Raw genomic sequence first — 68722 nt, 5'->3', positions numbered from 1 at the left:
CCTCGTTGAAACGATCTCCCACGTAGAAAGGCACCTTCAGGTGTGACGTGTGCCTTTTGTGAATGTGTCCAGTTGACCTAATGCATCAAGACAAACACCATTAGAGAACAGACACGGCCATCTATTTTCACCCACCTCCGGAAAAATACTCACGGGTGGTAGCTAAGGCTGTAAGGAGGCTGCGTGACCATCAACTGACTGAGAGCGGAGACAATTATGAGGATTAGGATGGGCATCAGCTGGAAAAACAGAGCCAAACCTCCCTGCTTGGAGCGGAAAAAAGAAATCACATCAGTTGATGTAAGAACTGCAGAAACCCACTGCAGATCATTTCACGTACGTCTCTTTGTTGTTCTCTTCTTTCTTGCCTATTGTGATGTGCAAAGTGCATTCTTCCATTTCTATAAACATGTACATTACCTAAAAAGAACGGCAGAATGTTACGATCAAAAGATGATTCAAGAGGAATTAAAAGCAGATGCTTTAAACATAAATAATCAGTGTGAACTATTATAATATTATGGCCATCCAATGATGGGATTGTTTCTGTGGTACCACTGAAGATACATTAAATGAGGACATACATCTATTTGCTACTCTTTCACTTCAACGTTATTTTTCAGTGCTTACTTGAAGGGAAGCCTCCCCCAAAGAACATGTTAAAGAGGTCCTCCGGAGAAATATCTGCTTCAAAATCTCGCCTGTGTCTGCTCGGGTTTGATCTCTCCTCTCCATACTGGTCGTACTGCTTTCGTTTCTCATGGTTACTTAGAACAGCATACGCATTACCGATAGCTGAAAGTCACACACACAAAAACACAATGAGCATGTTTACATTTACACATGGACCAATAGTGGTGAATACCTTTAATTTACCTTTAAACGCCTCTGTGGCTCCAGGAGCGTGATTTTTATCAGGGTGAAATTTCAAAGCAAGCTTTCTGTAAGCCTTTTTCAGATCCTCCTCAGAGGAGGATTTTTCAACTCCCAGAATTTGGTAGTAGTCTTTACAGCTCTTAATTCTAAAAGAAAAAAAAAAACACAACAAAAAAAATGCATTAAAAGGGTTGGCAACATACATATTTTCAATTTTTGCTAAAATCAGTGACAATCATATCACAGTATAAAGAATATTTTTGACTTTATTACAATGTGATTTGAAAATATGAACCATTACTGTATTTCAAATACCGATGAACACTGTCAAATTAAAATAGGATTTACTGTCAGTAAAATTCAGAAAATGTGAATGAATTAAAAAAAATTAAAAATCCACACAAAGCGAAACTGTAAACTTGTTAACATTTGGCTATTTTAGTTTGGTTAAAAGAACAATAAGTTCTAGATTAAACAGAGAACAGGTGATAACTTCTTGTTAATGAGTGAGCATATCTACAGTATCTGGAACACTAAAAGCCAAGCCTAACCTGATAGCGCATGATATGGCAAATATGGAAGACGCCTAGAAATAACTAAAGTCTCCAGGATTTGGAAATGAACGTAGAGCCAATTTTGGTTTCTTAATGATCACTAAAGGTAAAAGGAAGATATGTTCTTTGATCGGCATATCATATAATTAGGAAAGGCTGTTTCTCGTCTCTCCAGGTTCTTCATTGCTATGGTCAATCTAAAGTAGGACATTTTGATACATCTTAAACCATAACAGCAGATACACTAACTTGTGTGCACTAACTTTCTGACAGCTTCCAGCTGCTCGGCAGTGTACGGTTTCGATGACTCTGTAGCTCCCTGTGCGGACACATGAGGATCCTCTCCGTGGCCTCGGTGCCTCATTCGGGGCCCGTCCCCGTTTACATGACTGCCATTCTCACCCGGAGGCTTTCCATTCTGCGCTAACGACTCCAATAAATCTGCAGACAAAATTGGAGCCGCGACACTCACAACCTGCTACTTGGTTTTGCTGTCAAATTAGTTTTTTCCACTAGCATTAAGAGCTAAAAGTTAGCACTCATGTTAGCTGCAAGCAAATGCGTCAATGATGTAGGCCAAGACAGATTGAATAGTAAATGTGAACGCCAAACACCAAAATAAGATTTTACTTCAAATATCTGACAGAACGCGAAGACGCGAGGCTTAAAAACTACAAATGCCAGTGTCGGCATGAGCTGGTGTAAAGATAATACGGTCTATGCTAACGTTAGCTGGATCGGCCTCAGGAATGGCCCATTAACTAATATATTATACCCGTCGACACAGGTCTATAATCGACGTACTTTTGGCCTTGTCTGTTGGAAACAGTCGCTGTGCTTTCTCAAGAAATCTCCTTGCTTTTTCCTGCTCGTTTTTGGTGATCGCGTTTAGGGCTATTTTAATGCACCGCTCAGCTTCGTCCTTGTTTGAGTCCATCACGGAAATGTTTACTTATCAGGACGCACATAAAAGACGTCAGCAGCGAGCGTCTCCTGGATTATACGTAGCAGCAACGCGACGGCTGTTCAGAGCGGACATAATCGACCGAAAATAATGAACAGAACATTTTATGTTGTTTTTTTTAAACGTAACGTTGACAGACGCTTGCAGGACCTTCGTCTGGCAAACTTAAGAATGAATTTGTCGGCTAACATAAGTTCGTTTTTTTATAAACACAGATCTCTGTCAACAAGACAACATTGTGTGTTGTTTTCAACGACTAACTCTTATTTCAATGTCCTTGAGAAACCTTTGTCAAAACATCGTCACAAGAAGGTTCAAAGGATTGATGGCGGTTCCTGGGAGGAAAGACTGGCTGATGTGGTCACCCCTCTCTGGAGGATGAGTTATGAGGAGCAGCTTGATCTGAAGCAGAAGCAGCAGGAAAACATACTTAGACAGCTTAGTGGTTATCTTTTAGAAGACTTTCAACCACACGCCTCGTCACATCTGAGAAATAAACTCAACTTCCCGGTGCTGCCTATCCTGCCTTCGCCACATAAGGACGGATACCGAAACAAGTCCACATTCTCCGTCAACAGGGGAATTGATGGGAACCCCAAAACAGTAGGATTTTACGTTGGCACTGGGAAAAAGGGAAACATTGTCTGCGTCAATGGAGACCACCTCCTCAACATGCCGGAAAAGCACAAACTGGTGGCCAGGTGCTACCAGGACTTCATCCGCCTCTCTCCTCTGGAGCCCTGTTTGCTCTTCCACACAGGGGGCCACTGGCGAGAGATCACAGTGAGGACCAATAGGCAGGGCCACACCATGGCGATCGTCTACTTTCATCCACAGACGCTCTCGCCAGCGGAGGTAGCGCTCCATAAGGCTGACCTGGTGGATTACTTCACACGGGGTCCTGGGTCAGTTTGTCAGCTGGACTCGCTGTTTTTCCAGGAGAGCACCATGACTCGCACCACTCATGAGGAGTCCCCCTACCAGCTCCTGCATGGGCAGCCACACATATATGAAGAGGTAACACTGGTTTCTACTGGCAAACTGCTGGTTTGTATCTCTAAATTGCAGTTTGGTAGAAAACCATTGTAGCACCTGCGTTAGGGATGTTAACTCATCTTTGTTTCCTCCACAGGTGCTCGGTTTCAAGTTCCGTATCTCTGCCGATGCCTTTTTCCAGGTGAACCAGGTGGCGGCCGAGGTGTTGTACAGTGCAGTGAGAGACCTGTGTGTCCCGCAGCATTCAGTCCAAGAAAAAAGAACCAAAGTTGGGACACTCCTCGATGTGTGCTGTGGGACGGGTGCCATTGGTATAACCACCTCTCCCAGAGTGGACAGAGTTATTGGCATAGAGCTCGTAGAACAAGCGGTAGAAGATGCTAAACACAACGCAGCCCTCAACGATGTGCCGAACTGTGACTTCATCCCCGGGAAGGCGGAGGTGGTGCTGCCTGGACTTATGTCTCAGTTTGGCTCTGGAGGCCCCGTGGCAGCAGTGGTGAACCCTTCTCGTGCAGGGCTACATCACAAAGTGGTCCGTGCGTTACGAAACCAACCAGACATCCGCAGGCTGGTCTTTGTGTCCTGCAAACCAGACGGGGAGGCCATGAGGAACTTCAGGGAACTTTGTTGCGCTCCCGATTGGCAGAAAAAGCTCATAGGGGAAGCATTTTCTCCAAGCCTGGCTCTGCCTGTGGATATGTTCCCACACACTGCTCATTGTGAACTGGTGCTTCTCTTTGAAAGGTAGTTTGAATTAGCGCTTGGTCGTTTTTAAACTGTTTGTTGTTGCTGTATTATATAGCTTGGTAATAAAAACCACATGAACATCCAAGAGAACTGTAATGTTGACCTTGATTCTTGGGTCTCTGGCTCAGTCGGGAGGTTGGCACGGGTAAATTTGACCAGCGTATGCAAAGTCTATTATCTTCTGTTTGCTCTGGCTGCTCTAGAGTCTGTCTGCTCCATCTGTGTTCACCTCCATCTGATCCCAGACTACACCCTCCGGCACTGTTGCCTCACAGTGCCTCAGCAGTTCTCTAGTAATGTTGCCGGTGTGAGATGTGCAAATTCTTCCTCTCTCGTAGGTGGCTCAGCTTTCCTCAGATAGATGTTTTTAAAACAGAATTAAATTAGCAAAATCAAGCATAAAGTACTTCAACATACAGAGTCATACACTGTCTATCAAAGAGCAATTTTTCAGTGCGCAGTATAATGATCCATTTATGCACATTTTAGGAGTTCTAACCAGCTGAAGTAATGTGTGGATGGTGACCTTTAAAATAGCATCTATTCACGTTGTTTATGTCAGCAAAGAATGTTCTGGGTGAAGCACAAGAGGTTTTAAGGGCTAACAAATTGAATCTGCTCACCTGGAAGGGAAGAAGAGGCCATTATATTTTGACATGCAGTGGCGACAATATCACTCTAGATGGCGCCATTACTGCGCCCATCCTTTTTAGTCTCACCATTTTGGTTCAATACAGGTTAAATTGTGTGTGTGTGTGTGCGTGCGTGTGTGCGTGTACGTGTGTGTGTGTGTGCGTGTGTGTGTGTGTGTGTGTGTTTTCTCGGGGTTTACTAAAGTTTAGATGATCTCATACATTACAACATAGATCCTGCTCATGGGTCAAACTACAACATTCTGTTACAGTATTAGTATTATCGCCATTTCTTTATCTTCTTAGCAATTATTTATCAAATCAGAAAATATTATTTGTATTTACCGCATTATTTTACACCATCGTTTTAACTGACGCGCATTTTTGGCCTTTGACATTTAACATGTGATCATATGATGGAAGGATGAGGACAGAGGGTGGGAGGAGGTGGCGTCGGGTCTTTACTGTCAATTTCCAATTTTTTAATCTCGACCATCGCAGAATAAACACATTTCCCAAGCAAAACAAACAATCCGCTTAACCAATCTCATCAGAAAAAGTGCGCAAAAACGGTCCAGCTTAATTTTATTCGCATTATTTAATTATATGGTGCATCATTTTTTAATGAAATTTAAATGTTTGTGGATCCTATGGCTCCCCCCGCCTTTTTTTACGGGGGAGGGACGGAACCCATACGAAGAGGATCTGGTGACTTTTGCTTTACAGGGAATAAAAAGGCGACCTGTGCCCAGGTCAGCGGGGTCACGCCAACAGCCAGCGGTGACATAACTGCGATGATGCCACGCGTGCAGCGGTGGCACGCTCCCTCAGCCCACCTCGCTCGGAGATTTAAGCGCAGACTGCAGCGTGCACGCAGCCCCGCCGCCGCACTCGCTCTCCGCTCCCTTCGTGCACACAGCCGCACTTGACCGAGCAGCATTTCTCCTTCACCCCAACCGATTCCGAGCGACATGACCGAGACGGAGAACCGGAATCCGCACGCTGCCAGGCAACCGAACGGCGGTGCCATGGCGGAATCGTCGACGGTGGAGGATGTTTTTGACGACACCTACAGAGAGAAAGACGGACCCAAACCTCCGAGGAGGCTGGTTTGGAGGAATATCATACTAATGAGTCTCCTGCACGCCGGCGCGCTTTACGGACTGGTTCTGCTGCCCTCCGCGTCCGGTTTAACTCTTGTATGGAGTGAGTATTTGCTGCACACTGTAGCAGGCTTAGCACTGCTTTCTCTTACCCACAGCAGAATGTGCTGATGCTGGTGATCGGCGCTGGTGTCTGGTCTGTGCTGGAAGCGCGCGTGAGATTGAGAATGAGTCACCAGGGCCCTGATTTCCCACCATAACCCTCACATGCATCCATCCATGTGGAGGGATAGGAGCTCAAAGCTCATTTAAAGTGTCACAGCTTTTTGGGGCTGTGTCTCACATTAGGAGGGTGATTAATTGCAGTGGTAACAGTCAGAATCATTAGAATCTGTACCAGTACCAGACCACGGGGGCATGACTTGAATTCCTCAACAGTCCCAACTTTGTTTCCACTCCGGCGCTGCATAATTTTGCCCCGTCTCTTTCTGAAATGCTGAGCTTGTGCGTTATTTCACCGGGAAAGACAAAGCACAATCGGCATCCCCACAGTGGTGCTATTGTGAGCCACGCGGCACCACAACAGAATCCTCTCTGCCAGCCAGAACCTCTGGCCCAGCTCCTTTGGGGCTCCTCCAGAGACAGACACAAAATAAAGGTGTGTGGGCAGACCTGGCCCACCCTCACCCTAACCAAGCAGCCCGTCTCCAAACATGGCTCAATCCCTGAACAGAAGCCTGGCTGTCATGGAAAGAACACGTTGTCCCAGGGCCTCTCAGCTCTCTGGGGTGCGCGCTGAACTGCTTCTCTGTGTAACACCTGTCCTTTCCACCTCTCTTCCCCGCAGCTGCCGTTTGCTACCTCGTCAGCGCTCTCGGCGTGACCGCCGGCGCGCACAGGTTATGGAGCCACAGATCTTACAAGGCTTCTTTCCCCCTGCGGGTCTTCCTCGCCGTAGCCAACTCCATGTCTTTTCAGGTAAAAACGTGAAACGTCTGTTGTCTCTTGTGCACTGATTGTGCACTAATTAGGTAGCTAGTTGACAGACTCTCACGAGTGGGCGGCTGCAGTATTTATCGACAGATCGCAGTCGTTAATTTGTTGACCTGAAACCCACGCAATCCCCTCCTCTGCCCCCCCCACGACCAGAACGACATATTTGAGTGGGCCAGGGACCACCGTGTCCACCACAAGTTCTCCGAGACGGACGCAGACCCCCACAATGCCAAACGGGGGTTCTTCTTCGCCCACATCGGCTGGCTGCTGGTGCGCAAGCATCCGGACGTGATCGAAAAAGGGAAGAAGCTGGACCTGTCCGACCTGAAGGCCGACGCGGTGGTGATGTTCCAGAGGCGGTGAGCAAATATTGGAATTCATTTGGGGTTTACCTCAGCTGTTGACACACAGGACTCCGCGTCAGGACTCCGACTCTTGTCATTGCTCAACTATGTTGCCGTTCTGGATGATCTCCCAGATTTCCACGTTTTCTCTCAGGCACAGGGGATTAACGGCGGGCAGAGCCGTCCAATCCCAGTCCCCCGTCATCTGTGGACATTCAGCTAATGATGCGGGGGAAGATAATGTGTCAATACGACTGAGTTTTGGGTACTTTTAACACAATGGATGTATAACGATGCTAGTAATTTAGCAATATTGCTTCTCCTTCCAGATTAAATCTGGCCCTTTTTCCTCACAGATGACTGTGGAAAATCCAAAAGACACCTTAATCGGAGATGATCTCTGATTTCAGGCACTACAAGCTCTCTGTGGTGGTCCTTTGCTTCCTGCTGCCCATGCTGGTGCCCTGGTACTTCTGGGGCGAGTCTTTAGCAGTGGGGTACTTTGTTCCCGGCCTCCTGAGGTACAGCCTGATTCTTAATGCCACCTGGCTGGTCAACAGCGCTGCTCACATATGGGGCAACAGGCCCTATGACAAAACCATCAACCCCAGGGAAAATTTTATGGTCGCTTTGAGCGCCATCGGTGAGAAACCTTAAACTTCACATCTGCGTTTGTGTGTCGTCTGAGGGATATTTTAATTCACATTTTTCCCTCTTTCAATTGTGGTAATCCAGATTTCATAGTTTCTTTTTTCTAGGTTGTAACATTTTTACCATCATGCTGTATTATTGTAGCATTTGCATGGATCCAACAAGTTTTAAGCCTTATTTCTTTATATTTCTTGTTAGGAGAAGGCTTTCACAACTACCATCACACATTCCCCTTTGACTATGCCACCAGTGAGTTTGGATGCAAGCTCAACCTCACCACTGCCTTCATAGACTTTATGTGCTTCCTGGGTCTGGCGAGAGATCGCAAGAGTGTGTCGAAGGACGCCATCCTCACCCGAGTGCAGCGGACGGGTGACGGCAGCTACAAAAGTGGCTGAAGAACACGAACCCACGCCAAAAAAAAGGGTTTGACTGTAGCAGCAGGTGGGGGGATGGGGAATATCATGCTTCTGATTATACGCTGAGCCTCTTCCAGAAGCTAGTAATGAACTCGTGTGGATCCTTTTTTCCTGTTTTTGAAGCATTCACTATCACGTGGCTTCACGCGCAAACACAGCTTTATCACAGTAATATATAAGGGACGGTCCGAAGGAGTTTCAAAGCAGCAATTCCCGAATGATTTTACTGTTCAGCTTATTTAATGTGCTATTTATTGATGGTCTTTGGCACTTTGAAGGCTGTAGGGAAGCTTGTGTGGTTTCTCTACGAGAGACGTTCAGAGATTTGGGCTCTAATTTAGAGTTTAATTCCACTGGATCTTGATATATGTTTTTATTTTGTTTGTTTGTCTGTCTTTTTCTCCCATTAAATACAATCTGAACTAGATGGAAGCACATGACCAAACCAAAAATAATAGTAATAGTTGTTCTTATCATGATTATTATTGTTAATGACCTCCAAAACCAGATATACTTTTGCATTTCAACATATCAGAAATCTTGTAAAGATGCCTTATCAGAGATCAATATCTGTTCAAAAAGTATATTTCCCAGCTTTATGTTGACTTCACTTTAAACATTTTGAAGTTTAAATGCCTTAAAACTGGCACATTTATCAAGCGAATGTTTGACCCTCTACTTGTACATGTACAATAAATGAATCCAATTTTCTACTTGTCAGAAATATATTATAGTGTATGTTGCTGTTTTGTTGGAATTCTGTAGTGCTACTTGTTTGTAGAATGAATAAAAAAACAAACATAACAGCTTTTGTTTCAATGATTATTGACGGCAGCCCTGACAAAATGAGTGAAAGCCGCTGTGAACTTTACAATTAAGTTTGTTGTGACCTTTGACTTCAAGATGTCCTCCAACTTGAATTATTCAGTCCAAGCTGACTTTTGAATTTGCAAAAAAAAAGAAGTCCATCAAGACATTCCTGGAATTCTGCACAGACAAGCTTGAGAATACCTTAGGGCCAAAGCGAGAGTGACCTTTCACCTATGACCTCCACACTCAGTTCATGCTTGAATTAGGGTAAATATTTCTACAAAGATTGACGAATAATTATTGGAAAGGCTTTTGAGACATCTTTAATCTGCAGAAATGTCAGGAAATAGTACACGCACACACACACACACACACACACACACACACACACACACACACACACACACACACACACCAGAAGGTTTTTTTTATGCAGGGCTGCTGATGAATTATGCCATATGGCTTTCGTTCCTTTAAACTTATAAACTCTTAAACGTTCAGATTTTAAGCGTTTGTCAGATGTCTCCCTCTGCTGGACACGCTTTGCATTGTAAATTTAAACGAACTCATTGTTTGCTTTTCTTTTTAAAAGGAATATTATTTGCGTGTTTGTCGACTTTCTCCAGCCAAATGATTACAGTGTGTTCAAGTGTTCACTCGTCAGTTCGTTGGTCCAACAGTGACATCAGCCCTGTGTCTATTGGATGCAGCCTGTCAGGCCATATCCACCCCTCGCTGTGGTCACGCTACAACCATCTGATTTTAATATCTACTTCCTCAGAAATGCAATGAATTTCTCCTTTCTCGCGACGGAATCCTTTCGTTATCTAATTTAACTTGTCATTCTTCTTTAAATCTTAATCCAAAAACATCCCTCGGGACGACACCCCCGCCTCCAATTTCCAAATCACTTTCCCCCCCTTCTAATCCTAATTTGCACACAAGAAGATTGCTAAAGGGCTGCCTGTGCGAAAGAACGCGGACCACGGGGTCAGACGAGGTTATTGTGGGAATAACCCTTCATCCAGGGCTGGGTAGGGACCGTCTGGATTAGTGATGCAAATGCCTCATATCTGATCAATGACCAGGCCTAAACTCTGTCCCAGTCCGAATCTTTCATGACAGCGGGGGCCATCGCTTATTTTAAAGCATCCACTGTTGTAAATGTTAGATGTGCGCAATAACATAAACAACGACGCAAACCAAACAAAAAACAACCCAAAACACTAAAACTATTATTTTAAAGGATGATTCTCCTCGGTTTGACGACAGCGTGTCATCTTCTTCCTGAGTAATAGCCCTTGTGTTTCCGGATGATAAACATTGATTCAATCACGCCAAAGTACGGATTTGTAGTCTAATTATTCCGACCAAAGAACCATCTTCCTCTAATCCCCGACAATCAACTGCGCGTTAAATATCTTAAATAAACTTTTTTCTCTTTTTTTTGCAGCCGGGAGATCGGAGGGATCAGTGTTGCACTTTTCCTACAGGATTAAGCTGATCTTCCTCTGGAGGCAGGGATCGTCCCGTCGCCCGGCCCTGCAGGCCCAGGGTGCCCTGATCATTTCAGCCTCTCTCTGGTGCAAAAACCTCTGATTGGCCAAGAGAGCAAGAGGGGGGAAAATCTTTAATTAAGCAGATAATCTCTTGTAGGGACGAGAGCGGCTCCATTTCAGAGCCCCCTCCTCGAATTTTGGAAGTTTCATGCGGTAGCTCAGTTTCCTCTCCATCATTCGAGTGTCTGCAGGCTTCGGACGGGCTCTGACTCACCGTCACCCTCACCTCACCTGTCAGGATGTTCATGCATTTGGAAGTTTTCTACTACGTTTTCATCCTTCTGATTCACATGAATCCGTGCGGCTGCTGGTGAGTTTGTTTTATTAAATTTAATCAATTTCCGGATCGCCCCCCCCCCCCCCTTCCTCGTTCTGGTTCACCGTATTCCCCCATTTATTTTGTAATTTTAACAATAATTTAACAAGGCAAATTGTCTCCAGAATTGGTATTTTAAGTAATTTTTCTGGATTTATTGATTTTTCATCTCAGAATTGAGAGCTGGATGTTTATTTAATTTAACTATTGCCAATTTTAATAGTTTAAGTTGATTATTCATGTCAAGTAAACTGCAACTACTGTATTATAAAGTTAGTTTGTGATTATTTTATAAATTCTGTCAGTCAGTTTCTAGAAAAATACAGATTTTATGCACAATTCACAACCTCGCAACAGCAGTGACCGATCCTCACTTTATTTTCTTTATTAATAACTTTAAAAGGCTTGTTTGATTGTAAGAGCTGCATCACAAACTGGGCATAAGCAACAATCAATTAAAAAAAAAAAAACGGCCTAGAAAAGGCTCCCCTGAGACGTTTTCCGAGCAAATTCCTGCACATTTTTGACTGAGGTCTGCACATCGGTGGGTGTCACACAGTTTCAAACCGCACTAATGAGAGATGTGAGAGATAATGAGAGGAATTTGTGAAGGACACTGAGCTTCCCTGAGTAAATAAGCTGTCTCCTCTTCCAGGTCAGTGAATAATTTCCTGATGACTGGACCCAAGGTAAGCCAACGTTCCTTTTGATCTTCTCTCCCAGTCGGGAACAGAGAAGCAGGATAGTCTTTGTGATATCTTAACTCTCGACCAGCTCCAGCACTCTTTTTCTATGCAGCAGTGCCACTGACACCATATACAAGACGTCGGTATGATGTATTTGATATATATCTTGGCCTTTTGTGACGCCCCCCCGCTCCATACACTTGACCTTAGTCAAAGGCTGTGTATGTATCGGGGTGAGGGCCGGCACTGTTGTGGTGGGTGGTCATCATTAGGGAGGCATACCCCTGTGAAAGAGGTGGTACTCCATCTCCTCAACGGCCACTTGAGACATATTAGTTATATTATTCTTCGCCCTGCCTGAACAAGAAGCAAAAACTAGGATTTGCCCCGTTTCTGTCCTCAAACACACAACTAACAACATGCTAGTAGAGGTTCAGTTCACCAATGATGAACAGCATCCCGCTTCGCCCCCCTTCCCCATCGCCGGGTGCTTCCGCACCAGCTCAGCGTCTCACGTCGTGTTATTCTAACGCGCCCTCCGCCTGCTGCTGCCGCAGGCCTACCTGATCTACTCCAGCAGCGTGGCCGCTGGAGCCAGAGCGGCATCGAGGAGTGCAAGTACCAGTTTGCGTGGGACCGCTGGAACTGCCCGGAGAGAGGTCTGCAGCTGTCCACCCACAGCAGCCTGCGCAGTGGTGGGTCCCCCCGTCCCCAGCGGACGACAGAGAGGAAGGTCTGCTTTGAAACGAGGAACACGCTGTTCTGAAGCTGTGTTTGTTAATGTTTCTGATGACAGCAAATCGGGAGACCGCGTTCGTGCACGCCATCAGCTCGGCCGGCGTCATGTACACGCTGACCAGGAACTGCAGCCTCGGCGACTTTGACAACTGCGGGTGCGACGACAGCAGGAACGGACAGCGGGGTCAGCGCCGCTCGTGAAGCCTGCTCAGAGATGACTTTCTTCTTCTTCAGTCGGGACAAACCCATGCTTCCTCCTTTGCAGGCGGCCACGGCTGGCTCTGGGGCGGCTGCAGCGACAACGTGGTCTTCGGCGAGGCCATCTCCAAGCAGTTTGTCGACGCGCTGGAGACCGGGCAGGACGCGCGTGCGGCCATGAACCTCCACAACAACGAGGCCGGACGGAAGGTACCCCCCCGAGCACCGCGTTTTCACTCCTCCCACCCGGCCTCCCGAGCTGTAATATGATTCCGTCGAGTGTTTTCAAACGGCGGGGCGTCTTGTTTGAAAATTTTTGGAACTCTCTCCGATCGCACAGCATAAAGCACCTTTTGAATCATTTTTCCCTCTTCAGAATTACGCTGAGTGTGCCACCCAAGCATCCCATTCACTTCACTATAAGTGAGGTGCCACTCGTTCTCCAATAATAACAGTGTGTTCGGTGTACCAGAAGGGCCTATTTACCCACAGTGAATGCCTCTTATGACAAGACCTCAACTCGTGAATCTCAGGATCACTGGTGCAAGCTTAATTAGTGATCCTGGGGAGCCAGACACTGCACAACATTCTGTATTATGCTGCTCTTTAAAATAAGTGTTTAGTTTTTATTCTTGCAATAAGGATCCCACATTTATGTTGGTCTTTGTTTGGCCCCGAGGGAGTCTGAGGGGACCACAGGCGTGCAGCTGAAGATTCCTTTGTTTTCGGTGCCTTCGGTCCCCCCCGTCGGGCTCGAGGTTCCCCACGGCACCTGCAGCATCATTGTAACAGAAAAAAATGGGGATAGAAAGAGAGAAAAACTGCTTTTTCATTTCTCCGCTCAATAGGGCTCGCCATTGGGTCTCCTCGCGCCGGAGAAAGTGTCGATAATGAACACGTTAAGTAAATACTCCGACTTCGTCCCAGGGACAAAAAAAGGGCTCGATGTGAAACTCGGATTCAGTCCCGTTTCAGCAGAAAGTTCATCCCTTTTCAGCCTCCAGCTGTCTTGTGCTGGTTAAAGTCAGACACAGTGGACCACAAAGAAACTTAACAAAGACATTAAGGCTATCTCTGCTCCTTTTCAACCCATTCAGCCCCATTGCTGCAATACAATCTGTTAATTTGACAACACGTCAATCAAGAGACAATTGAGACGCCCATAGCTACAGAATAAAACATTCCTGATCAAAGTTTGACTGATAAAGTTACAAAACTTGACCTTCTGGTGTGTCCAGGCTGTGAAGGGGACCATGCAGAGGACGTGTAAGTGTCATGGCGTGTCCGGAAGCTGCACCACTCAGACCTGCTGGCTGCAGCTGCCGGAATTCCGGGAGGTGGGCAACTATTTGAAAGAGAAGTACCACAGGGCCCTGAAGGTGGACCTCTTGAGAGGTGCCGGGAACAGCGCTGCCAGCCGGGGGGCTATCGCCGAGACCTTCAGCTCCATCTCTCGCAAGGAGCTGGTCCATTTGGAGGACTCGCCGGACTATTGTCTGGAAAACCGCACTCTTGGTTTGCCCGGCACAGAGGGCCGCGAGTGTCTGAAGAAGGGCAAAAACCTGAGCAAATGGGAGAAGCGGAGCTGCAAGAGGCTGTGCGCCGAGTGCGGGCTGGCCGTGGAGGAGCGCAAGGCCGAGACGGTGTCAAGCTGTAACTGTAAATTCCACTGGTGCTGCGCAGTGAAGTGTGAGCAGTGCAGAAAGACAGTCACCAAGTACTTCTGCGTCAAGAGAGGAGGTCAGAAGGGAAAGAACGAGAGCGCCGGCAGCCGCAGGAAGAACCTCCGGCTGAGGAAGAAGCACTGAGCATCTTCATCTCTCCTAGCTGTCAGTGTTTGAGGTATAGGAGCAGAAAGCAATAACAAAAATATACCATTCCCATCCATTTGCATTACCAGTTTTTTCTCTAAAGATTGAGGTGTGTACAAAGCCACTCCATAGAGGGAATAGAACTTTTGTTATAAAGGTATTTAAAGTATATTTTTATATTTTTAGGACCTTTTGAAAAGTCACGGAGCTTTCACCCAGCTCAGCCCAAACGTTCTCCACAGCATCATTTATTTATTTTGAGATCAGAAACAGAAAGAAATTCTCAAGAACTATCTGGTTTACTGCCCGCTAGGCTCCAGTTAGCTTAGCAGGGTTATCATAGGTTTCCAGCATTGCTGCAGCTGAACTTTTGATTTTCCAGGAGGAATATATCTGCTGAAACAGTATCACTTCCTGTTAGCTGGCTTTCCGACACCTTTACTGCCCCCTTAATGTATTTAATTGTATATAAAATGAAGCACTTTGTACTGTATATTGTTAATTTATTGCACAGCATTTTCTAGTTTTGCTTTGACATTTAGCTTCTATTAAGATAAAAAAAAAAATAAACCCTTCAATCGCATTTATCCATCCACCTCATGTGTCCATCCTTCTTTATCTCACTTGGAGACAGTAGCTAATACCTGACAGTTGGCGGTAAACACGGCCGCGCTCCTCGCATTATTCGCACCGTGGTTAGAATGTTCTCTCTGCGCTCTCTCAATTTCGCCTCCACAAAAACCTCCCGTCCTCTCCCTCATCGTGGTAATCCTCAAAGAGCCCCCCTAACTCCCAAGCGCTTGGAAGTTTCTTTACTGTTTAATACTAGTTTAATTAACTTTGTCCAGACAGAGGAGGCCGTGGGGGTGGAGGGCATGAGGCAAGTTATCCTTAAAAATCATCCCGCCTCTAATTTTGTATGCTAATCTCCTTTTTCACGCTGCACCTCCTCAGGAGTGGGGGGAAAGAAATGTTGGGAAAACTTTGGGCTGCCTGTCCAGGGCTTCCTGCGGCTGTTTTATTTCTGGGCCCACCTATTTGGATCCTTTCACTCCTCTAGGGCCTTCCTTTGCTCGATTTAACAATGAATGCAGAGCTAATCAGCTCTCTCGGAAATGCACCACTGTCGAGGAAGGTAATCCCTTCTCCTCTCCTCTCAATGGGCTGTCGCCTTCTAAAGGACTTTGGGAAAAGGCTTTGCACAGATTCACACTGTTCTCTCAAAAGAAGTTAGTTCAAGTATTGTGCCCAAACAACTGGGTTTTATAAACACATGCTTGCCAGGATACTCACCCCACCTGTGAGTGAGAGGTGCCAGGCCCAGGCAGGCCAGCACATGGCAGCCACAGTCCAAACCCCTCCGACGAGCAGGGACATGAAAGAGGAGATTAGAGGGGCCATTCAGAAAGGGGGCGTTCATTTCTGCACCTTCCTTCTTTTACTCAATAAAGTGTTAAGGAAAAACCTTGTTGACATCTTATTTACCAAATAATGATCATAAATAAAACCCCGCCCTCCTCTGACGACCCCCACGGGGTGGCGTGATCGCCTCATCTGGCATGTGAGCAAAACCCCTGGTGACAAAGGAGCCGACATACCGAACCGCTTTCCCCGCGGCTCTGTGGAAGGTCTGCAATTTACCGGGATGGCGGGCGCAGCGGAGGCATGTCAAAATGTTCATTCACCCCACGTCAAAGGCAACGCTCTCAGGATTATAATTAACAAAGCCACAAAATCCGGACTACAGAGCACATTAAGGTTAATGGTGGGAGTTGGGCTCAAATTTTCCACTTACTGTTGATACCTGCATGTACCACACACACACACACACACACACACACACACACACACACACACACACACACACACACACACACACACACACTTGGGCTGCTGACACAGCAACTGTGATGTGGCAAAGGCAGATCCTCACTGTTCAGAGACCATAAAATGTGCTTTAGAAATAATAGAATGACGATTTAGTTAGTGTTAGAACTCATTTACCTCGGTTGTTTAAACCTTTATCAGCACAGCTGAGATTACTTATATTCCATGTTCATTAAACCAGTAATAAAAACTAGCTTAATTTAATTCAAACTGGACAGTCTGCATTTTTATTAGGTATACCACTGTATAATGCGAGACCTCCACATCTGCTAACCACAAAAACACCAAAGTGCTGTATATTATATTTTATTTGGACTAGGATTAACTCCCGAAGTAACTCTGGATCCTCACAGTTTAGAGAAAATATACAAAATACAGGAAGGAAGCTGAGCGGAACACATGTTATATCAGCGCGTGAAAGAACATGTAGCGTGATGTGTCAGACTGCATGCCCCCCCCCACCTGGAGAGTGACACGACCTCCGACCGCGGGGCCCGAACTTCCGTCTGTCGGATCGTCCCTGCCACCTTTAATTTCCTGGGAGGCATGAAGCCGAGCTGGCAGAAAAAGAGAGGCGACACCACAGAGGAAGGACGAGGTTTGAGCAGATGGTTGCTGGTGTGCAGTGAACATTAGGCCTTAGTGTCTAAAGCTGATAGATGACACTGTTGCAGCAAATGCGCTTATATCCACAATTAGAACTCCTAAACACACTCCAACAATTGCATAATATGAAGGGAAAAACAGGAGCAGAATTCCACCAGTCAGCAGATGATAATGCAATCAAGGAAATATGGGAAAATGACTTAAAATGCTTCAAAGAATCCTTGACTAATAGGATTTAGGGCTTAAGGGTTCTGGACCTACAACACCTAGAGGGGCGAGGGTCAGCATGAATGTGAGAGAAAGCCGACACAGATGAGTACAGATGAGTGGAACTCCTACAACACGTCCCCAGAGACTCTCAAACAGAAATATGTGGATAGCTCCTGTGGTTGAATGCTGCAGCGTTGCGTTGATCTGTCCAGGTTTTAACATCTGCTGAGGAGAAGACAGCAGTGTTCTATTTGTTTGTTGCTATCAGCAGGGTTGAGATACAAGCCTCTCGGTGCTCAGCGGGGTGTCTCATGCAGTGGCTTTAGGCATCTGCAAAGAATGGGCAGAAAGGAGCATCAGAGGGATCAGATGAGATAAGCTGACTGATCTACACAGGAAACACAGAGCACCAGAATCTACCGGGGAGTCCGAGCTGGACTCAGCAATCTGCTGATAAAGCCTGACTCAAGAGAAGGTGTTTACACAGACGGCCCATGGCCTGAAAATGCTTTTAAAACTGGACCCATATGCAATACAGACCAACTGTGATCAAAGTGATTGATAAGATCTGCTTCACTATCAGCCTGACATTGACTCAACAGGGTAGGTTTGTAACCACCGATCAGTCCACTGGCCAAGGTGCAGCCTGCTCTATCTTACAAAGAAAAAAATGCCATGGTGACTATAGTTATTTGGGGGCTATGTGGGTTAGATTAAATATTGTCTGAGTATTCGTTAATTCTCATATGGTTGTGGGGGGTTGTACCTTGTATGAATACAAAACATTCATCATGGTGCTTTCAGTAATAATGTACAACAGTCGTGCAGTGAACCTGGTATTGTTTCTCAAAACATAAAAAAAAACATTAGACGCAAAAATAAAAAAAAAAATCCATAAAAACGATGTAGACAGTAATAAATACATAGACTATGAGTTTCAAAAGGTCGAAAGTAATACAACGCTAAGGGCGCCCTCTTGTGGTCAGCAAACTGGTTGCATTTATTCCTCCGGTACGCTGGGTGTCGCTGTGGGTCGACGTGGCTATTAAGTGGTTTCCTGTCTGTTTTAGTTTCAGCAGTGTGTTCAGACTGTCAACATTGATGCCGTGCGTAAACACCCACACGGAACAGCGGCAGACCGAGAGCTGGGCTCTGGTGGCGGCGTTGCACCAATTTCTTCTTTCTGTTCCGCGCGCCTGACCCCCGGAACGTTGTATGTTCATCCAGCCGCTGGCTCTGGAACGTTGCAGAGTGGAGTCTGGGCCATCCAGAGAGGAGGACGGCGGCGGCTGCTCATCGAAAATGGCAGCGGCGACGGTTGTCGAGGTTGACCCGGCAGAGAGCGACGGCTGCGGCGGCTTCGCCGGCGTCCAGAGCCGGGGCTGGGATGAGTCTCAGCTCCGCAAATACTCCTTCACGACTAAGCCCATCCCTAGACTCTCTCATACGGATCCAAGAGCGGACCTGCTGATAAATAACGAGGTAACCCCGCATCTGCATCCCGTTATGTAGTTTGTGGCAACTTCTAACACCCTAGGAAAATAAAAATAAAAAAAATAAAATAGAAAATAAAAATCCAAAGACCGATGTTTGGACAAGGACGATTAGATGGCTGATCCAAGACATTAAACTGTTATGACCTGTCGGGTTTTATTTTGCATCAAACTATTGAAATCTTCAGACACCGCTTATGTAGTTTGCAAATAAAATATGCCCCATTGCTGAGATTAAGCCCAAGGTGATTAAAATTTAACAGATATCAGTTAATGTGTCCAAGAATGTGGTTAAGACTGTTGAGGCTTCCCAGCTCCTTCTGCACCAGAAGATGTGATGCAGTGGTGCAGCTTGGCTCTTTAGCAGTGGTGCTGATGCTGGGATGACTGGGATCACACCTGTTCTTCCCTGGGACTCTTCCTCTGTCCCATGAGTGACCATCCTGAGGGAGGAGGCTGTAAAACATGTTTGTCATCAAACTGGTCTCCAGTGGCCCAAATGACAGTTCCCAGTATGGCTCTGTTTTCCATCCTGCTCCAGGGTTAAACAGTATTGGTGACAAATCTAGCGTTGCACCACGCTATACTTTTATACATTTCTTGAAAATATATACATCAATAACATTAATGCACACTGTTAAGAGTTTGGGTTCTTTCCTGCTAACCTGCTCCTCCTAAACTATAACTTAAGTATTTTTTCACCAATACTCGTTGATATGGAAGGGCATAATTAATTATTTCATGTAACTATGCGCAAAACATATACTCTTTAACACATTTAAACTGATTATGGTGTGGAATATGCTGACAAACTCGGTTTTAATGGGCAGCACAATAACTTGAAGACAAAGGAGTAGTTGCATAGTTACAAGTTGCCATGTTAATACTTTTACTGCATGTGAGTGGTATTTATTTGGCTTTGAGCTTTCCACACCCTCTGAGGTCCATCATCGGACAATGACGTTAGCATCAGGTGGTGCGTTCAAACGCGGGTTGTTCATTCTAGCGGTGTATGTGTATGCTATTAACTTAAAAAAATATAATGTTTGAATCCAGAGGAGGCATTAACTATTTCTCCCCTGGTTAATAACTTATAATACCAAACACAAATACAGTAAATTAGGGTATATAGTCAAAAGAGCACCTAAAACCGATTCTACGACACGTTCGTGGCATCAGAAGTCGACACGGCGTCAAGTGCGCTGGATTGTTCGAAAGTGTCGGAAAGAAGCCAGTGATAAATCACTACTCGCTACACGTTTTTCTCTAGGGAAATTCCAACGCAATGTAAAATGCTGCGTAGAGAAACTTAAGCAGCGAAAGTGAAACGGAGGACGCCGATGAGCGCCGTGAGCGCGCACAGCGGCCTACGTTCAGTTAGTCACGTAGTCCTCCAGCTCGGTTCACTGGGATGCATTTACGGACCCTCCGCTAAATGACAACCAGTGGCGCATTCACGATTGTTCACGGCCGTAAACGTCACAAGGTCTTCAAGTTTTACTTTTTAAATAAAACACGAGTTTTACATTTTTAGGAATAATCAGATATTTGCATTTATTTCCCAAATAAAGATAAGATAAACAAAAATTAAGGTCACTTTCAGCTCTAAAGTCACGTTGAAGATTTTTTACTAGAGAAACAGTATACAGTAGTTGCATTTGAAAAAATGTTTCAATCATTTATTTAAATTTCTTTTCCCAATTACTTTATTATTTTTTTTAGGAACCGGTTGTTTTGACCGACACCAACCTTGTGTATCCAGCGCTAAAGTGGGACATCGCATACCTCAAGGAGAATATTGGAAATGGAGACTTCTCCGTTTATACTGCAGAAAACCACAAATTTCTCTACTATGACGAGAAAAAAATGGCCAATTTTGAGAACTTTGTCCCAAAGTCCCGACGAACAGAAATGAAATTCTCTCAATTTGTGGATAAAATGCATAAAATGGAAGAATTGGGAGGGAGAGAGAGGTAAGATACAGTTTCTGTTTTATTTCTGAAAGAACTGACATTCAGAGCTAGACTGACAGAGTAAATATTTGCATTTACAGTGTCCATATACATCTGTGTCATGTAAATGTGCAACTTTCTAGGAAACGAGCATATAGATAGTGATAGTGCAGCTGTTATCAGTTCTATATAAAACACCACCTCATATATGATGCATACCTTTTTCCCATTTCAAGGGTGTATCTGCAGCAGACCTTGAATGACACAGTAGGGAACAAAATTGTTCTCGACTTTCTTGGGTTTAACTGGAACTGGATCAACAAACAGCAGGCCCAGAGAAACTGGGGGCAGTTGACATCCAACCTGCTGCTCATAGGGATGGAGGGTAAGGTCCAACAATAGAAATGTATGCATTTCATTTCACAGACTTCTGCTTTTACAGTTAAAAATACTCTTTTCGTCTCTCTTTAGGCAACGTCACCCCGGCACATTATGATGAGCAGCAGAATTTCTTTGCACAGATTAAAGGCCATAAGAGGTGTCTCCTCTTCCCTCCAGACCAGTTTGAATGTCTCTATCCGTACCCAGTGCACCACCCATGTGACAGACAAAGCCAGGTAAGCCCGACACTGAGACACATCTTTAGTTTGCCTTTATTTGATAGGGATTAAAGGTTTGTTCTAGAATAAAAGCCAAAGAAAGTAAATATCAGTGACTGAAAACGGATGTGTGAAATGTGTTTGTGTTCAGTTCTCACGCATCCATATTTTTTATTTATAGGTTGATTTTGATAACCCTGACTATGAGAAGTTTCCAAATTTTAAAAATGTTGTTGGCTATGAGGCCGTCGTGGGGCCCGGAGATGTGCTCTACATCCCCATGTATTGGTAAGAGGCATTTTTGGACTTTGAGTGAGTAACTGTAGGGCTACAACAGACACCGGGGCCCCGCCATTAACAATAGCTGATTAAGATGTGTTGTAACACCTAACAGAATAAAAAGAGACTCGCTACAAATGCTAACCATGCGGAATGGCTTCACATTTGGGTAGAAGCTAATGACTGGTATTAACCTGATATCTGTCCTCTCTCTTCAGGTGGCATCACATTGAGTCACTGCTGAAGGGCGGCGTGACCATCACTGTAAACTTCTGGTACAAAGTATGTTCACACAGCGCCTGTAATATTCCCGCTGCACTTGCCAGATGTTGTAACACACTGACCTGTTTGATCAGGGCGCCCCCACACCCAAGAGGATTGAATACCCCCTACGAGCCCACCAAAAAGTGGCCATCATGAGGAACATTGAGAAGATGCTGGGAGAAGCTCTGGGAGACCCCCACGAGGTAAAAGCACTCGCTTCTCCGTTCCGTTTAGAGGACACGTGAATGTCACACTCGGCGTTTCTGGAAGCTCAGATCAGACTCGCATTTAGGTCAGCAGTGACGTGAAATCCCCAGGGCACGCTGACCCCCCCAGCAGCCCAATTACTGTGAATATTTATGGCTTACCTGATTTAGTACCAAAGACAGAAACACCTTTCAGTAACGTCTCCCCGACGACACATGAAACACTTGTGTTTCTTTGTAGGTTGGACCTCTGTTGAAAATGATGATCAAGGGCCGATACGACCAGGATTTCAGTTAAGACTTCACCTAATCTGGACTTCTGTGCATGTGAAAGTGGGACGGTCCTGCGAGTGTGTGTGTGTGTGTGTGTGTGTTGCATTCAGAATATGAAGATCTGTATCTCTGCATGGTAATATGTAGCCATTTACAAATCAATCTGCTCCAGTCACCAGAAGAATCGGAGTTAATCGTCTGAAAAGGTTTCATCTGTGAACGCGTCAGGCTCATCCAGGGAAGGTCAACTTGCCCGGATATCACAACCACTAGTAGATTAGAAGAGGGGGAAATTAAACACTCAATTCATCGTGGCATTTATTGCATAGGTGTAATAATGCAGCTGAGCGCTAAATGTGAAAATGTCCATTTTTACCAGTATGACAGCTTTAAACACGATTCTCTCCAGACCACTAAAGGTGAGTGGCCTTTAAAAAAATCTGTCCATTTCATCTTCATTATGTGTGTGGTGTTGAGGAGCGCCGGGTGGATGCAGCTTCAGAAGGGCAGTGTAGGCACAGCAATAAAACAGACGTGACTAACGTGCTTAGAAACGCTGATTACGTGTGATCAAAACGTGCTTGCGGTATGAAAGAAGAGGTATCGTATATTCCGGCTGAAGAATATATGACTGCTCAGTGTTGCTTTGTGTTTTATTTATGTCACAAGCTGAATGTGGTTTTACAATAATGTCGGCCGAGCGCTAATATAGCAGCGAAACTGCATTTTTCATGGCAGGGGTTTCATTCTTACTCTGTGGTTAATGTGTTGCTAATAAACATTACCGGGGATTCTTCAAAAGGCCGAGTCGCCGTACGTTTTGCTGTTTTACGTGCCATGAGTTGTCCGTCAGCAGTTATTTGCACTTCCATGTTGAGTATAGTCGCCCGTGTGTATCATCAGGATGCTGTGAAGTTTAAACGGGAACATCCAAACGTGTGCAGTCGGGTTCAGTGTTTAAGTTAAAGAGCACAATGATGGAACGTGATAAACTGATGAAGTTCAGTGGATTTGTCAGTTTTACTGTGCCTTACAAACGGCACGGGTTAAACAAGCTGTTTGGTCTGAAATTACTGGCTTTAAATCCGACTAGAGGCATGTTTTTATCCACGGATGCCTGTTTAGTTTTTTAAAATCTGCTGTATGTGTTCTTGATGTTCCTCTGAATAAAGTTTGCTTGAAGTTGTTCACTGAAGGGATCACAAGTGCTTCAAGAGGAAGGATTTACAAAAAAAAAAATCGCCTTTATTTATTATAAATTGTGCGTCAGTGAGTTCATAAAATATGATTGAAACAGTAATCCATCCTTCACAGATATCAGTAGTGTCTTGTCAGTCATGGCTAACATCAGGAAAACCATATCCAACTACCTCAGTGTTGCCCCAGAAGGCTGTGGGGCTGATGGTGGGGTACAACCACGGTAGAAACGGTTTAGTTGATACAAATAAAAAAGAAAACAACCCACAGAAGGAGGTGAAAAGTTTCCACTGAGGACGATGCCTCGGTTCCTCGGTGATCAGCTTTGCACCACAGGACGTGAAAACAGAACCGTCCTCCTGCTCAGTGTGCCAGACACTCGCTCCGATAGATTTTACTGCCCTCGGCAAGAAAGCCGTCCTACAAAGTAAATCACCGGTGAGATTATCGAAAGCTGTACAGTTTCTCCATTACAGAGCAGTAATGAAACAACGGCGCGGACGTGTTCCACTAAAGCTGACTGTCATTGGCAACTCGCATCTCGGAATATATTAAATAATTTAAAAATATACTTTGTGTGGAAGTCAGCACTGCACGAACGATACTGAAATCATTAACAAAACCAGTGTGAGTTTATAGAGGAAACTGTACAGCACCACCAGAAGTGAAGGTTACGTGTATATGCAGGAATATACTGGAGTCAGTTAAAGGAAATGCAAATAAATACGAGAGTTCTTTAAAAAAGTCAGTGCCTCATCAGACCTGTAAGAAATCGAGGGGTACGTTTCCAGCTTTAAACCAAGGCAGAACATGGTCACGATATTGAAAAAAATAAGCCACTTACACGCTAACACACCTCTCTGGAGGGACAAAAACGGCTAATTTCAGATTAAATGAGCTCCATAAATAACTCTAGTGTAAACAAAACCAATGATAGCTGCTCTTCCAAGCTTGTGCTCGTCATCAATGAAAGCGGTACTTCCGTGCTGGCTTGAGGTTGACGTACGTCTTCTTCATGTCCTCCGTCTCGTCCTTCTTCACAAGCTGATAGCGCTCTCCTTTGGTGGTCACCACCTGGTTGCCGTGGTATCGGATGAGTTTCTTTGGAGCCTATGGAAATCAACGAGGTGATGAAACCATAGCGGTTGATGACGAAGCTGGAGAAGGTGAAACGCAGGCTTACGTCTTTCGGTGCGACGGGGCGGTGCGTTTTGTTGTCGTCCTCGTTGTCGACCAACATGTACCTGCAGAGGAGACGTGAAGTTATGACGGTGGAAGAAGGGTAGACAGTTGTGTTCATAGTGGGATCCCAACTGAGTCACTCACTTCTCAAGGATGCTCTCCTTTAGTTTCTGGTCTGCCACTGAGGAAATGCTCTTCCCCTGGTTTGCCTGAGCACAGAGGACGCCATAAATACAAACTACTCAACCTAACAAAGCCCGAAAGGGTTGGATCAGGACATCAGCAGGGACTCACATTAAGAGGAGAAGGGCTGAGCTGGACGTCACCCTCAATGATGAGGCGCACGGCTTCCTCCATGTCACCTTTAGCAATGGACAGGGCACTGCGGGCCTCGGACAGGCTGCATTTAGGGAACATCTCCAGCAGGTGTTGCTCCTGGTCCTCCCACCCAGATGCTGGTTTCTGGAAGGAAACAACACACGGTCGGTTACAAGGACGTACAAGTCCTTTTTAAAGTGTTAATAATCATCATCTGGAAAATGCAGATGTGAACTATTCTTCAATGAGAACCGTTGCGGCAGCGCCCTCTGTCGGTGTGTTAAGGCAGTGTTTTTCTCCCGGTTGGGAATGTTGACTGGGAGTTGCAAATTTTAATGGAATTTCTTCTGTCCTTGCTTTTGGCACAACACTTTCTTCACAAGCTTAAAGAAAAAACAATTAGCTTGTTATTAAAGGTGCTTAATACTATAAGTCACTTTGCAAGAAAAATCAAGAAGTGATCTGCAATCACATTATCAATGTTTATATATTTAAAATAAAATCAAAGCCTTACCTGGTGTTCTCGCGCTAGCTAGTTTTGAAGCAAGACTGAACATCATCTCACAGACTTTGACACTGCAAAACAATAAAAGTATATATGCATACATCAAAGAAATTAGGTTTTGTTTAGTAGCTTAGGATTCAGAATACAGACAGTGTGATCGATCACCTGTCGATTTCAGCAAACCCGGGTATGTACGCTTCCAACATCTCCGCAAACACTTCCACGTCAAAGTTCTCTTCCACGCTCTGCTGGGAGCCGAGGTCCTCCAGAACTCCGGTGATGTAAGACAGAAGGACATCGTCGAGCGTGCTGCATTTAAAGGCATAAATAACATTTCACAACAGACCAGAGTTTCGGCTGTAGGAACGTAGACGGCAATGTTTACCTCATATCGGCATCAGGGATGAAACTCTGAATAAATTCATACAGTGCATTGTGGATGATCTTGTGGACGTCCATTGCCTTCTACTGTGAAGAGGGACAGGACAGGACAGGACGGGGACTCGGTGCACAGCAGTGCAGACCTTAAATAACCAGGCAGCACAGTTGTCACCCATGCACCAATGAGAGAATGAGCGTTAAGTTACACGGACGTTACAAAATGTGTCCTTATGAAAGGTTGGTTATGAAGATAAAAACACGCTCATCTCACAGTAAAGGTCAGGCAGTATTTAAATAAAGATTATTAGGCCGACACACAACTGACATTTATCGTCAAGGGAGCACCTGCGTTTAAGATTATATATCGCGCAATAAGGACCCATTAACAAAAGTTTTGAAAGAAATAATACCTGTTTTGCTTCTGGCGTTAGCAGCGCTGCTATTTCTGTGCGCTTTTCCAGCCGCAATGTGTAATAATTACCATCACCGCTGTCATTAGTCACAAAACAGCCAGATGTTGTTTTTAGAGTCACAACATACGTTTGTTGTCTCTACTACATGTTTTTAAGGTGTTTCTGCGTTAGGTTAACCTGCGTTTCGTTTCCAGGAATAACGGTGAAAGTGTTAGCAAACGAGCGCTAGCCAAATTGGGTTATGCTAGCAATTGGCTAATATACGACGCTTGTAAAGAGAACGACAGCAATTGATGATCTTATGGAATCAAACTCACTGCGATATGAATTAAAGGGACATGAAGTAAATTCTGCCCCAGAGTCTCTGGAGGGAGGCTGGTCGATCGCAGCGTTGCCCGTTTTCAGTCCCCTGCTTTTATTCGCCTGCGCGATTCAAACGGACGGTCAAAACATTCTACGTCACTTCCTTCGACGGGAACCCGCGCGCTCAAATGTTGACTCAAATCATAATTAATAATTAATGATCTCTGCAGAGTGTAGCTTGAACGATTTAAGAATGTTTAAATAGAATGGGAGTGATTAAAACACATAGCTGCCGTTATTGCTTGCTTTAGTTGTCTTGTGGCTTTTGTTCCCTTTATTTTTATGCACTTATGACACGACACACTTATCAAAACGGATGTGTGTAATAATGGAAAAATGCTTTTCCATAGCATTATAAGTTCTTAACCGACTCACCTGTATACATAAAGATCTATCATTATTAGTGGCAGTAGCCATGGTAGCTGTCGTAGTAGTAGTATTTCATATTAGATATATATATTCTGTTAAATTTCATCTTTCACATGCATTCCCAACTATGTGTATTTTAATGTTAATTAAAACAAAAATTAACAGATAATACACTGGCTCAAATGTGATGATGACATGCTGCTCTGGACCTCACGTGGCCTGTAAACTCTCCCATTGAGATGATATCGTCAGCCACATCCATGCATAGTTGATGGCAGAGGTGTTATCTGAGGCAGCATCACTGATGTCATCAGATCCCGCTCTCAGTTACCTCTGCCGTGTTGGTGTTATTGCAGATATGTACCTTTTAATAATTCACTCTCAACGAATTGTTCCCCCGCTCCTTTGGTAGTATCTTTTGCTGGCTGCGGTATTTCATCTGGAAATTTGGTACACGCTGATAAAACGAGCGACAACAATTCCAGACTTGGCTGAACTCTGTTTCAACTGTTGAGCTCATGGATAGACGGGTCGAGCTGAGGTATACGGGACAGAGACGGGCAGAAGGCCTCGCTCAGGCCACGTTAAGATACTAAATATGGTCAAAACACTGACATATGCCCACATCTGTATTGAGCAAATCTCCGATGCAAACTATGTAAAATATAACAAATCACCAACTCCTTTCTGAATCTTTTATGGTTATTCTTGTCATCCTCAGGTTGAAAATGCTTGGTAAACTTAATTGACAGTCCTGATGAAGCCCAGACTGTCTTTTATAATAAATGAACACGAGGTGGCAGCATTGAGTCACCGCTGACATCAGTGACGCCATCTACTACAAATAAAACAGCAAAATACAGAATAACAACCATTCGTCCAAAACACACATTTAAGTGCTTCTATGATTTCAATGTAAATCAGGAAACACTTTAAGTCCCTTTTTAGTGACTTTCCCCCAAGTTTGAATGATATTGTATTATTATGTTAGTATTTACCCCTGTACTTCAGCGACGTCATCATGTTGTATATTCCATGTTGTATGTTTCTATTATTGAGACTTAGATGAAGCATCCTTTGTCTTTGACTTTTCACCCTTATATCATCTGTAAAGTAAAATGAAAATACATCAGCTTTTAATAACTGAGACAAATAAAAATCACAACACTGGTGACACTAAAATGCTAACTGACAGACTACCTCAAAGTAACACGGATTTAAGTCATGTTTGACAATTTCTGTAAAATATTTATGGAGGGATTTAATTTCAGCTCCTCTTATGTGAGGAGCACTATTGTTTTACACTTATATTATTTTTATAGTAAACCTCAACTACTGATCCAGACCTCCTTATCATGCGCTGCTGCCAAACTGTAATGTGTGCTAATGGTATGTTTACTTATTTCATTTCTCTTCCTATATAAGCAGCGTACAGCCAAGCATGTCATGCCACAATGTCGAGTCAGGGCACATAATGTGGATATTGTACTGGTGGCATAGATTTCCATTTACAGGCAGACAATGAGGGCTCCGGGTCGGCGCAGGGGGCGTCTGAGTGAAGAAATATTACGATTCTCATCAAATTCTCCAAAACATTGAATAATTTCCTGCCAAACTAATTACCCTTTTACCCAACTTTAGACAATAACGCTGGGAGCCGTCTGTCGGAACAGTGTTATTCTATCAATGTTCAATTTGCAGTTCAGCCAGAGTGACTTCATATTTAGATTTTATTGTATTTTCTTGGTGAATGTGCAGCATTGCCTCCATTATCAGACACCTGGGCGTCAGAGATGGGATCAGCACATCACTCTGAGAACAAGTTTGTCAAAAAATTCAAAAACACTCAACACATCTGATCCGAAGCGTCACAAAAGGTACATTTAGAGAGTGAATTCAAGCAAAGTATCGTTTAATTAATTGAAACCGTCCAATGTGAGAGATGCTGCACAATCAAAGCCGCATCTTTAATCAAATCTAAGCGTCCCTAATTATTTCAGCTCTGTGCTTGTGATATCTTCCAGACTCTTATTAGTGTATGTAGATTAAAAAAAACAGTACAGTGTTAACGACGCTTCAAATCAAAGTTGCCGTATGTTTAAAAAAAAAAAAAATTAAATCTCATCCGTTTGCCTTTTTTCACAAAGAGCTGCAGGCTAAGCGAGGTGAAGGCACTCGGGGAACAAGCATGAGATTAACTGGCTGGTTGTCCAAGTGCACGGCTGACCTGATCCAGATCCGGGCCACCTGCGTGGGCCAGCACGCCCTCCTGTCTGTGGTTACCAGGCGGCTCTTTGCCTCCCGCGGACCCCATTTTAGCATTTTTTTTTTTTACAATAAAGAACAGCATTTTCATGACACAGTCACCCAAAAGTAAACAGAGTGAGACATCCGAGGTGCAGATTCTGATCCAGAAGAAAACCGGCCAGTTCATCACTTTGAAAGGGCCCCTCTGCCTCGTGTTGGCCCGCGTGTCTCTGTTCTGCAGTCGATAGGTTAACCTGCCTGTGGCATCCATCTTGTGTGGCCCCCTTCACATTACCATTGATCTGAGGAAAATAAAGAGCACATGTGTTATTATATACAGCCCAGGAAAAGCAGCCTCCCACCGTGATGGAGTGAACAGGCCAAACGTGTGAAATATTGCCCCGGCCACATATTCTGTCTTCCTGTCAATAGTGCAGCTTTTTGCCCACAACCCAAATCAATAGCGACTTATCTTTTCATGATAACACATAACAACCTTGTCTGTTATTTCTTCTTTTATTTCTCGACCGCCCCAGCTTCTATAATCGCACCCTCTCCTCTTCTGTTTTCGGGGCTTATTTATATCTTTGCGAGGGAGATGAAATTAGCGTGGGTTTGCTAGTCTGGGACGCGGCGGTTACAAATTTACATGTTGGTTTTCTGGACGTTTCTCTGAAGCTTTTGGGGGTCTCTCATGTGTGAGACTGCTCAGTGGAGAGAAGACACCCCTCTGTAAAAACATCTGTTGTGGAAATGGCTGTCAGACTCCCTTTTGTGGGCTCCTCATCTCCTTTGCGTGGAGATTGTCGTTTGTTTTGATCATTTCTGTGGGCGAGGAAGTAACGCTGAACGACTGCGGAATTTACAGCCTTTTTCCGACTGTTTTGGTAGCTTCAGCCTGCACATTGAGGCGTGTCTCTGTAATTCTTAACATGGACAGGCAAACAGTTTTTTTTCCCATCAAATATTTTACAATCAACCATCTCGAGCTGCTTTAACGTGATAAAAAAGGCTTTAATTATTCATGATCTGATTGTTGTCATGGTTGGAGGAAATCACTGGACACTGTTTCTTAGAACTCAGAATGATTTTATTGTGGAAAATACATTTGTTATTGAAAATGCTCCTACGTTCCACGTTCAACTCCTTTATGATCCGTCAGCTGACCCTCTGATGGTTCATTTCCCTCAGCCCGGCTGAGCTGCTGTTGTCGATCTGGCCGGGAAATGTTCAGAGCGCACCTGTCCCGTGGTGCCGCGAGGCACGTGTCGCCTCTGCATCGCCGAGTTGAGTGCCATTTGTCTCCATCACTCTGCTCTTTCCGTTGGTCCGTTTTTATCGCTCGGTGGCAGCAACGTCCAGTAGCTTCAGACTGACCACGGTCCCGTCTTTTGCCTGATGTCTCCATCGCTGCGATCAGTAACAGCAGGATTCACAGATGAAATCAGCGCTAACAGGAGGCCCAATTGGCCTTCTCTTCTCCTGCTGGACAGGTGAGTGTTTGAGCTGGCCGACACCCCATAAACGGGCTGATAACCTGCTCCTGGGTCTCCTTATCTGTCTTCCTGACAATCCCAGGTCTGCAGGCACGCTGTCATTTCCCCCCGGGCCCATTATCAGATCCCCTATGCAGACTCCCGGCAGCTGCAGTTATTGTGGAAGGGTCTTCCTTTATAACCCCACCATGTCTGTGACAACACAAGCTTTTATGGGACGGTAGCTTCCTTTTTTTTGTTTTGTTTGACAATTGCCCCCCCCCCCCTCCCTTTTCTCCTAATTAAATAAAAATAAAAAAAGAGAAAAATTTGCAACTTGGTTTCCAAACCCCCTACTGTTAATCATCTTTTCCCAATCCTGTTTGGGCACCGATCGCTCCCTCTCTCCGTCCGTGGGAGACGTGTTATCTCCCTCGGCCATTCATGTACACATTTATTGGATTCCAGGTCTGTGGGATCAATCTTTTAGCCACCAGAGGAGCATAACTAATGGCAACATTAGAATGGCTTTGTGAGGGGGACCAGCCGGATGCTGGTTAACCAAGCAGGAAATAATCTTGGATTTTATATCCTGCATGAACGACCATCGGATATGCTGAGAATAAATTAATCCCCCCTAAAAATTTAGCAGCGGGGTTATCTTTAAGTGAAACAGTTAAAGAGGGGGCGGCTGGTTTGTTTGGCTGGTTGTTTTTTTGTTTTTTTTTTATGGCAGACGGGGGTGAAGAGGTTGGGTCCCTGCGTGAACACACAGAATTTCTTTGCAGATAATGACCATCATCTTAGCGCTCAGCCGGGGTCGGTGTTTCCACTCGGACCCCCCCGTCTCTTCTTTTTAAACATCCACTTCTATTTTCCTGTTGTGCCTAAACAAGGTTTTTATGAAACGGGTGACATCGCCACACAAGCTGTCTGCTGAATCCCCCTTAATTAAAGTGACTTTTAAAGCCTTCCTCAGACACTAATAAACCCCCTCTCCATTAAGATCCTCCTAATTACTGTGTGCAAAGGAAAGAGGGACGCAGAGACAGACAGTGTGGAGGTAAGCCTGCTGGCATTTGGCCCCATAAGCTGCGCGCCACACAAAGGAGAATGTCCCCTGGGTTACCCATCCTACCAGAGGGATTCTTCACCCCCCCTCCCCTCCTGTTCTGCCCTTTATGAATGAACGTATATGACATGTTGGCCTGACAGTGTCCATTCATGGAGCTGCTGGAATGCGTGAATAAGAGCTTTTGAATGAATCGCAGGCATCTGATCAGTCATTAAGCGCTCTTTTGACGTCGCCATTGTTTGAATGTGCGCGGTGTCGTACAAACACCAGCAAGGCTGTTGGGGGGGGGGGGGTGGGGTGCTTTAAGGAAGCATGAAGGGCTCGGCTAATGTTGGTTTCGGAAACGAATTGTCGTGCAATTGCAAGTGCAGTATGTGCATACGGCCACCACAGCTCCGGTGGCAAGATGCCCGCCCAGAAAGGTTAAATGCGTTTGGTTCATGTCCCGGTCTGCAGATTAATGACATTAACGAAGTTTCCATTAGTCATGCAACCGGGGGAGACATGGGCGTCCATGCGGAAAGCCACATGACCAGAGCCGAGATAAGAGAAAATGAAATACGTCTTCGTGGAGACAAGAGGGGCCAGGAAGTGCCACTCCAAATTAGCCACAGGCCCAGTTTGTTGTTACTTCATTAACCCAACAGCCCCGGGAAAACTAAAAAGTGGGGTCACAACCTTTAGCGACGTGGGCAGCAATGTGAAATGTGCAGAAAGAGGCGGAATGCAGCTATTGACAAGTGGACTAACAAGTGTTTCTGAGAGGGAACTTCTATTAATTAAAACCAATGTTACGTGTTTCCACCTTGGTCAAGTCTGGCATTAGAATTTAATATTTACAGGACAATAATGTCGCTGTATTATTGATTTTATCTAAGCGGCAGTAGGTTAATGAACAGCACGTTGGCCTTTACAGTTCCAAACATAAACATCATGTTCCCATCTTTGAGGGGTTGGAGGGCTTCAAAAGTGAGCGAGAAAGACTTTCTTCTGTGCTACCTTGATATGATATTACCAGCTCATTAATATTAAATAACAATGTCAGGCATTATGCTTTGTTGCTCTCTAACATTTGGTGGTGAGGTTCAGCGCAGAGCTGAGTTGGATAATGGCGCCCTTGTTGTTGTAACGGGAGCCGTGCGCTGGCTCTTTATTTGCAGGCAGTGACTTTATTAGAGTCTACGGTTACGCACTCTGGAAGGACGGCTATTGTATTCTCACCCCACCTTTTCTTTCTGGCAGACATACCTCCGCTCCTCTCTCCTTTTCTACACTCCTCAAAACAAACAGGCCTCGTAAATCCAGGATGGGGACGTTTTGGAAGACGCCACAGGCTGACGTGGCCACGAACTCGCAGGTAGACAGAATCGGGGCCCTGCGAGTGTCTGATGACGCTCCCGGCTGCTTGAGTTCCCCCGGTTACTGAACATAAAGTATTTACTTCTCTTCTGAAATACACCTGGGGACTTGAAACTGGTCAGGAAACAATGAGCCTGTAATTAGAAACAGTTTTTTTTTTAATCCTACAAGACGTTGGGAAGGGAGAAAAAAAAGGGATTTTAAGAAGAATTTTGAGTTTCGATATGAGCTGTTCATGTCCTTCAATTCTTAAATTAGTCGAAAAAGAGTAAAACAGCTTTCACGGGCCGCCACTGAAATCTGCCGATGGCCGCAGTCTTGCTGATTTGACACGGCCCAGGTTTCTACGCCAGAGTGCTCTTCTGCACACGTATAAACATTTACATGCTCGAGACAAGAGTCACCTCTTTAATCTGGTTGAAGAAGCGCGTGGAGAGGCCCTTTATCCCTCCCTGCTTTAACTGGCTGCTCACAGAAGAGCCATTTACCTCCACTAATGGGGAGAGAGTCTTTCACCGGGGGCCCGTTTGCATCTCCATTCTCTGAAAGAGAAGCCCGTCACAGAGGAGACGTTAAGAAAACCTGTTAATCTGGAGCGTTCTGTTTGTGTCTCTGCCCCGGTGCTGGACTGAGCTCCCTGGTGCCATCTCGAGAGACTTCTTTTCACAGCAATGAGAAGTGTTGGATCAGCACTTTCCCAGTCTCCTGGATGAAGACGGTGATTTGGGCAGTTAGCCCTTTATGGTTGCTGTTTATTCAGGCTGAAAGCTTTAAAGTAATGCTGATTTAATAACCACATAGCATTAATCTATTTGTGTCCTATTTGCATAATATTTCTGAAAACGGGCCCATGATCATAAGTTGGTATAAAGATTCACTAAAAAGTCATTTTGCACAAGCTGGTGTCAGCCAGATATACCTTCAATGTATATCGGGGCTGACAACAGGTTGACACACATTTGTGGCTACCTAAAGGAACCAGATTAATCCTGCATGAGTATCTATAAATAGTTGCACAGCCACACGTTCAGGGGCTTTTGCGATGCTTCAGCATGGACCAGAAGGATGGAGATGTGGACAAATGGAGACATTATAGTCCACACAGACCCACTTTGGGAGCTTTCTGATACCGTAGACTAAGAGCAAGTAATTGATGTTATTGTGGTGGTTAACACCCTGTATCAGGCAATAAAGCTCTGCTCTCGCTCAGAGGAACCTCAGGAAACAGTCACACAAGAAAGAAGAGTTGTTAGCTACCTTTGTTTGCAACAATGGGGCCCTTTTAACCCCCAGGCTCTCTGTCCTTTACTCACTGTTTATGGAGCAATCCTACAGTGGCAGGAGTGCTACACCAAGGTCACCGGTGGCTACAACCTGAGTGCTTGTCTTTAAGTGTGTGGGAAAGATCACAGAAGGAACTTTGAAGGACGAGCGGCTAATCAGGTCCGGAGCTGAAACGGCAGACGGTTGGACCAAAATACTTCCTTTCGAGTCCTCGTTACAGCGAGAGGGCTCGCCGAGATGGACAGCACAACACATGTGCCATGGTTGCACACACAAATCTGTCCACACAAGCATGCAGAACACACGCACAGACACACACACACACACACACACACACACACAGGACTGCTCATGTTTCAGCAGGTATGACAGATGCCGTCCGGACTGTTGTATGCTCAGCAGTGAAAGAGCGCCCTGAGGGTCTCTGCTGTCTGACAGTACACCAGGGATCAGCTGTGACACAGTGACACCGACCCCCCCCCCCAAGTGTCACACACAATGCTGTCCTAATCCCACAGCGTGTGCACGTGTAGCCCTTGCTTGTGTTTTCATGTCACACCTTTACCGTCCTCACGCAGCTTTGCCTTACAGTCCCGGTTGAAGGACTGCACAGCTGGGTTTTCAGCGCTGGCCGCTGACAGTTTGGAGAAACAAGGGCGATAAAAAGAACTTGTCGTTTGCATAATTGGCCAGATGAGCGGCTGAGTTACTGCTGGGGAGGCTGGAGGGTGCTGCTGGTTGCACTGCTCCTGTTTGACCAGTTGAGGCCATGCTTTCCTCAGGGTGAGCACATACTGGCACTGAGCTCCGTCACCACAGATCTATAGGCTCATGCTGCTGGAAGAGTTTACATAAAAAAGAGGAAAAAAATATATGGCTGAAATTTTGTGCATGATTCGCTTTTGTCTTTTACACAATCTCTAAAATGTACATATGATACAGACTTGAGCTAATTACTGGATTTTCAAAATGCTTTTTAAAATACAAGAATAATTCTAGGTCCAACAAATGTAAATTCATCTTTGATAACATAATATAATAACATACATTTGGCATCTATATTATAGAATTAAAGTGCATTACATTAGGGAACATTAACTCTATCTACACATGGTCTCACATACATGACACGTGTGTCCTCATCATGATAAATATATCTTGCTTGCTTGTGCCTCAGCCCCAGTGACGTTTTCAGTCTCCAGGTGCGAAACTTCTTTGCTGTAAACCAGCTAATAAGCAGGTCCAGGTAGATGTGTGGCCGGTGAAAGGGATACGTTCACACTGCTAGCCAGCGTAGAGGAGCTTCTTTGTTTGCCGGCATGTCTCACATACTTTCTGAGGCCAGATAAGCTCCAGCACCATGAAACGCCGCTTTATGTTTGGCCCCGGCTACATCCCAGAGAGGGCGAGGAGGAAAGACCTGCGAGTGAGCAGGTAATACGTTCTCAGAGTCACACCTGATTAAAAGGCCGGATACACATGGGAAATGTTTATGTGTAATGTGTTATAGTAGTTTCTAACCCTCCAACCTTTCATATATTCTTCCTTCCAACTCTGCTCTGTCTTTGCTTACTTTCCTTTTATTTCATTCTCTTGCTGAGGAGAGACGATAAGCTGGAATGGTGAATGGCAGTGCGGCTTGGGGGAGCAGGGTGCTGGTGGTGGTGGTGGTGGTAGTGGGGCGGGGGGTACTCGGCTGTTTCCTGAAATCGGATTAGCAGCTACTCTTCACTTACATTGTGGGGAATGGGGCTTTAGTTTAGCCTGGCTCAAGACCACCCATCAGGTAAACAGTTACATTACTGTGCACCACAAAGACAAGTGAATAGAGAGAGCCTAATGATTAAAAAGGGAAATAAATACACAACTAGCCAGAAGAGAGAAATTTTAAATACACGGAACACTCTGGAACACATCCTTGACCGTGTCTGGACTCTTTAACCAGCCCAGGAAAGACATGCATATCTCACCCCCAGCCGACTCCCCCCACCGAGATACCTAAACCTCACAATGTCATGCTGCTGCCACTGCATCCCTCCCAAAAAAGCCCCCTTAAAAATTAGTTTTTTTGGCAACGTGCTTGCAAACACCCTCTCCTGTCTGCTGCAAGCCACCGAGGCTTTGTTAGGCAGGCCTGCTCTGAGCCCACAGCCTTCAAGACCCCCATTATGCAGCAGGACTCAGCGGGGCAGAAAGAGCAGGAGTGTTTTCGCCAGTCATGTAGGCACACGGGCATTATACACTCTTCAGTGGCACTGTAGATATTTCGTGAGTCTTACAAACAGAAGCAGGGCTGCAGGAACTTTTGATAATTGGGAGTTATATAAGTTCAAAATCCTCACAGGAGGATTTTAAGTCCCCCCCCCTCCCCACCCTCCATCCTTTTTCTCCCCATTGTGTGTTTTGAAAAGCTGTGTGTGAAGGTCCCACTGCGAAGGTGACAAATTCTCTGACATAAATCATTGTATAAAGGTTAAAGGAATACAGTCAAGTGCTCAGCAAGAGGAGCCTCTAATTGCCTGCCTTGCTTCAGCTTTGCTGGGCTGTGTACTACAAATTAAACAACAGCTCCTGCCCGCTGCAGAGCATTCATCTCTGCGTGCATTTATGTTTGCCCGTCTTTGTCCATATCTTTGGACTGTTTTTTATCTTAAAAAAAAAGAAGGGAAAAAAAGGCTCGTGTCAGGAGCAAAAGATGGCTGGGGGGAAAAGCTAATCAGCGATGGACAAACCCAGGTTGTGCTGCATCGCAAACAGCACCACCTCCGTCAGGCCCCCCCGTGCAGAGCAGGCAGCTCTGATCGGCAGCGTTGCGTTATTATTATTGTTTCTTTTTTTCCAACAGTGAGTCACACTGGGGAACGTGTGTTTGAGATGCAGGGATGCATGGTGCTAACCCTCCCCTGAGTGGTAATGCATGAACTGTTAGCAAAACATTGTTGCCTCTGCTGTTGCCTTCTATGTTAATAAGACCTGGAGCGGGATGGGGGTGGAGGGGGGTGTGTGTGTGTGTGTGGGGGGGGGGGGGGGGGGGGTTGCACAGATGTAATTCAAGGTTGACATCACAGGATTCATAAAGCTGCAATAGTGAGGGATGACATTATTTAGAAATTTTTTTTTTTTTACAAATGAACATTTCAAATCAGAACATCAGGACAGAAAGAAAGCCCAGATTTCTTATAAAAGAGGATGCTTCGGAAATCAGATTATTTCCGTAGAGTTGACATTTTCAATAACCCGTTGATACAGACGGCCCCTGCAGCTCATTACATGTCCTCTGTGTTTGTAATCTCTGCCCCTCTCATGCTGCATCCAAGCTGTCAAGCCCCTCGCTGCAGCCCGTCACTCACTCCTGCATACGGAGGGGAGAGTTCAGGGTGTGTAAATATATTTATGAATGCATGATTTTGTGAAAGTGTACACTTGGCTCTCTCCTCTTGCTGTCTAATCACTGGTAACCCCAGCTGTGAGTGTGTATGTATTTGTCTGCCTGTGTAAAGCCGAGGCTCGCCGGAGCACTGAGGCGAAACTTGGCCCCAGTCAGGCCAGTGCGCAGAGGGCAGAGACCAAAAAGCCTCCAGCAGGGCTCTCTCTCTCTCTCTCTCTCTCTCTCTCTCTCTCTCTCTCTCCCTCTATCTTTCACTGGGGTTTGAAATATGGAGCTCAGGAGATCTAACAGATTTTCCTGTCTCTGTATATACAAACACACACACATCTGTGTGTATGTGTATGTGTGTGTCTGTAGGTGTGTGTGGGTTCACAAAAAACATTTTTAATAATATTGGAAAGCCTGTAAAAAAGTTCCTTTATTTATCACCTTTCTGGTAGGACAGGATTAGAAAAAGAGAGCGTTAGCAGTATAGCGGCACATGATGGGAATGACAACCATCTTTTTCCATTTGTAATTAGAATAAGTCATTCCATGGATGGTGGATGCAGCTTAAGCCACTTTCACCAGGTCCTACTGCTGAAGAACAAGGCTAAACTGTCCAGATGTGTTTGCTGCCATTTTCTGTTGCTGCCCTTATTAGCTAAAGCTAATGCTGTAGCTATAGAGAAGGTTTGGGAGCATTCTTCTTACTGAAGAATTACTTCGACCTTCAACAGGAGGAATCTACCACTGGACCACAGAAAATGATGAACAGACCCCCTCAAAGTCTGGACCTCGAATTCGATTTGAGTCAGTTATGTTTTGGAGGCGGAAAAGGTCTATTTCCAGATTGGCTGTGTATTCTAAGGTTTGGCCTCCACTCTACATAAAACGATTGTCTGGAAGTTTTTATTTTTTTACACCTTACACCGTTGTCATCAGGAATTACTGGAACTAAACACCTAGTTTACAGTCTGTCACCATGATGCTGTGACCCAGTCCATGTCATGTGACTATTATTTTCCTGCTTTGCTCATATTGTAATGACACCACGTGACCTCTAGAGGGATTAAAATCTTCATGAAAACGAAACTACTAATATGTCTACGAGAAAACTAATAAGAAACTAAATACTAATATTTTCTTTTACTATATGATTATTTTCTTTTTTTAATGATTATTTTCTTCTTTCCCACATCTTCCCACTCTCTCCTTCCTCCATCACATTACCTTCCAGTAGCCTGAGGAGGAAAACCAGAAGTCATTCAGGGCCACTGGTTGAGCATTTTCATACTGGATTTGAATCAGATTATATATGGGCCTATTCAATTGAGTGGATTTGTGAAGATCCTTCTAATAAAGGAATAAAAGGGAAGCAGAAAAGGAGCCCCTGAGGCTCAGCCCCACTGGTGGGACTAGACGGCTAATCTGCCATGCAAATTAAATCCTTCCCTCATACACGAGCTATATCCTCAATTACACACCTTTTATTTGTCGTGGTTTGACATTAGCGACATATACAGTAGTAATCAGATGCTCAGACTGTTATGGGAGGGATTTCAGAAGCGTGTACGCTATTCCTCACCCTCATAAAATCATTTTTCCCCTCAGAGTAATAAGCAATTGGAATAATTCAAGATGGTTTCCAGATTGAGAGCGACACTCACTGGATATCCTCGGTGGATCTTTTTTTATCCTCTGGTGCTGAAGAATCCACCTTCACCTGCTCCAGGCAGGATTACGACAGAGACAAGCGGTTTAATCAGCGTGAGGGCCACTATTTGGGCTGTAACAGAGCTTAACATGGTGTTTTCTCTTTTGTCCTAATGAGATTGCTGTTCGCTTCGTTCCTTGGAAGTCTCACCTTTCACATCCGTTCCCGTCGGGCCTGTCAAAAGTAGCTGTGAAAACACACATGTCACACACGCTAATCCGATTTGTGCTTAATCATGACAGGGATTATACTGTATGTACAGTAGCTACAAAGCTGTGAAACTTTTCTCTGTTTTCCAGCAGCAAAGTTCACCACAATTCCTTCCTGATTAGCAACAATAAACAAAATCCTCATGACTGTATCATAAGCAGCTTTGGAGGGCTGAAGCTAAATGAGTAGATGAAGTGTTTGCTTGCCGTGTGTGTGTGTGTCTTTTTATTCAATCCAACTTTATTTATACAGCATCTGCAGGAAAAGCTTCTTAACGGGAGGAAACGTTGAGCGGCGCCTGGCTTATATGAGGAGGCCCTCCTGCTGCATCATTCCTCTACTGACTAAACCAGGAAGCGAAACTTTCATTCAGCCATTTGAGGGTGTTGTTTTCCTGACATATTTCAGCATTAATCGTCAACACATGCCCCGCAAACGAAGAACCAGCACTCTGAAGTGTGTTACCAGCGTCTGATTGGCCAATCACCGCAAGAGAAACTGCTTCAGCTGGACTGGCATGAACCAAGGCTAGAATACTGTATGTCTGGTCTTCTTTGAAATCAACATCCTGCCAAACAAAACTGAATATCCACCTTTCAAACAAAGGTATGCCTGGAAGTGTGGACCTCATTTCAAGCACAATTAACTTGAAATGGAGTGCTGCAAGATCAATAGTCCCCAGTTGATCCAGAGGGAGCTGTCAGTCTATGGAAATGGCACACATATGGTAATATCCCCGGCTTAACAACAACTTAGAGGATTTACTGTTGCTGTTTTCAGGCCCACATGAATAACAAACAGTGGGACACCCCCTGGGAGCCATTTTGTTTTATCCTAGCTTCAATTAATCTTTAAGGGGGAGGATACCATAGTGGAGAACTGGTAGGGGGGGATATGAAGAGGGTGTTTTGGAAGTGTGACTATGAAAATTACAAATAGATGAGAAGAGACCTCCTTTTCTTTCATCTTTTCCAGATTCAGTCGCGGTGACTTGGGCTTGTACCTCCATTTTGTAATCAGGATACTTTTGCTTCGGCCACTATTGGCAGGCCTGCAGACACTCGCAGGATTATGAGTTCTTACGACTGATGAGTGTGATGAGATCTCAGGAGATGTGTGCAGATTTACTGACAGCACTTCAGTCTTAATGTCCTGGAGCCTAGAAATCTGTGGCAAAAAAGGCTCAAGGAGCTGAAATGCCCCTGCGTGGTGACCATTAAGTCAGATTCACTTAGCAGACATCCTGCACGTATGGACACCACGGTGTCACCTGAGAGAGCACTGCGATGGGGGTCAATTCGGAATTGATTCACTTCAAGTCCGCGATTGATGAAGTCCGTTTAGGTTAAACCGCGGAGTTCTCAATTGTACGTACGCTTTGGGGTAGCCGCCGTTGGAATTGACTCCCTGTGTGTCGCCCTCAGCTCAAGCCAGGTGGGAAATTGAGTTACACAGGACAACGTGTGATGAGAGATGACCTCTGTGGCGGTTATACAGTTCGTACCTGCCTCCCACAACTCCTGCTGAAGAATGACAGCCATTGGAACTAAAAGGGCAACTCAAAGTAAAAAAAAGTTGTGCTAATTTTAGACAAAAGAATACAAAACCTTTCTCTTTTACCTTTTCCAGTTGGAAACTGCATGACACAGATAATATCCTGCCATTCCTATCATTTTGTTGCTTAGAGAACAGTTCTGACAGAGAAATAAACAATGAAACACACTCACATTTCTATCTTTGTTGGGACTTTCATAGACATAATGCATTATCTAGCTCCTGGACCTAACCCAACCTAGACCCAATGCTAACCTCTACCCTAAAACCCTATTTTAACCCTATCTTAGTCCTTTGACCCCACTTTGCCAGTAGAATGAGGATTTTGGTACTCAATATGTAGTCAATATAAGGAGACTCACACACACAAGCACACACACACACACACACACACACACGCATTTCCCCAGACTAAACTTGGGCCAAATGCAACTTCCCGCACTTTAACGCCAAATGAGGAATGTGTTTGGAGGCCTCAGCTTTAATTTAAGCAGAGTGGCAGCTGAGGGGGCACCAGGGACCGCGTCTCATGGCTGCTACGATCACTCGGGTGGAAGCAGGGGAAACCTCAACCTGGCGCACGCACGAATGTGCAACATCTCCTCCACAGCTCGGCACACCGCTGGTGTGTGTCCTGGGGTGTTGCAGCTGACTGTTGCGCTCTCTCTGCAACACCTCTCCAGGTTTTCCACGGAGGAAACACGCGTCTTGCTCCACTGTGACATTTGATTCATTACGATCTGAAACAGCACATCAGCTCGCTTATTATGTCTTAAAAAAGAGCCTCCCAGCATCCCAAAGAGCAAGGGGGGAAAGAATCCAAGAGGCGCTGCCTTGAAATTGACAGCTGTTATTGTGCTGTGCCATCTGGCATGTTTGCCAGGGAACAGAAAAGGGTTAATATTCTATGATGTGTGGTAGCACTGGCACAGCCTCTTTTGCACAGCCAGAGTGGAACACCGGGTGCTAGGAGCCTGAGCACCGGATGGAGGGGAAAAAAGTCGACATTAGCGTGGCACCGTATCAGCCAATGTGGCTAATTTAATGGGTCAAAAACGGCTGGGAGGGTGCCAAGATAACAGTTGCACCAGCAGAATCTCTAAAGGGGCAGCAAATCACAAAGGAAACACAGCTTTGCTGGGAGTTATGCAGATTTTATTACCCATAATTCTCCATAGATACCGCTAGCTAATTCTGATATTTTGTTTTCTTTTCGCGTTAACTCTACATTTGGGGAGCCCGTGTCCCTGCGCATTTCATTTTAAGTACGTGTTTTGCTGCTCCGGAGCTGTCATTATTCATTGACCACAGATGTAAATGGATCTAAACAATGGGACACGCGTGTTGTGGGTAGCGATCGCCCCTGGAGAGGACGGGGGCCTGCTGAATTAATAGGCCTCCCGTGGTTCAATAAGCAATGGTGAAATAAGCTTAAATGTCCCCACAATTGCATGACGGACAGGATCCAAGAATCTGAACAGCAGGTTTTTGTTATATGTAGTGTTAGAAAGGGACATATTGCAAACCTGACATGACACATCAAACCCCCCGCACTGCACCGGATTAGAACACTTGAGTGAGGAGGGGGAGTAACTAAATGTTTTTAACTTTTAAAACAGCTTTCTCTCACAGCGTATAGTAAGCATTGAAAGCCAAATTCAAAACATGCCGCATATGGACACTCATATGCCCAAAGCTCTAATTCTTTGCTACAAATATGCTCCTTTGCTGGAAGACCCATCGGCTCATTTCTAATTCTGAGAGCTGGTTTGTGAAATCATCTGACATTCAAAGCAAGCGACGGGGGGTAAATTAGTGCTCCGAGATGAATTATCATACAATTAAAGACTCCAGAATGTGCCAAAAAACAAAAGACAAAATATGGAGGAAGGACCTCCCTTGCCCCGATTCACCAGCACAGCAGTGTCCCTTCGACTTTCCCCTCCGTTTCTACTGCATCACATTACGTCCTGACGCCCGCTCAGAGGCCTAAACACACGCTGATTTATGAGCACGAAGCCTCCGGTCTGCACTTTAAAGTATCAAGTTTTCGTTCATTCATCCCACATGCTGCTCGTGCTGCTGCTCTGTATTCACCGGTGGAGTAGGAGGATGGGAGCGGTGTGCAGCGATGGGACTGCTGAGGTGGTCAATAATCTATTAAGGCACGCGGCTCAGCGCAGAGTGACAAATGCCTGTCAGAGAAATGGGCCCAGGGAGGTCAGAGCTGGGCTACTGACCTCAGCACCCCCGTCAGACAGAGAGAAAGGCTCTGTTTGATGGCAGGTGGCTGTTTTCCTGTCTACCTTTCCCTATTAACTGGCACATAACTGATCGAATCACTAATTTACCACAGCTCCATGAATATTAGCTTTCTCCTTATAGTAGATTTTTGCATATTTTTGTTGATGTGTTGCACTGCTAGACACCCCAAACTATAACAGTAAATTTAAACGTTAACTACCCATATATTTTCTTCATGCTAAATAAATATATGATTGTTGTTTTTTTTTAGTATTTATCACCTAAATTTAAAAAAACAAACAATAGAACTGTACATAAGGGAAGTAAGAAGGCTGCAGTTTTTCCTGGTGATTTAAAAGATTTGATTTACACACAATGAAATAAAATTGTTATACAGCAAGAGTGGTAGGTTAAAGGTTAAGTTTGTATTCACATCAGCTCCAATTCTGAGGTTATTACACACTATAAAAAGCACATCTCTGTATATAAAATGTGAGACACTAGTGGGAAACCCCCAGCTATGCTAATCTTCAATGTAAAGATGTGACATGAATTAATCTGTAAACTGATCTCACGGGGAGGGGGGGGGGGGGGGGGGGGGGACTCACTCAGTGTGATCAGATGCAGTGAGAGACGTCTGTAAATCTGGAGTGTGTTCATCCCGCGGCTGTGTTGGGGAATTTCACACGGCGCGACGACAATTACCGCTCTGATCATGAACATATAGGCTTACATCTGAATAACCGGCTTTCTCGTGTTCCAGGTAATAGCCTGATTAAGATGGAAGCTGGGATAAGAGTCAAAATCCAAGTCATTAATGTGCCTGTAAATGTAAAGACCCTATGTGATAACACTGATCCAGACAATCTGAATGAATGAATACGCTTATTATTCATCCTACTCACACAAATCACACTGTATCATATTAGACCCTGGGTATTCAGCGGCTGCTGCTGGGTGTATAAAGCTGGGCTGTGGACAGCCCCTCTTCCATGTTATAATGATAAGAATTGATGTGGACCATTTAAGTATTGAATCAATAGCAAATTAAATTTTTTAGCAGTGCAAGCGACACCCGGAATCACCTGTAATTAGCCCTGACAGAGTCTGGTTACACTCCTCTCGCGTCACTTAGCCGCGCTGACCCACGCGCTGCAGCAGGCGGCTGGAGTTTGAGTGGATGAAAAGTGTTGCTTTAGCATTTCCCTGGTCATCATGGTTATTGTCCACGTTCTTTACGGGTGCAGACAAATCAGAGTGGAACCAGTTTATGCAGGCCTGAGTCTGCATAAACTGGTCATGTGACTTAGAAAATAGGCTAGGACCTGATTTAGATAAAAACCACGGCCTGCAGGCGATCTATAATGAATAGCAGCTTCTCTGGGCCATTTGTTTTCATCCAGCTTCCTGCATTTGTCATCTTCCGCAGAGAAACAGAATCTCTAATCCCTCTGTCTCGCAGGACGCACCTTCCTCGTTCCGCCTGTTATTCTTAGATGGTCATCGGCATTCCCATCCAGTCTGTTCGTTACACTCTTACAGAACTACGCGCTTATGCTGAAAGACCATAAAAGCCGCCCAGAGCTGCAGGACGGTGCCTGATGTGTGCGGTGGCGACCTGCGAGCCTCTGCCTGTTCAACTCCACAGCGCGTCTACTGTTGATCAAGTGGAAATTAACTGCATCTGAATGACAAGCCATATTGGGAATGTGCACATTGGCTCTGCCTTTTTAATAGACTTACACCTCATTTGGCCTCTAAAGCCTGTGAACCGTCCCAGGGGATGGCCTGAGGCAAAGACACACACACACACACACATGCAGGAAGAGAGAGAGCGAGGAAGAGAGAGAGAAAGAGAAAGCGAATACGTAAGCCAAAATGAAGAAGTGTTTGAAGGACAGTGAAAGAGAAGGGTTATGGGGAGATGAGAGGACAGACAGGAGCACAGACGGAGCACAGACAGACACAAGATGAGCTGGAGGAGAAGACGCGGGACGAGCGCGTGCTGTCGACGTCGGGCGGCAGCAACGATGTCTGATTAGAGCGTCGGGGGCTGAACAATGCTCTTCCCCTTCATACAACAGACCTTCCTGTCTGACCCCGTGACCTCTGTCACCGGCAATACGTGTCACAGCCGTGACGACACCCTGTCAGCCCCACCCCCCCATCCACACAGCACCTCTCTAGGCTGATGAAGCCTGAATTAGCTGCATAATAAATAGTCGATTTTTAAGTTTGACCTTTGCTGTCAAAGCAGAGGGTTATTTTTAGAAAACATCCCCTTCTAAAATTTGACCAGGAGTTACAAGTTAGGAGATGAAGCCAGATCTTTGCTATTTATCCACAGCTTTTGTTGTGCAAGCACAATTATTATTACTTATTTGAGGTAACTGTTGTTGCTTTTATTGACTATATTGAAATTGAATAATAGCTTTGTAGCTGATTTTAGTGAAAATTACATCATCAAACAAAATATTCGATGAAAATGGAAATAACCAGTTAACTGGCAAATACCCATGAATACTAAAATCATAAACAGTGAGTTCCACCACACAGAGTTATAAGTTATAGTTACAAGATAACAAATAAGAAAGAAATAATAAGTGAATCAGTGCTTGTTCTACCCTCAGATGATGCATTATTACTGATGTTCCTGCTGTCCCACCGCCTGAACTGTGATGCTGAATAAAGCCTCCATCATAGTTTATTGGCCTCCAGCATCTCAACCTTTCGTATTGCCTCCATTTCCTCTCTGGAACTCTGGCAGATGAGCACAGCCGAGTTGAAAATCTGCTGCATCTCTATCAGATGTTAACAGTGAACAATTAAAACCGTTCTCCAGTCAAACCACATCTAATTAGCTTTTGCCAATTTCCCCGCTCTGGTCCCTGTAAACCTTCCATCTGCTGCACGGAAGCTGATGGCGAGCTCTACTTCATGGACGACGAGCCTCCACAAACGCCGGCTCCTCTTCCTCTCACCTGCTGGTGGTTTGTGTAGGGAGAGGAGGGTTTTTGTCTACATATTAAGGGAGGTTCTGCTGGGGTTTCAGCACCATCTTGACTCCCCTAAGCTGAGGAGCAGCTGAGGTTAAGTGGTCTCCTCGCTTATGACACCCATCTTCTTCTTCTTCACAGTGACAGCTGGGGACTAGAGCGTTGCCATAGATACACTCTCCACCCCCAGCTGACTGCTCATTTAAAGTAAACACACACGCATGCACATCTATACAGTATGTGTGTTTCTTTCTATTTTTCGCCACCTAGCAACCACCCTAGTAAGAAGCAATCACTGAAGAACATCAGCAGGCCTACTGAATCTGAAAGCATTTTCCTTCCATGCATCCTCCAGTTTAATTGTTATCTAATAGAACTGATTATGAAAAATGGAAAGTCAGTTTTTGGAACACTAGAAATAAATTTCAGTCACTGTAGATGACTGCGTTTCAGTTTGTTTTGCTCAAACAGCAGAACTTTTCCACTGGAGGTGGAAGAATTCCAGCAGATAAACCAGTGATCAGGAAAATAATCCCAAATATTGTTTCCAATAACTGACTCCACGGGGCCTTTTCTTTCATGCAAAGCTACAAAAGGCACATTTCTTTGTTCTCTGACCGAGTGAGTGGAGTTTGTTATTATTCGATGAGAACTTCTTTGGGGATTTTGAAAATAAGAAGCTGATTTAAGGCTTAATTCATCTTTCTGCTCCAGGACCTTTAATTAGTACCAGCTGGAAAAAGAAATTAAGATTTTGAGAACTCAGGAGGTGAAATAGTTAATCCCATAAAAACACAAGGAAAAAAACAGTCAAAAAAATAAATAGTATAGTCGGCTTCTTAAAAAAAACAAATTTACCATTTTTTAGAATCATGACACATATTTTTTAAAATGTATTCCATAATTGTTCCTACAGCCAATACAAGAATATCACATTTATACGACAGCTGAAACAAACAAAGGATTAAAAAGAGAAAAAAAGCAAGATTAGTTCAACACAAGATTAAAATAGAATGTTATCATTAGAAAAAAACAATTTTAAATTAAATAACCAATACACATTCAAAGTAGTTTTATACATCACGAAAGGAAAACACTTTATTAATCATGTTAATAAAGACATCCATGCTTAAGAATGAAAAAACAAATTAACTTTCAAATATATAAAATGTGTAACTAACTCACTTTAATTATTACTCACCTTTTTTTTTTTTGTAAAAAACAATCACACCATTAAGAAACCACAATGTTTTCAACAACCAAAAAGACTTTTCTCCTTTCATTTTCCACTAGAAATGTGAGTTTTGGTGTCAGTCGAGCATTAATACCTCATCAGTGGTGAGTCTGGTGGGTTGTGTGGCTGTTATGATTGTAGCTGTGTCCTGTTTACTCATCCATAAAACCGCCGTATCTGACTTTAAGTCCACAGAGGAGGTGTGTTTGCTCGGGACAATGAGGAGGTCCCACTCTGGACCCCAGACCAGCAGGCTGAGATTAGAAGACATTTGTTCCACAATATTGCTGCCTCCTGGTTTCCTAAGGCTGCTGGGTTTGCACAGAAGGTGCAGGCAGATATTTGGGCAGCAGCCAAAGCCTTTCCTAGCTAGCGGGCCACCACGCTCGAGCTGCAGGTGCTGAGAAGGGCTCCCCGTTGCTTCCTAGTGTGGTCTGTGACCCTACAGGCTGATGGAACAAATGCCGGTCGAGGGAAAATAAACTTATCTCATTTTGTATGACAACGCGTAGCCTCGGGACACTGGGTAGTGTTTGCACCAGTTTTGAGAAATGAGAAAGGTGGGGGGGGGGGGGGGGGGGGGTCATGGAGCAGAGCGATACTCAAGTTCTAGCAGGAACTTTAAACCCTTAAAAAAATCGACCTATTAACGCTAATAAAACTGCTAATCGTACAGGGAACAGTAATGAATGCTGGAGGAATTCTCAGTGGAGGTGGTCTCTGTGGCTGACCTGGTCCTGACCCCTGAGGTGAACCCCATCACGCGGAGGTGTTAGAGTGCCTCCCAGCATGATGGATCACCCCTTGGATCCTCATGATCTAACAATTGCAGGCCAATCATAAGGACTCTCTATCTGTTACTGTAATGATCGGCAATGATTCGGGCTCGGAGTATTCCGATGATGGATGGAGCCTCGTGTCGGGTCCTGAGAGAGGCTGGATAAAGCCAGGGCTCAATGTCTATTGACAGCATTGCTTGCGTAGATGTTAATATCTTTATCATAATGAAGTGGAGATACTTAACCCTGGAGGAGAGAGGGTCTCCTGGTGCCTTAACACTGATGTTTAAGGTGACCCCCCTCTGGGACACGCCCACACATCGGATCACCATTTTACCAGATGATATGCTAATTTCTCTGACCTTAGGTTGAGCTGGGTTACTCCTCATTCTGCTGAAAGAGGATGATGAACTGAGCAGAGCTGTAATATTCCATACAAGCCTTTAATTTAAATTTCACGTTAATGCTGCCATCAGCTGTCATGTTGTGATAAATGCAGCGCCGCTCTGGGTCTGCTAGCCCGCTGGCTAATGTTTCCAACACACAGCTCCATTTCTGTGCCACGTTTGCAGCCACGTTCTCCGCTGTAGCTGTATAATACATGCAGCACCTACGCCTGCCCTTGGATTTGGGTAAAAGCTGTCACAAGCTCACATGAGTGCATGCATCACGGAGCAGGGATACTCATTCAAACTCCACCCAAAAAACCCGCTCCCCCGGTGCGGGGAATTACTGGGCCTCTCCCAGCTCCTGGTAACCCCTTCATTATCCACACACCAATGGGTCTGGATCAGATTCAGCCTTTCTGCAGGGGGGAAAGAAATGGAAATTGGGAGGCAGGGGCTGCAGTCCATGCATCTGAACAATGCCTCAATGTTTAAGGAACGGTCTCGTGGACGGGAAGAGTTAGGGTTCAGTTGTGCCGGGGTCTGAGTCGGGCTTCCTTGTTTCCATTTGCTTGATTTTGAGACTCTCCAGGTCATGCTGATATTTAGTTATTCATTGTTTGATTAGCGGCGTTGCTCGATGGAGAAATGAACACGCGATGCTGTAGTTCTGCTGTCTGCCTGATCCAGGCGGCCTGTGCAGGGCGATCTTTCTGTTTCCCGCCCTCCTTCTCTCTCCTTCTACGTCCTCTGTTCATTTTTAATGGACCTCATCTGTCCAGAGAGAGCCTATTAACTAAAACTCGACTCTCATCCAGGGCCCAGGCCACTGAGGACTTTGGACTCCACCCACATGAATCTGTCCTCCACTGCCCATCAAAAAACCTCCAAAAAACAACAGAAAATCACGGGAATAAAGTTTATGGCTTTATTGCTCCTTTCAGAAACCGAAGAACAAAAGGGCCGATATTGGCAACGCTCACCCTGATTTGCTTTAAACGAGCTGCCTCGAGATGGATTGATGACCTTCTTCCCCCTATGGGTGAAGGATTAGAGCGAAGGGCTGGAGAGTGAGGTCTGGATGCTAGAGCGATTGTCTGCAGATAAATGAAAATTAACAGTCAGACCCTGAAACCGCCTCAAAATCTCCTGCTGGATAAAACGTGTTTGAGCGAGCTTTTCATCGAGCAGGGGGTTCAAAAAGCCCAACATGCCAGTTCCCTCAGGATGTGGCGGTAGCATTGGGATTTGAGTACCAGTGTTACTGAAGCAATTAGCATATTCCTGCATTAAAGGAGGGAAGCGTGACAGTGTTTTCCAGGATGTCAGTATGTATCATTAAAAGGCATATTTTAATTAGGGACATGTTAGTTCGTTACACCAAATGGATTAACATTGCTTGTCAAGGGTAGAGATATGTTTTACATTTAAGTCCATTGGGGAACAAGGTCTCAATTTAACGAGACATCTTAAGCCGAGATGGCTCTTGTTAGCAGGGTTTCGAAAAATGTCACTTGGACAGTTTTATATATTGAAATCGGGCCTTATTTCTCAGCCACTTTGTTTCTGTGTAAATGTACAGAACATTTAACATGTGAACTGCAAACTGTGAGCTGGAAACTACAGAAAAATCTGAATATAAGTACAAATGTCGACTCAAATTCACAAAATTTGACGCTGCAATTTGCAACCCGGAGCGCGTTTGTCCCTTTCGAAGTTTACAAGGGGATGTTTGAAAGTGTGAAGCTTGACAATCCGTTTTCTGGCGATGCAGCAAGTACAGGTTCTGCATGAGTGTTTGGATCAAAGAGCGGTTATCTCTCCTATTGAGCTGTTCTCACCTCTGTCTTCTCTCATTATGGGATGGACAACAGCAAATTCTCCCCGTTAATCAGAGCCCAGTTGGTGTGCTAGCCCTCGCAGAACTGCTAACAAGCCAAAAATGCAAACAGAAGTGTGGAAATAATAAAACGAAAGGAAAAACAAGACAAGCATCTCCTGCGTGTCATAGATGCCTGAGAATTGATTTCCCCCCCCCCTGTTAGTTGGGGAAAATGGGTGAGAAACTGCTGCTTAGCCAGAGATTCTACTAAATTAGATTCACTCTGTGTGTGCAGTCAGCAGTCAGCAGTCAGTCAGCAAAGTCAACACGAACTGCTTGTGAAGTAAGCACTTATTCATATAAATTGGCTTTCTGCCCCCCCACTCTTCTGTGAATGAAATAATCACCCCCGAAGAGTCATTTCTATCTGTTTATGAAAGGTGGCTGGCTTTATGAAATGTATATCCAGAGGTTCCATTAAGAGCGTTAAAGGATTTGCTGTCTTATTTGGATTTTGAACTCCACAGCTGGTTTTTGAGGCACCTGCGAGGATTATATCTGAGAGGATTTGTAGCCTGAAACAGCAGTGATCCCGACATGTGTACATATTCATGAAATTCACTCCAAACGAGGAGTTCAGACTCGCTTAGATGTCGATATAATAGCTGGTGCAATCCTGCGAATGGAGACGAGAAAAAAGTGTGTGTGCGTGTGTGTGTGTGTGTGTGTGTGTGGGGGGGGCAAACATTCCACGTGCAGCCTGGACTCAAATCTTTCCACGTTCACCGTGAATCCCTTCAGCGGAACATCATCAGTCGCTTTTTCTCTCTGTCACTTACGGCCGTCTAGGTGTGACGTCCTGCCCTACTTTGCCAGTTCTTGATTAAAATGTTGACTTTTTGCTGGGTAATAACCTGATTAATTTAATTGAATGTAAAAGGGCGTAGCTCAGCAGTGGCGCTGATCACTGGAGATGGATTAGGAGAGAAGGCTTTCAAATTGAATACAGTTCTTCCCCCTCAGCCTGTTAATTGTGCCGTTTACCACTACCTGAGTCAGTGACCACTGCTATTTAGTCTCTCTAATGATGATGCACAGTCCGACCCAACCGCAGATAATTAAAAAAGCCTTCTCCTCACCCCTCCGCCCCATTCCTCTCCACTCTCACTCAGTCTCGAGTTCGATGACAAGAGGCACTACAGGTAGATATTGAGCTGTCCGCTTTGTGGAGCTACGTCTGCAGGACGGAACGAAGGAGGGTTAGAAATGCTGAAATTCTTCTTGCTCGAGTCAATTTCCACCTAAAATTCAAAAATAAAAGCAGATTTTCTGCTATTTTACAGTTGCTAAGCTAAAGAAAACACCAGGGAAACCTTAGGAAATCCATTGAAAAAAACCTCCATCCCTCACTGACAATTTATTACATTTATTTGAACAAACCCCCCCCAATCAACTTAAATACAGTAACACTTGGCGTTGCTGTATGGTGGCTTTCATGGTCTTTTACACCTACCTTAACATATATAAGAAACTACGGTAAACGCTGATGTCTTTACAGAGGGTTAAATCTGAATTTTAGTCAGCTATGAGTACAGCGAACAAAGATAATGACGTAATGAGAATTACATTTTTAAATTCCCCCTGTTGAAGGATGCTGAGCTGTTGGAAGGTCTGAGAGGAGGAAAAAGCTGCTGGTGGATCTACTTTACCGCCCCCAGTTCCTCAGCCAGTGTTGAAATAATTAGGCCAGACTGGTCTTTGGCTGAAAACTTCTTTCCACCATTGCAGAACAAAATAATAAAGAGGATGCGCGTGAGACAAAGGCAAGAGACCCCCACGGTGCCTGGGTCTCTGCTTCCTGTCATGGAGTATTCCTGCGGGGTTTCACATGACAAAACGCAGAAAGTTGTTTGGTCCCCGTGCCTGTCACCGCACACCCTCGCAACTGCAGCTGCGTGTTTGCGTGCATGCGTGTGAGCGTGCGTGCGTGCCTGCGTGTGTTTGCTTGTGTACTCTGGTGTGGGCGTCCGTGCTTTACTCCCCCCCCCCCCCTCTCTCTCTTTTTTCCCTTACGCTGGCATGTTGTCTCGCTGTCTTCCCTGTCAGCTCGTAGCCTGGCACCTGCTCTCATGTTCCTAATTAGTCTCATTTAATTAATTATATTCTAGTACATCTCCTTCCTTCGTCGTATTTCTTTTCATATAGGTTTAATTCCCGTCCATGCCTATTTCGTTCAGCCTTTGCACGTTCTGTTTGACGTTACACTCTATTAAACTGTTTCTTTGGCCAAATGCAACAGTGGGACATAATTGGGAGCCCACTTATTCAGGAAAAGCTTTTTTTTTAAAAAATAAAAAAAAATCCATGTATTGGTGGATCCACAGAGAAGGACAGAACCTTTCTGTAAGTCACAGGAAAAAGAAGTCAGGTCTCAAACATGGTGAGTAAACAGAAATCAGGAAAGCACTTTAGCTGTGACAGTTGGCCTAAACACCTCTTTCTTCTCTGTTAGCTTTTCTCTCCCATTTGTCAGCTCCACTTGGCTTGTGTGCCAGCGTGGGCTATTAGTCGTGTTTTCAATGTGCTTAGCGCTACAGTAAAAGAGTGAATTGAATAGAATTGGATCAATGAGGATGTTTTACCAATAATCTGACACGTCTATAAAGTTTTTATTGGTTTTATGGCTGTTCGTAACACGGACGCATCTCCAATGAACACGCAACTGATTGTGTTTTATGTTGGATACGCTGTGATAATTCCATAAAAATGAAGGGTGCACCCTAAGTCCACCAGTGAATGGCAGTGGAAACGGGATTCAATTTCACTTCCTGATGTCACCCAGTCACAGGCAGCCTCCCAGCTGCCCCCATCCTGCATTTTCCACTAAAGGATCCCGCTTTGATAAAAAGAGACGCCTTCAATAATTCAGAACGTGGATGAACACCACCCACCGCCGCCACAAAAGATCCCAGAAAACTTTTGGCAAAGCCGGCGTCGCAGCAGGCTGCTAGTGTTTCCTTTGCGTCGCTCGCTGTACATTGACCATATGGACATCATAATCACCCGTGGGATGAATCAGCAGATTTTTGATCCGGAGCCCAAAAATCACATGACACCTTAATTAGCGGCGCTGATATTGTCCTTCACAGTGCTAATTTGTCAAACAAAACAGCTTGTGGCGCCTGCAGTTCTGCACGATTCTTTCAAGAATTTAAAGGAGAGAAAAAAACATCCGAACTAAAGACAAACAGTAAAATTTCTCTATGATATAAAGTGCTTTTTGTCAACTATGATCAAATGGGGGCAATTTTGTTTCCTCTGGAATACTCAGTGCAGCCATCATTAAAGTATTCAGGGCTATTTATATTCAATCACAAGCAGTCCCCAATAAAGTGTAAATAATTACTGCCCTCCTTGGGAGGCATAGCCACCGTGAAGCGGTGGAGTTTAAAAGGTCAGCTTGTCTGCACGCTGGCTCCACAGTGCTTTATTAGCATCCCGGAGACATATTCAAGAGATCGACGGAGACATAATTACCTGGATAAGGTACAGATGAATACTGTATTTGGGGGAGAAGGCGAGGATGGTGGGATATCGGCTTTGTCTCCATTAACCTGGAGCACGGTGTTAAAGGATCTGTTTGTGGAGAGAAAATGACAGCGAGCTGAGCTGACGGGGCCGGACTGAGACAGTTAAAGGCCCCGCGCTGCATACGATAATTAATAAATAAAATACCAGGGGAGCCCCTGCCATGCCTTCGTCTATGACAGGGGCTGTCTCCAGTGCGCTAAAGCATTAAATGACCAATTTCTGTCAGACTAACTTCCACCACGCTCTCTCTCCCTCTCTCTCCCCCTCTGTCTTTTGCTTGCCCCCTCATCTCCACAGCGCTCACCCCTCTCTCCCTCTCTCTGCCGTTCCCTCCTGCGCTTCCTCGTTTGCCAAAGAGGGGCTACTTTGCTCTCTTTGCTCTGAGTTTTTCAGCGACTGATGGCTCTAGTTCATTTCTGCTGAATTAATTGGTCCCTGAATGAATTCTGTTGACAGGGCAATTCATCATGTGTTTGGCCTGACAGTGACTGGGTGTTGGGTAGGGGAGGGGGCCACAGGCGTCTGCGAGTGTGTGTTGGGTGGGAGCGGGGGGGGGGGGGGGGGGGGGGGGTGTTTGAATCGCTGAGGGGAGCCAGTCGGAGGTGGTGGGGGTTGGAGAATGTGGCCTCCCACTTTTCTGTTGCCCCTCGTTGCCTCATCTGTTCTTCTTCTGCCGTCCTGGATCTGCCTGATGCTCTTGTTGCTGCATTTTACCAACAGTTGGGACTCAGACAAATCAAACCCCCCCTCCTCTTTTCAGCTGCATCAGGCAGGAGACCCCTCTCAGCTTGACGGGGGCAGGCAGGTCAGCGGCACCCCATTTTACACAATTTGGCCTTTTGTTTCACCCCTGCGCAGTTCCTCCCGAGCTGAAAAGCCCTCACCATGGCTTGATGTGTGCACTCAAAGGCTGGATCGCCATCGCGGCGTAGCTCCTGCAGGCTTTTCCAGACTGACATAATCAGGTAGAGAGGCATATTTAGCGCTTAATTACACAACGTGTCACACAATAGCCATTCAAAACGATAATTCAGCTCCTGAAGGGGAATTACTGCGCGCTGCTGACTGATCTAACTGGGATGAGATTAGAGCAATAGGATACAGTTGGCAGACACGGACTGGGATGAGAAACACAGCAATTGCATTTCTCCAGACAGCCCTTCGACTGCTCATTATTTTAATTGTGAACTAGGCTACAGTGCGAGCTGCGAGCAGAAGCCTGAGCGTGCTCCGAGCTTGAACACGGAGGGAGACGACTCTTTAGGCTGTGTCGAGTCAATCAATGCTCACTCATTACAAACATCAGAAAGTCATGTTCTTGTCGCCTGGTTGGTCTCACCAGCGGACAGTGGAAATAACCTCATAATCGTTGATCTGTCAGGGGCAGCAGAGAACAGGCTTAAACTCACAGGCTTCCCCTTCACACTGGAAGCAAATTCACATTATCTATGTTAAAATTAGCTGTTACAATTTTTTTTAATAAAGGAAAACACTGTAACAAGCTATTATCAGGCTTTCTTTCCTCAATTGCATCATGTGGGACGTCTCAACCACAGGACAGCTAAATGCGAAAACCCCCAAACCTCTCGTTTTTCCTGGTTACCAACTGCTTGCAATGATGGAGTGATGTTTATGCCTAAATCATTGTGTAAATCTGCATATTCACCAAGGTGTCATGCTCGCATCATTGCTGATCAGGGCTGTCAGAGCCATCTGCTGAAGAGCCATTTGACCCGGGAGTGAACACCAATCAGCAAATATGAGCAAATTTCCATGTCAAAAGTTCATCACTATCTTTTTATTGACATTGACAACATTTGCAAAGTCCTGCATCTTTCAATCTCTCGGAAAAAAGACACTTGGAATCAGTTTTTCCCAGAACCTCCCAACACAGGAAGTGACTTTCTTCAAGCTTCATCCGATATATTTGCTTTCCGAAGGTGTTGTCTCGTTTAAACCGAAAATCCATTTGGGATTAACGGAGTTAACGAAGGCCCCATTGTGAAGTGCACCCATACAGCGACTAATTAAAGCGGCTTTTAATGAGGGCTCGTTGATTGACACGGCGGGGCTGGCCTCTCCCCTCGCCGGCATCAACGATGGCAGCCACATGATGAGGCTGATGACAGGCTCCCATGCAGGCGGATGACAGGACGTCAGTGCGAGACCACCACCACGCCTCATTGTGGCACGATTGTGCGCTCGTGTCACACAGCAAGACTCTCCGAGTTTTGATTTCTGGGCGTCGGTCGAATGTTTCCACGATGAGAAAACATATATTGAATTTCTAGGTGTTGTTCTGGTTTAAATAGAGAATTAGGTTTCGATTAGAAATTTCTATCTGTTCAGTATTTAGGTAATATTTCTTCACTTAAAGCAGAATTTATGTTGGACTTTCTTTAAATCTACTAGAGAAGATGGAAAATGATCATTTGCAACACAAATGTTTATTAAACTGTGTAGCTTTTTTTAAATGCTTCTTGTTAAGTATTAAATTTTAAACTTTTGCCTCACAAGGTGTAATGGATACATTCTGCTTTTTATGTAGGAAAGTGCACACTTTTATTGTTTCTGTGTTTTTATAATAAATACATTTATAGCTCGAAAAAATCGTGACGTAATGTGCTGAAACTCTGTGTCTCTCATTAATGACAGCTGTAAGGCATCACCAAGCCGAGCTGACAGTGACGGTCAAGTGTTTGAATCTGTGCGTGAGGCCCGCTGGCCCCGGCGGCGGGGCCTCTCTGTGTGAGTTTGAGAAGCCCTGAGGATGACAGGTGCTTTTCGTAATGCCTAACTGATGAGAGCCAATCAGAGCGCCCTATTCCGCTGCTGCGTGTCTCTTCTCCCGTTGTTGTCATCTGGTCCACTAAAGTAAAGATGAGCTTGACTGACAGATGCATCCGGGTTCACAGTTTATTGGTTCCTACAAGAGAGCCAGATATGCCAATTTAAACAGGGTAGTGACAAAAAGTTCCCATCTAAATGGAATAATTTTACCACTGGGAATTCTCAGCTTGCAGAGGAAGGAGTGGTTTATGTGTATGTGTGATTTTTCCTTTCTTTTTTTTTATCTTTTAACAAGGCCTGAATGCCAAACACATATAACTGTTAGGGGGCTGACAGAAATCGCAGCTTTTGATGCTTCACAGGGGATCTATGAAATAAACAATAGGCCCTGGGAGCAGGGAGAATGGATTACAAGGGGCTGGGATCGTGTGCGTTTCTCAGTCGCAGGTGTCGAGGGAAGGTGTGGTTGGGCCGCCGCCGGATGACGCATCGTTAAACACGGAGTCAGGGGCAGCGGCTAACTCTCTGCTGTCTTTACAACAGTTTTCTTCCATTTGATCACACAGGGGCTCCCCTCTGCTCAGAACAAGCATGTCAGCAAACATCAATAGAGCAGAAGGAATGCTCCCCAGGAAGCATGAACTCTAATTCACTTTCTTCAAGGGTTAATAATGAGGGGACAGCAAGTCAACGGCTGACATATAAAAGAATTTATTTCTTATGTGCACAAAAAAAAAAAGAATTGGAACACAACTTAAACAGAACAATGATTGAGGCCACGAGGCTTTTCACCAGAAATCCTTTTATACGTCCGCGACACTTCTCCTGCATTGTCTGTACAGCAGCAGAGGGCGCGTCCCTCCAGAGGCGCGCTGCCTCCTATAACTTTGCCTGAACGACCTGCTTGCACTCTCCACCGCCGCCTCATTTTCAGATGTGTCAAGCTAAACTAGGCAGAAATAGGCAAATCCCGAGTGCAATTTCTAAAGGAGAGCTTTTTCCTGTAAAGCAGGGCTGCAATCTGTGTCTCTGTTTCTGTGTTGCCACGACAGCCCCCCCGGAAACGGAGGAGTTTTTCTTTTATTCTGTAGGTTCATCTCGGAGGCGTCGTATCAGCAGCCAAGGCGGCGAAGGGGGTGGGGTGGGGGTGTGGGGAGAAGACGAGATGGGGAGGATGATGATCACAAAATGTCTGATTGTTGCCAATGACTTCAGTTTTATCACATCTTCACTGGTGGTGCAAACAGGAAACAAGGCAGGAAGAGACAGAAACCAATTCACACTGCAGGTGTTTTGCACTTTTCAACTTTTATGCCGTTGTCTGCGGGGATCCCGGCGACAGACGATGATACAGAAAGACATTAAACTCATTGCATAGTGACATAAACATCATCATGACAGTATGAAAAAAACAAGAGGAAACGACAATCAAACCTATCTGACTCTAGCTCCTGAAACCTGCACCCACAGTATAGCCACAGGTTATCCACGAGAGCAGTCCTCAGAGCAAATTACACTGAGACACAGAAGTAATGCATGTTTTTAATGTCTGCATATCTACAAAGGGAACCAGTATTATGATACTGAAACGTTTGTGTGTGTGTGTGTGTGTGTGTGTGTGTGTGTATGTGTGTGATATTATTTACAGAGAAGAATTGTCTTCACGTTATTCACAAATCTTTCTACAAAGCAGCTTTTTGTTGGTACCGATGGGATTGTTGGAGTTTTTCACCTTTTTCCTTTACAGTCATGTTTTATGCCGGTTGAAATGTCTCAACGTTCAGTGTCGACTACCTATTGAAAAGATAATACTGCTTCATTTATGTATACATACACTGTAAATAAAATATTAGATATCAAACTAAGTCTTTGGCAAAATTACATTCACAAAATATTTGTCCCAAAACGCAAACGAGTGAGTTTTTTTTTTCTTTTCAGTCCTGATGGGAAGCAGGAGGGTGGATGGGTGTTTGGGAATGAACAGGCATGGGTTTACACGGGTTCGTAAGGCAATCGCTGAAGCTAATTAACTGTTGGCTGGCTCAACTGTACACAGCTCCCTACACTGCGCAGGCATCTAGTGGTACAACTCGCAGAGAGTTGGGTTTCGTAGCCACAGGACACTGGACAGGCGACCCGTCGGCCCCTTTTCCACCTACAGACTGCAACCCAAAGTGTTCTGGCTCATGTTTGAAATTGGTAGCTGGATTAAAGGTGAGTGAATGTAGTAAATAAATTAATTAAGTTGAGGTATAGTGCAAAGAAAAAACAGGACGGTCATGCACGGACGGACGTGAATTAAAAGAAAAGATCATGAGACTATTGATATTTTTACATTAAAAGGTAGCAACAGCAAAATTAAGTAAAAACAAAAGTTCTGTCAGGGGCCACGAGGCCGCTGTGTTCTTTAATACTTGCAGAATAAATGCAAAATGATTTCTTTTTTACATCTGATTGATTGCCACAGGGAGTGTGATGTAATCATTGGTGTAAATGTAGGAAACGCTATGGAATATAATAGGCTGGACTGGGGACTCGAGGGGGCAGAGGGCAAATTCAAAGCACCAAAGTAAAGCGCAGGTTGAACCCGGGTGCGTTTTCATCTGAGAGGCCCGGCAACACTGGCTAAAACCACTGGCTGCTGGACCGTGGTCGTTTCTGCTGGAATTCTGCAGCTCAGCAGGAAAAAAAAGGATGGGGGGGTGGGGGGTGGGAGGATCCGTGAATAAAATAACAACAACAGCAACAATGAAATAAAAATAAAAACCCACAACATTTATTCCACATTGTATTCGTCACACTGTTTTTCTTCAATGTATATTTTATAATATATATATATATTTATATATATATATAATCTCTTTAAGTCATTCTGGAATTCAGGCCTGTGAGAGATTGAGGGCATGATGGGTGACTTCTGAACGCCCACTGGCCTTTTTTTTTGCGACCCGGATGTATTGTCATGCCTAAGCTGGGCTAGATACACTGGCGTCGACCGCACTGATCCTTCCTCCGCACCGAGTTACAGCAACGGGTTTCCTGTAGGATTCCATCTGGCTTCCCTTTGATCTCAGTGTTTCTCAGACGGGGACAATATGGAGGCCAAAGCCCTGGCCCTGCAGTTTGAGCTGGTCTCCATGGTAACTAGTGGCGGTCGTAGGCAGTGGCAGCAGCGGGAGGTGCGGAGCCACGGGATGCGGCACTATAATAATAAGGGGAACCTGAAAGTTAACAGAAGAGCGAGCCGTTGGAACCCATAAGGTCAAGCATCAGGTATGGCAAATGTATTTGGACGCAGAGAGTGAACCTGAATTCAAATTTAGCGTGTATTTGTAGCACATGAACATTGACTAGGCACATATTTTATTAAGTAGGAGAAACTTGCTTACTTAATAATGCTGGATTGCTGAACCGCCATGCCTCATTGTAAGTGGTGTATTGTGGATGTGAGTAGGGGTTTCCAGAAAAGTCCCCACCTGGAGAAGAAATCAATCAAAACATGAAACTATTAATAAAACTAACAAGCTGAAATGATTGACAGCTTGTGCAGAGTATAATAAGGGAAGTATCTTTTCATGCGCGCTTCAAGGTATCCTTAATTGTGTCCTTAAATGAGAATTCACAGCTCTAAAGGCGTTCTGCTTCACTTCAAAAAGCTCTAACGGGTCCTCCACAGCTCTCGTTCATTCGTTCTCAGTGTGCAGATGGTTGAGGGAATGGACGGAGGGCTGAGAGGGGAGTAGTAGATCTATAATTGATGTTGACAGGACTATAAAGACTGCATTTTATTTGAAGTTGCCGGGAAAAAAAAAGCTCTTTGCTTTTGGGCCAATCTCTTAGTCTCAGTCAGACAAAAACAAAGTAATATTGCTGGATGAAAGAGGCGGCAGGGGCCTGTGGGAGTATACCCTTAAACGCTGTCAATTGGCATTTATCTAATCAAAGTATTTATCTTATTTTGAGACATTAGCATTCACCTTTGTGCTGTGATTATTGCCAAGCGTGAAGGATACGTGTTTCACGAGTGGCAAAGGGGACCGTGAACGCAGCTGTCTGCAGAGGAGCGCTTCGCACACTGGTAGCTGCAGCATCCTCACTGTCGCTTGTGTAACTGAAGCTCATCCCTGAGAGAGATAGTGATTTAAATATTTACAGGCCTTCCACGCCTCCGTGTTCTGACCCTTAACTGTTTGCTGTGAACCTGAACCACAGGTTAAGTAGAGGGGAAAGAGATATGCTCGGCAGCCCCGGGTGTCCGGGGAGGCGAGCAGCGAAAGCAGTGTTTATCGACGGGGCCGGTGAGAGTGCGCTGTGTGGACACGGTGAGGGTAATGAGCGCTGGGAGCTGAAGTGTAACTGAGAGGAACTGTCCTATCTCACGGCCACTGATTGTGGTGATCGCCTATCGAGTTCTTCTAATGTCCTCATCCGCCGACGCTAACCACAAGCTAACCGCAGTCTTGCTAACAAGCTTGCTTCAATCCTTTGGGTCAACAGCAACGCTTGAAGGGTTTCCCACGTTTTCAACGAAGAAGTCGTACATGTTAAAGTCACAATGTTGGCGTCATACAAAGGCAATGGAGTCACCTACCAGGTACCATTCCTGCGAGTGTGGAGGTGGGGTAGCTGCCTTGTCCTGTGGGGGGAACATGAGGTGGGTAGCCAGGTAGGGTGGTGCTGGCCATGTCTCTACCTGGGGGGCACAGAAAAAAACACTGTTACAGTGCAGTGAAGCACTGGGACATTTCCTCTTTCAAACCACGTGTCGTCCATCAACTTCTGCATCTGTCCACATTTATATTTTAGAAGCCATTAATGTGATTTCATTTCATTTCAAACATTTGTGTAATCAGCATTTAACACCGAGAGGAGCACCAGGAGCTCTCGCTGCTTCCCATTCAGTCCTGTAATTAACGCTGACAGTATCGGCCTCGCCAGGAGAAAAGCAGGCCCCAGCAGCAGCCGTGCCTCTGCGCCCCATCACCCACTTTGGCCTCCTGTAGCCCCCCTCAGACCTGTCACGAGGATGGAAAGACCTGGAAGCCTATTGTCAACCCGTGAGACGGGCAAAGGGTCAGCGATGGTGAGAAGCGGGGTGGGAGAGGGGGAGAGAGCAGCCGCTGTTAATGAGGGGTGAAGCCATTTTGCTCCCATATGCACAGCAGCGGGCCCACAAAACACCACAGGCTTTAAGGTTTTCAGACATTTTAAATACTGTAATTAGGCAAATCTTTGATCGTTAATGATTGAAATCAGCGAGCTGAATAGGGCGACCTTGATTTTGATCTGGATATGTAGCCTTATAGATGAAGCTGTACCTGCTATAAAGGCCTGGCTGGTATACTGGCTGTAGCAGTGGCCGAGGGCATGTGCAGGGTAGCTGGCATCTACAGAGAGGCTGGACTGGTGGGGCAAGATGTCAGCTAGAGCAGAGTCCCCAACAGAGGAGGGGGTGAACGGGGCAAAGGATGCCTCATGGGGCTCCCGCTTTACACACATGGAAGGTGGATATGATGGGTGAGAGTCTGCCAGGTAGGAAACAAAAGAAAAAGAACTCGAAATAATGTCGTGATACCGCTCCTCACATAGTATTGACATTCAGATGCATGATGGGATGGATGCACAATTCAAAGGAAACTTCTCAAATGACAGACAAAACAAATTGAATGTGGACCCAGAGGAATTTTAGAATTCCTGTGCTTCCAAATGAATACGAAAACACCGCCCCCCCATCAGTCAAGCTCAAATGTATTAAAATTTCCACAAGGTTTCAGGAAAACGAACACCATCATCTTTTTCCTGCTTTCTCCCGCTTGTGGGCTTGTGGATAGTCCCGAACTCTTTCGTTTGATCTAATTTGCCTGATGAGTCCTGGCATCTTTCATATCTGCCTCTTGAACCTGTGCAATCAATGTGAGCTCTGTCTCCGGACTCTCCGCGTCTGCTGCCGAGCCCGTTCTCTTCGCAGGGGCCTGCAGGGAGAGATGGCTCTTTCCCGACACCATGATAGCCTCATTAGCTGCTTCCCCGTCATTGTTATTTTACAACAGGACTGTGTGTTGTGATTCCTCATTAAGATAAGGGCTGTTCTATGAATGGGGGACGCTTGTAACCCTGTCAGCTGCATGAACCTCATGCCAGGGAATCAGACAACCTAACGGACCACTTTCCCAAATGCACTTACAGCATATTCACTGTATTCCTTTCTCTTTTTTTGACTGCTGTAAGTGTTGATAAGGACAGAGGTACTGCAATTAAACATCTTACTGAGACAAATGTCGTTGTCAAAGCGGGGGTGGGGGTGGGGGGGTGGGGAGGGTGGGAATAAAACACAGTGGTTAAGAATGTGACTTTTCAACTCATGATCAAATCATTAAAAAAGAGCAGCTGACACGAATCACTGGCATGAGCAGAAAAACTCTACATTTAATTGGACGGATCCAGAGTTTGTCAAATGCAGTGTACTAGTGTGTCAGGACTATATTGGAAAATGGGGCAAAATGCAGGAATAAGTGTACGTGACTGCCGCTCGCTTCTCTCAGTCACTCAATTAAATGGTAAATTGTGATTGTACTAGCATAGCGGCGCTTTGGTGGTGTCTTAAAAGCACAACTCATGCCACGTCCAGCACTTCCCTCTCTCTATTGTTCAGACACACATGCACATGTACTTTTCAGGCCTGTGCATGATTATATTTATTCTCTGATCAGTTTTGCAAATTTTACAATTGGCTCTGCTTATATCTAAATGTTATTTGGATTCAGATCAGTCGGATAGTTGCAGTTTGGGCTAAAAACCTGGAGAATATATATTTTTCTTAACACAACATTGAGGTCAGGCCTCTGCTTGAGTTTGACGTGCGGTTTAATGCAGGATAACTATAAATCAAGGTCATATTCACTCAGCCTCTTGCCTCCTCTTAAACTGAACTGAAATGTGTTGCGGTGCTGCCAACAGAAATGCAAATGTTCTGCAGACTGAAAACAGCAGCTCTGCCTGCAGTGATGCAGTCAGAACCAGAAGCAATGTGGGGTTAAGGTCTTAACCAATCTAAACAATCATTTAAAAAAAATAAAAGTCTAATTTTACTAAGTAGATAGTGTTGCTCCCAGAGCAGCGAATCTCAGTGGTACTGCACGGCCAACTGCACATTAATGTGAACTTTACAGGATCAGACTGAAGCCTTCCTGTGCATTACCGTTGGTTTCTGTTTTCTCTGCCTGAGCAACCGTTGTCAAACAGACAGGGGTTACGACGCAACAACAACCGATGCGAACGCTGCGTTCAAGCCCACTGAACTCTGAAACTAATCAGACATGGTGTTGCTTATTGTCCTGGAGACGAGGCAGAGCCAGGGTAAAGGGAGCCTGTCAAATCACGGGCCCTGATGATGGAGATGGAAGATAAACTGGAGGTCCTAGGGGACTCTTCTCCCCAGCAAACATAGCTCAGCGAGTGTGGAGCAGCTATAGAGTTCTCCAACATCTGTCTCCACTCCACCACTGATGCCACGTCCACAGACCCCATCAACCATAGAAATGAACTGTTTAGAACCTACAGAGGACTGAGGCTTCGAGATATAGCTGCAAAAGCCTCCTCTCAAGTGGGCATTTCATCTCTAAACACACACAGAGGAACTTCGGCCCTCAAAAGCTTTCCTGACAGAACTCTTCAAAGGCCGATCACCAGAAAACTTTCAATTGCACCAGTGTGTTACTGCGTATGATTTATTTGTGTTGCAATTGGTGTAAAAGACATTCTTTTCCCAGGTCAGGACTGCTGGTGTTGAATTCAAAGATGTTGTTAGGCCCTGCAGCATGGCTGGAAACATGGCTGCTTGTTTGCCATGTTACAGAATTTGGAATGAGGCGAATAATTGAGATGACATTTTGACTATGTTACTCACTATGTTAGGAAGATGTACAGATCCAGAGCTGGGCAGTATATTAAAAAGTAAAAATTTGACTATTTTTAGTCTGTTCATGTAAATAATACGATGGCACTGTACATAAAAACAAGAAAATATTTTTAGTACATATTTTGTCCCCATTAAAATCACAAGTGGCTACATCATATTGTTATATTTTTACACGTAAAAAATGACATGCCTTTTTTCTGCAGAAAGATTCTGCCTTATCCATTCAGATGGTGTAGCTGTGTTATTAATGCATGATGTCATTTTTAATGTTTTCCTTCTGAATCTAAAACCACACGTGTCAGTACAATGACTGACACGGGTGTTTCATAGGTAACCATCTCTTTCACACATTAGGGTAAACAGAGGACGCCAAAGATGGCCGCCAGTGCCTGAGTGGCGCCCTTGGAAAAGCAAAACTGAACACCTCATTAATCAGTCATCTAAAACAGATTATGCAAATTTCAGGACATAAAAATCAACAAGATCAATAACTGCATGGATTTTAATTGGGAGCAGAAAACATTTAAGGAATGAATATAATCTCATTGCTCCATCCAGTATGAAAACATAATTTATTGATAATTGGATGCAGACCTTAATGAGGAAGGTAATTTAACATTTTTCAGCTTTGGCATATATTCCTATTTACAGGGTTTGCTTATGGCAGAAAACAAATATAGTATGTGCTGAGAACCAACATCCTATCAAATGCTTCATGAATTACTTTGCAAAGTAGTTCAAATTAAGTAAAAAGTTTACTGGATATTACTTCTGAGTGGGTTTTACACTCTAAGTCAGTGCTGGTATGAGGTTGACCTACACTTTCCACACAGTTTTTCTCATTGTTTTAAAAAAAATCCTTGTTATACAATTTCTGGTGCTCACATTGCTTTACTTAGGAGGTTGGTGGGCCCCCCCAGGTGGCTTTAAGGCCACCTGCTATGAGGTTGCTCCCCAGAGCGAGACTGCTTTCAAAGGCGGGGCCCAGCGTCAAAGACAAAAACACACCTTTATTCTCTTGAGGCCCACTTTTCTGGGGCAAATCTACCTCCCACATATTCAGGAATAAAAAGGGGGTCTTTCTTTTCCCATCACTCTGTGCCTGCGTCCTGGGCTGGGGGATCATTTGAGAAGGGCCAAGATCGTTCTCTTTACTTAACCGCCCTCACACACACACACACACACACACACACACACATGCACACAATGACTTTGATGCCCGCTCCCTAATTACGGGTGTTTTATTAAAAGGCTTCAGTATTGCTCTCGACCGCGGCCATCGGTAAGCTTAACCTCTCCTGGGAAAGCCCTTCAGCAGCCGCGTTGATGCAGCATTTCAGTTAATCAAACATCCCCGTGCTCGTACCCGTTAGCCCCCAAAACAGACAGTTCATGGGCTGCAGTAGCGTGTCATGGTCTTTTTGCCTTGGATGGCTCTCTATCTCCCAGCCAACCACAGCACCACTCCAGCTGCTGTCAATCAGCAGACTATCATAGCCTCTGATGACAGCGCGGAGTCGTGGCGAGAACAGCAGCTGTCTCTTATGAGAAGTGCCACCAGTCAGTAAGCGGGCCAATCTAGGCTAACGCGATAGCCAGTTGGGAGCAGGACTGAATGGTCTGGAGGGCTTAATGGGCTCATATGATGGGTCGCCCCATTTTATCCCTCCAAAATAAATCCACAGATAGGTTGGTGAAGGATTGGAATTTAAAACTCCAAGGAAAATTATTTTTTATCTGCTGCTATCTGTAATCTGGGGTTGAGACAATATCACAAAACAATCTAAAAGCTGGCTTGACAATCTCTGTGTAGCTGCCTCTGACCTGCTGCAGCTGTGTTTACTCTTTTAGCGCTCGATCTGGTGCGAGTTGTGTTGTACCTGTCACAACAGAGTAGCTCTGGGAGACACTGGAGGCGAGGTCTGAGCTGGCACTGGTGGAGAGGCTGGGCTTCACATCTTCCAGGCCAGTGTTCAGGGACGGGAGAGAGTACTCGTTGGCCTGCAAACAAACACACGGCAGATGCAGAAATGCATCAGAACTTGGGTGAGGTTGAAAAACCAAACAAACTAACGTCGCATTCTTGCAGATTGGTATGATGATGGTGAAATCCATCTAAAAGGTGCACTCTCTCCGCTGCGTTTCCCCCAAACACCTCACCCGTACCCTCCCTATGCTTTACCAAGATCTGTGATGTATGCATGCATTAAGGCTTGTCTGAAGAAGGCAGAGAGGGATGACAGAGGGATTGGGAGAGGAATGAAAGGATGGGGTGTCAGCTGGCTCTTTGTGCTCCACTGCAGTCATCCCTGTGACCAGTCAAGGGAGGAGACATTCAGGGCTTTGTTATAGAACAGACATGTGGTGGTTTTTAAGGGGAGTACAACCGCAAAATCAACCTTTGTGTTATGTTTCGAGGACAAATCCATAATAAAATGATGATGTGAAGTTTTATACCTACAACTTCTATGTATCTGAGGTATGCGGCTTGTGTGCACAGTGTTGTTGTGCCCTTAAAGATGAAGTAAAGTCAAACATAGACCCTCTCTGTGGTGTTTACTCACTCTAGCAGAGGTCAGGACACTGCCGGCAGCTGTGATGAATCCTATTTGTTAATAAGACGACACTTCCTGACCCGACTTCTCTTCATTCAGAAGGCTAAGTGTTTGTGCACACGTTTATGCCTGCGAGTGTTAGCGCGCATACATCTGTTTGTCTCAGTGGGTCCTGGGGTCCCACTGGGGCGAGCTGGTGACCCCAGTCTTGTCTGCCTCTATCGCTGATAAACTCTAATTGTCTGCTTACAACTGTTCCCTGGCACAAGGCTGGATGTTCCTCTCTATTCCGCTGGGCCTCAGCAGCACAAGAGCCATTTTGTCATGCAGATAGGCTGTGGGCCGGGCTGGGCAGGGCTGGGCGGAGGGCGAGTGGCGAGCACAGAGGGGCCTGAATGACCTGACCACATGGCTGCCAGAAGTGTGGGAGGGATGAGGCCTATTCAGCCTGGCCTCTTCAAAATGGCTTTTTAATGCCCTGACGCAGACACCAGACAAGCCACTAATAGCCTAATATCCCACCTTTTCACCAGTTTAAGAAAAGGAAGGGGGTGTTTGAAACAGGGAGGGAAAAAGGGGAGGTGCACAGAAAGCGTGGAAAGCAGCCTGATTAATATTACATTAAATTAAAACTGATTTTTCTGGACCATTCTGATGCCGTTTTTCTGCCCCCCCGTTCCCCGCTCCTCCATTTTCCTCTTGCCTTTTTAATACCTTCTCCTCCGCTCTTTGTGATTGCAAGTCATTTCCAATTCGTTTTGGTATTGATCTTGCCGTTGAAATCACTTTGGTAATTAGCTGCATTAGGGGCCGTATCGCAGGCTGAGGGGGCTGTCCCTCTGATTTATCGCCGCTGTAATTCCCCGTGATCGCGCAGAAATGAAAATGAACTCAATTAGGGCACTGCTAAGGCTGCATGGGCACTCACATAGAGTTGCAATAGAAAATTTAATCCTCTCTTCTTGTTTAACATTCTAATAAATGTAAATAAAGCTTATTCACTGTATTAGGATTTACAGGCTTTGAGCAAGAAGTTTTTTGACGCCCAAATCAGTACGTTTAATCTCTAATTTGGCAATAATGGTGGTAAATCCAGCTGGCTTATTGTATGATCCACAAAAAAGGAACATAAAGGCATTGAAAGACATATGTAGCAAAGAAATCCGGCCAACCTGCTCTGGTTTGACGTGCTCTGAGGTGGGAAAGACATCCGGGTAGG

At 45.0% G+C, this 68722-nt stretch overlaps 7 protein-coding genes across 26 annotated transcripts in view; 4 read left to right on the top strand and 3 right to left on the bottom strand.

Annotated features, from left to right (window-relative positions):
* Positions 1-2408, bottom strand: part of dnajb12a (DnaJ heat shock protein family (Hsp40) member B12a) — a 3756-nt gene extending 1348 nt beyond the window's left edge. Inside the window, exons 1-7 of one of the 2 annotated variants that reach the window (XM_057047532.1) lie at positions 2235-2408; positions 1694-1871; positions 877-1022; positions 631-795; positions 341-420; positions 154-266; positions 1-77 (exon numbers count right to left, since the gene is read on the bottom strand). The exon at positions 1-77 is cut by the window's left edge and continues 96 nt beyond it. In XM_057047532.1, the coding sequence (XP_056903512.1) occupies positions 1-77; positions 154-266; positions 341-420; positions 631-795; positions 877-1022; positions 1694-1871; positions 2235-2367 (892 nt within the window). In that variant the 5' untranslated portion in view covers positions 2368-2408. The remainder of the gene's footprint in view (positions 78-153; positions 267-340; positions 421-630; positions 796-876; positions 1023-1693; positions 1872-2234) is intronic. The other variant, XM_057047533.1, reaches the window with a different exon arrangement.
* A 19-nt stretch (positions 2409-2427) lies between these two features.
* On the top strand, positions 2428-4230 carry trmt2b (tRNA methyltransferase 2 homolog B). Its single transcript, XM_057047531.1, has 2 exons — positions 2428-3411; positions 3527-4230. The coding sequence occupies exons 1-2, from the start codon at positions 2485-2487 to the stop codon at positions 4139-4141; spliced, it is 1542 nt and encodes a 513-aa protein (XP_056903511.1). The 5' UTR covers positions 2428-2484; the 3' UTR covers positions 4142-4230.
* Positions 4231-5591: 1361 nt separating this feature from the next.
* scdb (stearoyl-CoA desaturase b) lies at positions 5592-9091 on the top strand. The gene is made up of 5 exons (XM_057047534.1): positions 5592-5978; positions 6723-6853; positions 7025-7230; positions 7626-7858; positions 8065-9091. The coding sequence occupies exons 1-5, from the start codon at positions 5744-5746 to the stop codon at positions 8262-8264; spliced, it is 1005 nt and encodes a 334-aa protein (XP_056903514.1). The 5' UTR covers positions 5592-5743; the 3' UTR covers positions 8265-9091.
* Positions 9092-10576: 1485 nt separating this feature from the next.
* Positions 10577-14998, top strand: wnt8b (wingless-type MMTV integration site family, member 8b). The gene is given in 7 exon segments (XM_057048223.1): positions 10577-10964; positions 11626-11659; positions 12214-12247; positions 12250-12351; positions 12453-12578; positions 12660-12802; positions 13831-14998. Coding segments are annotated over 7 exon segments (1080 nt in total). The 5' UTR covers positions 10577-10893; the 3' UTR covers positions 14401-14998.
* Positions 14999-18173: 3175 nt separating this feature from the next.
* hif1an (hypoxia inducible factor 1 subunit alpha inhibitor) lies at positions 18174-23367 on the top strand. Its single transcript, XM_057047584.1, has 8 exons — positions 18174-18588; positions 20322-20572; positions 20788-20936; positions 21023-21168; positions 21332-21438; positions 21648-21711; positions 21786-21896; positions 22141-23367. The coding sequence occupies exons 1-8, from the start codon at positions 18322-18324 to the stop codon at positions 22195-22197; spliced, it is 1152 nt and encodes a 383-aa protein (XP_056903564.1). The 5' UTR covers positions 18174-18321; the 3' UTR covers positions 22198-23367.
* Positions 23368-23390: 23 nt separating this feature from the next.
* cuedc2 (CUE domain containing 2) lies at positions 23391-26642 on the bottom strand. The gene is made up of 9 exons (XM_057047585.1): positions 26486-26642; positions 25760-25898; positions 25540-25683; positions 25384-25445; positions 25122-25252; positions 24846-25013; positions 24696-24760; positions 24553-24613; positions 23391-24479 (listed from the first exon to the last, which is right to left on the bottom strand). The coding sequence occupies exons 2-9, from the start codon at positions 25831-25833 to the stop codon at positions 24333-24335; spliced, it is 852 nt and encodes a 283-aa protein (XP_056903565.1). The 5' UTR covers positions 25834-25898; positions 26486-26642; the 3' UTR covers positions 23391-24332.
* Positions 26643-57723: 31081 nt separating this feature from the next.
* Positions 57724-68722, bottom strand: part of pax2a (paired box 2a) — a 26550-nt gene continuing 15551 nt past the window's right edge. For 7 of the 19 annotated variants that reach the window (XM_057048057.1, XM_057048052.1, XM_057048053.1 and 4 more), the window contains 6 exons: positions 68676-68722; positions 66829-66949; positions 62349-62555; positions 61622-61723; positions 60420-60506; positions 57724-60232 (listed from right to left, as the gene is read on the bottom strand). The exon at positions 68676-68722 is cut by the window's right edge and continues 129 nt beyond it. In XM_057048057.1, the coding sequence (XP_056904037.1) occupies positions 60111-60232; positions 60420-60506; positions 61622-61723; positions 62349-62555; positions 66829-66949; positions 68676-68722 (686 nt within the window). In that variant the 3' untranslated portion in view covers positions 57724-60110. Of the gene's footprint in view, positions 60252-60419; positions 60507-61621; positions 61724-62348; positions 62556-66828; positions 66950-68675 lie in introns of all 19 variants that reach the window. The other 12 variants (XM_057048065.1, XM_057048061.1, XM_057048069.1 and 9 more) reach the window with 3 other exon arrangements.

The sequence above is a fragment of the Takifugu flavidus genome, chromosome 11 (assembly GCF_003711565.1).
Source record: "Takifugu flavidus isolate HTHZ2018 chromosome 11, ASM371156v2, whole genome shotgun sequence".
Lineage (NCBI taxonomy): Eukaryota > Metazoa > Chordata > Actinopteri > Tetraodontiformes > Tetraodontidae > Takifugu > Takifugu flavidus.
This window is presented reverse-complemented; position numbering and strand designations above follow the sequence as displayed.

Excerpts from the sequence above, each read along its gene's own strand:
- scdb (XM_057047534.1), top strand. The coding sequence starts at position 5,744 with ATGACCGAGACGGAGAACCGGAATCCGCACGCTGCCAGGCAACCGAAC. Across the intron at positions 6,854-7,024 it reads CCAACTCCATGTCTTTTCAG|AACGACATATTTGAGTGGGC; the intron begins GTAAAAACGTGA and ends CCCCACGACCAG. Across the intron at positions 7,859-8,064 it reads GGTCGCTTTGAGCGCCATCG|GAGAAGGCTTTCACAACTAC; the intron begins GTGAGAAACCTT and ends ATTTCTTGTTAG.
- cuedc2 (XM_057047585.1), bottom strand. The coding sequence starts at position 25,833 with ATGGACGTCCACAAGATCATCCACAATGCACTGTATGAATTTATTCAG. Across the intron at positions 25,446-25,539 it reads GGGTTTGCTGAAATCGACAG|TGTCAAAGTCTGTGAGATGA; the intron begins GTGATCGATCAC and ends ATTGTTTTGCAG. Across the intron at positions 25,253-25,383 it reads AGCTAGCGCGAGAACACCAG|CTTGTGAAGAAAGTGTTGTG; the intron begins GTAAGGCTTTGA and ends TTTTTCTTTAAG.
- trmt2b (XM_057047531.1), top strand. The coding sequence starts at position 2,485 with ATGAACAGAACATTTTATGTTGTTTTTTTTAAACGTAACGTTGACAGA. Across the intron at positions 3,412-3,526 it reads AGCCACACATATATGAAGAG|GTGCTCGGTTTCAAGTTCCG; the intron begins GTAACACTGGTT and ends TTTCCTCCACAG.
- hif1an (XM_057047584.1), top strand. The coding sequence starts at position 18,322 with ATGTTCATCCAGCCGCTGGCTCTGGAACGTTGCAGAGTGGAGTCTGGG. Across the intron at positions 21,712-21,785 it reads CTGTAAACTTCTGGTACAAA|GGCGCCCCCACACCCAAGAG; the intron begins GTATGTTCACAC and ends CTGTTTGATCAG. Across the intron at positions 21,897-22,140 it reads CTCTGGGAGACCCCCACGAG|GTTGGACCTCTGTTGAAAAT; the intron begins GTAAAAGCACTC and ends GTTTCTTTGTAG.